The sequence below is a fragment of the Neovison vison genome, chromosome 1 (genome assembly GCF_020171115.1).
Source record: "Neovison vison isolate M4711 chromosome 1, ASM_NN_V1, whole genome shotgun sequence".
Lineage (NCBI taxonomy): Eukaryota > Metazoa > Chordata > Mammalia > Carnivora > Mustelidae > Neogale > Neogale vison.
This window is the reverse complement of record NC_058091.1, coordinates 252149237-252217250: the sequence shown is the minus strand read 5'-3', so window position 1 is coordinate 252217250 and position 68014 is coordinate 252149237. Positions and strand designations below refer to the sequence as shown.

The 68014-nt window shown below is 53.0% G+C and overlaps 3 protein-coding genes across 4 annotated transcripts in view; 1 reads left to right on the top strand and 2 right to left on the bottom strand.

The window, feature by feature from the left end:
- Positions 1-7504: 7504 nt before the first annotated feature.
- CDHR2 (cadherin related family member 2) lies at positions 7505-44443 on the top strand. 2 transcript variants are annotated; one of them, XM_044228996.1, is made up of 33 exons: positions 7505-7560; positions 18151-18217; positions 18488-18559; positions 22615-22754; positions 22871-22924; positions 24115-24204; positions 26390-26479; positions 27105-27230; positions 27308-27454; positions 27743-27818; positions 27907-28022; positions 28142-28375; positions 29601-29756; positions 29839-30000; positions 30282-30343; positions 30615-30858; positions 32792-33031; positions 35366-35435; positions 35584-36189; positions 36800-36871; positions 37289-37338; positions 38699-38850; positions 38965-39073; positions 39165-39253; positions 39717-39785; positions 39893-39970; positions 40063-40123; positions 40207-40331; positions 40842-40955; positions 41037-41117; positions 41814-41871; positions 41988-42056; positions 44188-44443. In XM_044228996.1, exons 2-33 carry the CDS (start codon positions 18163-18165, stop codon positions 44317-44319), a joined length of 3999 nt encoding a protein of 1332 aa, XP_044084931.1. In that variant the 5' UTR covers positions 7505-7560; positions 18151-18162; the 3' UTR covers positions 44320-44443. The 2 variants fall into 2 exon arrangements, with proteins under 2 accessions (XP_044084931.1, XP_044084923.1); XM_044228988.1 differs by having other exon boundaries at positions 44185-44443.
- A 37-nt stretch (positions 44444-44480) lies between these two features.
- Positions 44481-49011, bottom strand: GPRIN1 (G protein regulated inducer of neurite outgrowth 1). Its single transcript, XM_044228354.1, has 2 exons — positions 48937-49011; positions 44481-48433 (listed from the first exon to the last, which is right to left on the bottom strand). Exons 1-2 carry the CDS (start codon positions 49009-49011, stop codon positions 45422-45424), a joined length of 3087 nt encoding a protein of 1028 aa, XP_044084289.1. The 3' UTR covers positions 44481-45421.
- Positions 49012-65193: 16182 nt separating this feature from the next.
- SNCB (synuclein beta) overlaps positions 65194-68014 on the bottom strand; it is an 8580-nt gene continuing 5759 nt past the window's right edge. Inside the window, exons 5-6 of the mRNA XM_044228975.1 lie at positions 66209-66298; positions 65194-65839 (exon numbers count right to left, since the gene is read on the bottom strand). Coding sequence (XP_044084910.1) covers positions 65807-65839; positions 66209-66298 — 123 coding nt within the window. The 3' untranslated portion in view covers positions 65194-65806. The remainder of the gene's footprint in view (positions 65840-66208; positions 66299-68014) is intronic.

Below are 68014 nucleotides of genomic sequence, written 5' to 3'. Positions count from 1 at the left end.
GGAGGGTGGAGGAGGCGGGGCGCCTCTAGGCCACGCCCCTCAGAGTGCGGCGGCAAAGGGCGTGCAAGGGCGAAGCACCTAGGCCCTGGCATCCCAGCGGCTCTCTTACTACTCGCGTGATGTTGGGCGAGCGAGTGACTCTGTCTTGTCTGTGAAATGCAGAACATAACGCGACTCCATGCCCGTTCAAAGAACATTTGCTGCCCGGAGAGTTTGTCCCCCTCCCCGGCTTCGGATTGGGGGGTAGGGTCGGTAATACAGAGTAAAGACTGCCGTCCGTAGATGTTCCCAGCTTTGGTCCCTTCTCTAAGCCTGTTTTCTCGTCTTCGAACTGCGAGCGCTGATCCCCTTTTCGAGAGGGGAGACTCCAGTGACAATAGGAGACTCCAGTGACAATAGGAGGATATGCCCATCGCTAGAGACACCCCGGAGCAGAGCTGACCGCCCCCTTCTCTGGCCGGACATTCCCCACTCCCAGAGCGGATCCTTGATCCTGGTGGCCCCGCGTCCGTGGGCGGTTTAGCCGGGCGAGAACTACAACTACAACTCCCAGCCTGCCCCGCGCCCGCCAGGTCGAGCCCGTTGTAGTCCCTGCCGGCCTAGCCTGGCAGACGCTGCCCCACGATCCGGGGTTGGGCCCCTCTGCTGGATGCTTGGAGGCCGTCTTATTTTTTAAAGCTTCCATTTGTTGAGTTTTTATCACGTGTAAAGCAATGTTCTAAGTGCTTAACATGAAATAACTTCAGTGAGAGAAAATTATTATTATCCCTGTTCTATAGATATGAAAACCGAGGCATTAGTGAGGTGAAGAAATGTTGCTAGGAAGTGGCAGACTCCAAGATTTCTACTCACTCCTGACACCTGGAGCCTGCTTTCTGCCTTACTCCGGTTCATCCTTTAACAAACCTGTTTCTTCCTTCCCCTTTCCCTCATCAGAACTACATCTACAGTAAGGCGTAATTTAGAATATATTTTACAGATAAACACTAAAATGCACAAGCCCTTATGTGTATAGCTTAGTGAACTTTTCATAAATGTATGCCTCCGTATAACTAAAACTCCAGTCAAGATTGAGAACATTTTCATCATCCCTGAAAGGTCCCTCTTACCTACTTCAAGTCATTTCCTTCCAGACATAACTATTCCTCTGGTTCCTGTCACTATAGATTAGTTACATGGGTTTAGAACTTCAGATCAATGAAATGGCTGGCTCTGTAGCTACTGCCTCCTTTCAGTGGTCCTCATATTTTTGAGATCCTATCTATTGTGTGTATGAGTAGTCTGATACTTCCCATCACTCCTCCAGCTTTACTGAAATATATCTGACATAGGACATTGTGTAAGTTCAAGGTGTACAATCTGATGATTTGATACATGTATATACTGCAAAATGTTACCACAATAACATTGGTTGATGCATCCATTACCTCATATAATTACCATTTTGTTGTTGTTAAGATGAGAACATTAAAGCTCTACTCTCATAGCAGCTTTCAAAAATAAGATACAGTATTGTTGTATAATTGTAGTCACCATGTTGTACATTAAATCCCTGGAACTTACTCATCTTATAACTGAAAGTTTGTACACTTTGACCAACATCACCCAATTTCCCTGATGCCCTAGCCCCTGGCACCTGGCAACCACATTCTACAATCTGTTTCTACATATTCAGTTTTGTTTTGTTTTGTTTTAAGATTCCACGTATAGGGGCACCAGGGTGGCATAGTGGGTTAAGATCCGACTCTTGGTTTCGGCTTAGGTCATGAACTTAGGGTCCTGGGATCGAGTTCTGCATCAGGCTCTGCTACGTGCATAGTTGGCTTGAGAGTCTGTCTCTCTCTTTCCCTCTCCGTCTGCACCTCCTGCTTGTGCTCTCTCTCTCTAAAATAAATAAATAAAATCTTTAAAAAAATTAAAAGTTAGGGCGCCTGGGTGGCTCAGTGGGTTAAAGCCTCTGCCTTCGGCTCAGGTCATGATCCCAGGATCCTGGGATTGAGTCCCATGTCGGGCTCTCTGCTCAGTGGGGAGCCTGCTTCCTCCTCTCTCTCTGCCTGCCTCTCTGCTTACTTGTGATCTGTTTGTCAAATAAATAAATAAAATCTTTAAAAATAAATAAATAAATAAATAAAAAGTTAAAAAAAATGATTCCACATATTAATGACATGATGCAATATTTGTCTGTTTGGCTTGTTTGACTTAGCATGATGCCATCCAGGCCCGTCCATGATGTCACAAATGGCAGGATTTCCTTCCTTTTTTTTTTTTTTTTAAAGATTTTATTTATTTATTTGTTTGGCAGACAGATCACAAGTAGGCAGAGAGGTAGGCAGAGAGACAGGCAGAGAGAGAGGAGGAAGCAGGCTCCCCGCTGAGCAGAGAGGTTGATGCGGGGCTTGATCCCAGGACCTTGGGATCATGACCTGAGCCTAAGGCAGAGGTTTAACCCACTGAGCCACTCAGGCGCCCCTTAATGGCTGAATACTATTCCACTGTGTATATATCCCACATCTTCTCTATCCATTCATCTGTTGATGGACACTTAGGTTTTTCCCAGGTCTCGGCTACTGTGAATAATACTGCCGTGGACACAGAGATGTTTCTAAGTCACTGAATAGTATTCCTCTGTATAAATGTACAATCGTTTTTGAAACCCAGTCTTCTGAACAAATGGCCTCTGTGCTCCAGTCTTGGTCTTTCAGCTCCCCTCAAGGGTCAGGCTCTTTCTGGAATGGGATTTTTTTACACCCTATTCTGTGTGCCTGGGCTTCCCTTTTTTCCTCTTGGCCTGGCCTACTCTGCTCTCATTCAGATTATCCCTCTGTGGGGCAGGAATACCTGGTCCCCTTCAACCAAGCACAGTGTCTGGCATAAAGCAAGTGTTCAATCCCTGTCTGTTGAATGAACACCGAAGTGGCAAGGAGGCCTGGGAGGGCCATGAGGCATCAAGTCACATTCCTAGAGGGCTCAGAGGCATTATGTTCCATCTCAGAACTCCACTAACTGAGGTTAGTGAAACTTCTGAAAGGAAACAGCCACATGATTCATATCCCTTATTTTCCTGATGCAGAAGCTAAATAAAGCTCAGAGAAGGAGAGTGGCTTTCCTTAGGACACACAGCCAGAAAAGGGACAGAGCTGGAATGTGAACCTAGGTCTACATGGCTGCTACGCCTGCTTCTGTTGGTAGTGGGGAGAGGCTGGAGGGGCCTGGGAAAGCTCCAGAGGGAAAGCTCTGGAAGGGCTGCCTCATAGCAGAGATAGGAAGCAGGATCTGGTACTCTCAGAAGGTGGACCCGATGGAAGTGGTCAGGGAAGCTCTCAACTCAGTGAGACATGTATGGTTGGAGTCTTGGAGTGGAGGCCATGTAAGCAGGTGAGCTCCCCATCACTGGAGGTATGCAAGCATGACAGAGCAGCCACTTGGAAAGGGTACTTTAGAGGGAATGTGTGTCTGGGAAAGGGGCTCAGGGGTCTGGGGTTGGGAAGGAGCTGGTTTCTTGGGTCCTAAATTCTCTCTAGGGTTGGAGGCTGTGAGTTTCTGACACCGAGGGGCTGTTCTTGGGCTGTAGAATGGAGGAAGGAAGAAATCTTGTACTCTGCAAAGCTGTGTGCAGCGTAGAGGGATGATTGGGAAGTTGAGGAGGGTTTGGACACAGCCACAGCAAATGGACACTCCCAGTTCAGGCTCTCCAGCTCAACTCCTGAGGTTGTACCATGTGGCAGGGGTGGGGGGTGGGAAGGGGAGTTGTATGGTATCTCCATGATGCAGATGAACAAGGGGAAGGTCTGAGAGGAGTGACTTGCCCAATGTCATCCAGCTAGCTGGAGGCAAGTGAGGACTTGATTTCGACTCGATCAATTTCTAGGCACATAGTGGATGCACACAGTAGGTTGCCAACAAAGACAGGCAATGGGAAGCTTTTCTGAACAAAATTTTAAAAAAGAACCCACACACCTAGAACAGTGGCTAGGAGAGAGCCCTGGTGTGTGTCTGAATCACTATACCATGTGCACATCTCTATCTCTTGCTATTGTGTTAAGTGCTTCCCTGTATTCCCTGAGGGTTGTTTTTTTTTTTTTTTTTCCAAATAGGGGACGAGTAACACAAGCGGGAAAGTCTATGAAACCAAAAAGTACACTTGCCTGATATGAGAGTGGGTAAGCTCAAGAGAACTGCACCTACCTGATCAACCCTTATAATAAACCTTTGTGTTGGGTTCTGCCATTACACCCATTTTACAGATGAAGACATTGAGGTTCAGGGAGATAGTCAAGGCCCCCAGCTGGTAAGTGGGCAGCAGGGTTAGGACCCAAGTCATCTGAATCCACATCCTGGCCTCTTAGCCCCACTCTTTGACTGGCAGCCTGCCTTTCCCTAAAACTGACCCTGGACCTGGGACTCCTACTCAGATTTTCACAGACAGGATTTTCACAGACCGGAGCTCAGTGAGCTTCTCAGTCCACACTGTGGCAGGCAGACAGGTGCTGCTTGAGATGGGCAGGGCACGAATAGGCCTCACCTGGCCCATCTAGATGCTGTCCAAAGGTCTGGCAGCCTAGGACATGCCCTCTTGGGGCAGGAGCAATGACTCAGAGCTGTTGGCCCCTGGTGTCACAGCAGGAAGAGAGACCAGGGGCTTGGGTTTGGGGCCTTCCCTACCTGGAGCCTTGATTCCCTTGGTCTGGGGCAGGTCTGGAGCCTGGAGCCCTGCAGGGAGCTGCCCTGGCCTTCTTAATAGTTAGGTTACCAGAAAGCCCACCACATCACAACAGAAACATTGACATTTTACCCTGTGTTGGATACTGTGCTCAGGACTTTATTTTTTTAAAGATTTTATCTATCTATCTATCTATCTATCTATCTATTTAGAGCATGAGTGTGGGGAGGGGCAGAGGGAGAGGGAGAGAATCTCCAGCAGATTCTGCACTGAGCACAGAGACTGACATGAGGCTCAATCCCACGATCGTGCTTGGGACTTTAAATGTAGGACTTCATTTCACCCTCCCCACCCCCTTCTAAGATGGGTCTCCTACGTTATCCATGATTTACAGGCAGGGGAGCTGAGGCTTACGGAGGTGATGGAACTTGCTCCACCACAACTGAACCTGGCTCTCTGGCGCTGAGCCAGATCTCTAGACGACCACCTTGTTTTGTTTTGTTTTTTAAAGATTTTACTTACTTATTTGAAAGAGATAGAGAGAGTGAGCCCGAAGGTGTGGGGAGGGGTGGAGGGAGAGAATTTTCAGCAGACTAGGCACTGAGCTCAGAGCCCCATGCAGGCTTCCATCTCATGACCCCGAGATCACAATCTGATCCGAAATCAAGTTGGACGCCCAAGTGTCCGAGCCACCCAGGTGCCCCTTGTTAAGATTTTATTATTTTTAAGTAATCCACACACCCAACGGGAGGCTTGAACTCACAACCCCAAGATTAAGAGACACGTGCTCTACGCACTGGGCCAGCCATGTGCCCCCTCCATTGCCATCTTGTGATAGTCGTGTCAAATGCCATCCACCTTTGGCAGCATCCGTTCCTAGGAGTCGCACAGAAGGAAGCACCTCTCAGTTACCAGAACTCCGATTGCCTTGGCTCCCAGATCCTGACATTTGCAGGTTCTCTGCCATCCCCTGCCCCCGTCCCTGCACCCCTCCGTGTGTGTGTGTGTGTGTGTGTGTGTGTGTGTGTGTGTGTGTGATTTAGTGGATGGATGCCGGACTTAATGGATCAGTAGATCATATTCTTCTCTTCCCTTTGCCTGCCAAGAAGCTCGGAGTGCAACTCAGGACCCACCTCTGACAAGCAACCAGAACTCCAAGGCAAATATTTAAATATTTTATGGATTTCTTTCAGGCCTACATTCTGTTTGTTTTTCGTATACCTTTTCCCCTTCATCCTGGTTTCTTCACCTTTTTAAAGCTTGTGGAAGCATATATTTTCTTTCCACTTTTTCAGTTGGGCTAAAATACACATAACACAAAATTCCCTATTTTCAAGTGTAGAGTTCAGAGGTATTCAGCACATTTATAATGCCGTGCCCTCGTCACAGAACTCATCTCATCTCGCAAAACTGCAACTCTGTCCCCATTAAATAACTTCTTCCCTCTCCCCCAGCCCCTTGTGACCACCATTCTACCTTCTGTCCCTGTGAATCTGACTAGATGCCACATGTAAGTGCAATCATACAGCATTTGTCCTTCTGTGACTGGTTTATTCCACTCAGCATAATGTTCTCAAAGCTCATCCGCGTTCGAGCGTGTGTGATAATGTCCTTCCTTTTTAAGGCTGAGTAAACTCCGTAGTGTGTATACACCACATGTTGTTTATCCGTTCATCTGTCATTGGTCACTGGGTTGTTTCCACGTTTTAGCTGATGAGAATAAGGAGGCTGCGAACATGAGTATACACAAAGCATGTGTACTTTGATAATCTACTTTAAATTTGGGGGGTATGGGGGTGGGGATGGTGAGCAAACATCCCCCTGAAAGCCCCTGACCCATAGTAACATTGGGTCCGTTTCTATTGAGTCTGGAGTGGTTCCCACCCATAAGGAGAGGCCACCATAGAAGAGGCTGGTGATCTTGTACCGGGGGTCCCCTTTCTCCTGTGTCAATGCAGGGATGTTGGGGCTGTGTGGCTGGGGGGTGGGTGTGGGGGCTCAGACTCTGCTGAGCACCTGGATGGTATTTAAAGCCAGCCTGGGGGCGCCTGGGTGGTTCAGTCATTGGGCTTCTGCCTTCAGCTCAGGCCACAATCCCTGGGTCCTGGGACTGAGCCCCGCATTGGCCTCCCTGCTCAGTGGGAAGTCTGATTCTCCCTCCATCTGCTTGTGTTCCCTCTCTTGCTGTCTTACTCTCTCTCTCTGTCAAATATATAAATGAAATCTTTTTTAAAAATTAAAAAAAATAAAGCCAGCCTGGGTGTGGATGAACCCCTGGCGGAAGGGAGATACCTTCTGAGGGCCTCAGGGAGGGGGAATGTTAGCAATAGGCAGGAGAGTGCTTTATCCAAGTTCAGGGCTGCTATCACGCTTCTCTGAAAACCTCACAGATGCCCTCTGGAATCTCCATATTTGATTGCTTATTAGTTCCTTCTCCTGACTTAACCACTCTCTCCCCTTCTCCACAGGCTCCCTGTCACTGAGGCCCTTTATAGCCTGGTGGGGATGGAGGGGCTAGGTGTCACTTTCGGCCTGTCAGGACTTTCCTTTGTCCCCTTCCCCACCTCCTGCCTGCTCCAGGGCTGGGCCTGGGTCCCAGGTCCTCTGGGCTCAGGCTCTGCCAGGCGCTCTCTCCTGGCGCCTGAGCATCCTGTCCTGAGAGTACTGGGGCGGGCCGCCTCCATCCCGCCCTCCTGCCCCCTCACCAGCCATGGTCAGCACCTGCTGAGGAGTTGGCCCATACTTCCCCTCCTGGGGGGGGGGTGTGGTTTCTGGCAGCGTTAATGATTGTTCAAGGGAGGAGGAGATGGTGCCAAAGTCTGCCGGCTGTGCTGTGGCAGGCCCCAGACGGTGCCCGCCGGAGCCCATTTGCCGCATCCACGGCCCCTTCTGGGGCCCAGGTAGGGACTGCAGAGCCTGGCTGCTGCAGGGGCTGGGGAGTCTTCTGGTCAGGAGTAGGGGTCCAGGGGAACCCAGGGGGTCCCACCCAGGTGGGTGGGTGCGCTGGTGCTGAGTTGGGCGAATCTGGAGCTGAGTCCCAGGCTGTCTGTATCTTCAGGTGGGGCTGTTGATTAAAGACAGAGGGGCCGAGCTGGGGGGCCTCAGAGCTCAAGGAGAAAGAATGGGGCTCTGAGCCCAACTGCTTGGGTCCAGATCCCAGATCCATCCTGGCTTTGGGGGGCTCTGGAATTCTTCTGGACCTCTGTTGCCACATCTGTAGAAGCAGGCTGGTCCCAGCACAGGAAGGAAACTGGAGAACTGGGAGGCAGAGGTGGGCCAGTGGTCTACCGTGGATGGACGGCCACTTCAGCCAGCGCTAGGATGTGTCCGGTTGGCACTGAGTATAGGCTGGCCCTCAGCTCTGGCTCATTCCAGGCCTGGTGTGCCAGGTGGAGACTCAGCTGAGATCCAGGGGCAGGGTGGGCCTCTTCCCTGAGGCAGGCACAGCCAGGCTAGGGCACCAGACGCCCGGGCTCAGGGAACAGTGGGATCATGGATGGAAACCTGTGTGTGGACTATGTAGTTCTTAATGTCACCCCATTTCTCAGTAGGCCCAGAGGGAGTAAGGGCTTGCCTGGAGTTTGGTGGCAGGGGGCAGGGGAGGTACACAGTGAGTAAGAAAGATTCTGGAACCTGAACCAGGGCCGTTTGACCCCATTACCTGTCTGTCACTGAGGCAGCCAGGGTGATGGGCACTGGAGGGGTTCCATGGCAGGGAGCCCAGTGCCCTTGGGGTCCACATCTTTGCACCAGTGCTCCCTGGGTGGGCTGGCGTCTGCCTTGTGGGTTTACAGAGGGCTCCATGGAGTCCAGTGGAGCCCCGACCAAGGCTCGCCCAGGGACTCCTGGAATTGGAGCTAGTCCGGGTCTAACGCTCTGTCCCTTGTTCTTGGACATCCTTCTCTAAGCTTCTCTGAGCCTCAGTTTCTCACCTGGGCCCTGGGACGATAATGCCTTCAGCAGGGGCACAGCTGTGAGAAGGAAACAGAACGGAAGTGAAAGTATGTGGTGAGCTGGAGGCGGCAGCGGCCTTGGTGGCCAAGTTCACTCTTTGGTGGCCTGTGGATGATGAAGGCCGCCTCCCTCTCTGGTCCTCCTAGAGGCCCTGGGCACACCTGGGGTCCTCACTCCCAGTCTGGGAGAAAGTTTGGGAGCCCCGGGCTGTTGGGAGCTGCGGCTGGTGCCTCGGCCCACTGGGGTCAAGGAACCGGTGCTGCCAAACCCCAGGGTGAATGCGCCTGTGCCAAACCCGAGGGGCCTCCCCGGGGGTTCAGGAGCACCCGATTCACCTCTGTGTCCTTTCTTGATGCTTCTCCAAGCAGCCCTTTTTGAGAGTAAGGAGAGTAAGTGTGGGGGGAAAGAAGTTGGAATTTCTAGGATGTAGATAGTCCCAGTTTTTAGAAGGCAAACTGAGGGGTGGAGAGGAGGAACGAAGAGCCTCTGGGAGTGGCTGCATGGTATTGGGGCTGGGGTGAGTTTGCCTCCTTCCCACCCAGGCCCCCCACCTCCGGCATAGCAGAGGCCCTGGGCCCAGGGTGGGTTGGCACTGTGGAAGCCTGGGGGGTTGGGGCTGGCCAGGGCACCGTCCAGATCTCCCCCAGTCCCAGCCCATAGGCCAGCTTCATTCCTGTCTTATTCATCTGCAATTGCTCTGTCCCCTGCTCCTGCTGGGAGGCCGGGAACCTCGGGGCCAGAGGAGGGGCCGTCAATGCACCTGACCTGGCCTCAGAGGATGGAGAAAATTTGCACAGATGCAGAAGGCCAGGGAAGGCATTCTGGGCAGAGGGGACGGCATATGCAAATGCCTGGAGGGAGGAAAATAGAGGGTGGGGACTGAGAACGGAGCATTCAGCGCCTGGGACCATAGGAGAAGGTGGGGGAGGAGCTTGTGTGGGAAGAGGAGTCAGGACCTATGAGGACTTAGCCCGCCAGGCTGAGGGGCAGGAAGTGTGTCGCCCAGCCAGCCCGAGCCCTGGCAGAGGTCTGTGCTTTGCCCAGTGAGTGGGAAGGCTCACTGGTGGGGCAAGTTCATTCTTGTTCCTTCTCTAGCTCACACAGGCCCTGTGAATTTTTTTCAAATGACCAAATCCAAAGGTGACACTCTGGACCAAAGAACTTTGGCCTCATTATGATCAAATGAGTGCGTGTGTCTGTGTGTGTGTAAAAGTCTTGAACAAGGGGCCGTGACTGTGGGAAACCGAGCTCAGAGGCAGTGAAGTGGGGAGGAGAGGCAGGACCACAGCAAGAAAGAGCACTGGGCTGGGAGGGACGGGAGGCGGAGGGGTGGCATCCCAGCTTTGCCCCCAGCTGGCTTGGGGGCATGGGGCAGGAGCCTTATCCACCCCCAGCTCAGGCATAAAGGGGATTGACAGCCACCTCTGCCTTCTAGGAGGATGGTCTGGACTAGATGCAGAGGAAAGACTTCAGGTCTGCCTTACTCTAATGTAGAGGGTCATCACTCTTGCCCTGAGTAAGGATTATCAGGCTTCTAGAGGCCCGTGAGAATGGGAGGGAGAAGTTGGAAGAAGCTTCCATGAGCGATGAGTGTACCTGGCTCTAGGGAGGGGGCCTGGAGGTGGAGGCATCAGGGACCCTGGAGGGCGAAGCTGCTTGTTAAGGCTGTTGTCCCTCTACCTTCCCCTAGGGTGTTCTTCCGTGTCTAGGGGAAGTCTGGCTGATGAGGAAGAGCAAACTGGAAGCTGGGAAAGAGAGAGCACAGACTTCCCGCTCTGGGTTCTGATCCCATTAGTGACCGGATCATGTCCCTTCTGCTCCTGGACCATGGTGTGCAGAGTGCTGAATGGCTCAGGATGTGCCTGACTATTTTTTTCACTCGAGGACTGGATCCTGAGGGCAGGAGTTTCCTGTTTTCCCAATTGCACTTTGTCATAGTGAAGAGAACACTTTGCATGCCTGTGGCATCATGTTCAATGACTAATTGTCCTGTGGGACTGACTCACCTCTGAAGGAGGGGAAGGAGGGGAACAAAAGAGGTGAGAGGTGAGGTCCAAGATCACACAGAGAGGGGACGTCAGGGCTGGCTGCATCCAGCCAGGGTTAAGGTGCCCCGGAGTTTGCTCACACGATGGAGGCACCATCACCGGTGTCTAACATCTGTGGGCTTGCCGTGCGCTCACACCATCATCCCACCACCTTCCCACCGCAGCCTCCACCAGCTCCACCTGTCTTTCCACGCTCATCATCACAAATGTTACCAGAGTGTCCATCCCCATCCCTGCTTCCAGCCCCACTGTCACCTCTACCCCCAACAAAACTACTGTCCCCATCCCAACCCCCTGTCCACGCTCAGCTCCGTGACCGCCTCACACACTACACTTGACCTCAGTTCCTTCAAGCCGGCACCCTCCAGAGCATGGCTCACGTCAAATGGCTGGTGTCTCACAGAGGACTGGCAGTAGGAGTCAGAAGGTAAAGACGAGCCCACAACAGGCAGAAGGAAGGTATTTGCATTTGCTGAGCACCTTCTCTGCCCCGGGGCGCTGAGCTGGCACAATTTATTTTCATTCCCTCCCCCACCCCTTACGACTTCTTAGAGTTGTCAGTCCCATCTTACAAATGAGGAAATGGTAGGGGCTACCGGATGGCTCAGTCCGTGAAGTACCTGCCTTCCGCTCATGATCCTAGGGTCCTGGGATCGAATCCCATATTGGGCTCCCTTCTCAATGGGGAGTCTGCTTCTCCCTCTCCCTCTGCCCCTCCACCCCCAAACCCCCCAATTCCTGCTCACTCTCTCTCTCAAATCAACAAATAAAATCTTTTAGGAAAAAAAAATTGAGGAAATAGGCTCAGAGGAGGGCATCGACTTGCCCCTCTGGAGAGCCTTTGCTGCCTCTCAGGTCTGAAAGCAATTTGTCTCTCTGACCTTTAGTTTCCCCATCTGTAAAGTGGGCATAGTAGAGCCTATCTCCAGTGTTCTCTGGTTAAGTTGTGTCCAGCTCAGTGTCTGACGCAAAGTAGACATTCCTTCTATGACAGGTATTGCTGCTCCTTCGTGACACTTAACAGCTGCCACGTATCCGCTGACGCCTTGGTGACAGCTTTGTTGACCATTCCTTAGTGTTTCCACGCTTAGTTTAGTTCTGTTTTCCATGATAATAAATAACTGCTTGTGATGAACAGTTTGCCGCAGCAAGAGATTCCTTATTTTTGGTTAGCTGGATTACCAGGTCAGAGAGGACAAATCTTCTGAAGGTTTGGGGTTCACAGCTTATGTGGGGTTTTCCTCTCCTGCTGGAGCCCTGGGGGAAGGTGAGGGCTGCACCCTTCCCTCTGTGTATGGGAGAGTCCCTCTCCCTTCTAGCTGTGAGCTCCTCTGAGTTCTCTGTCTGCAAAATGGGTTCCTGGGGAGATTAAATTATGTGAATTTCAAATGTTCTGCCTCCAAATCTCTCCACATTTCTATTCCTGCCTCTTTTCTCCAGCCCTGCTGCCACCATTTCAATCTATCAGCATGTAGCAGCTAGAAAGATCTTTTAGAAAAGCAAATTAGTCTCTGTCATTCCCCTGCTTCAACCTTGAAATGACCCTCTGTTTTTCTTAGACTAAAGCAGACCGTCCTCACCGAGTCTTATGGGGCCAGGCACGATCCGCCTCTGCCTGCCTCCCCATCCCCGCCTCTCTCCCTGCCCCTCTCTCCCTTTGCTCCAGCCACAGGGCCCCTCTTTCCAATTTCTGGAACACACCTGGTTCTTAGTTGGCCAGGGGCCATCTCTCATATTGGCAGAGTTACCCGGAGCAACCTTGTAACAGTGCTCGCTTTAGCAGTGTAACATGGGAATGAATTTTTAAAAAAGATTTTACTTATTCATTTGAGACCGAGAGATACACACACACACAGACACACAGAGAGAAAGAGAGAGAGAGAGAGAGCCCATAAGCAGGGTGAGAGGCATAGGGAGAGGGAGAAGCAGACTTCCTGCACATTGGGGGCTTGATCCCAGGACACGGAGATCATGACCTGAGTCGAAAGCAAAAGGTCAACCATCTGAGTCACCCAGGTGTCCTGGGACTGAATTTTTTTTTTTTAAGATTTTATTTTTAAGTACTCTGTACACCCATCATGGGACTCGAACTCACAACCCCCACGTTAAGAGTCGCATGCTTTACCCACTGGGCACTGAATTTTAAAAAATTTAAATAGTACTACAAGATTTATAATAACAATCCACCTCTGAGTTGGCTTTTCCCACATTTTTGTTTGATTTGGTTTCGATTTTTCGGCATCTGTCCCTAGTGTTCAGGTTTCCGTGATGTGTTCTTTTTGCCTATTTCCATGGTGTAAATGCTTCCACCCGGGCTCACTTCAAGCCATGAACATAATGCCAACCAGCTTCTAAACTTCCTGAAGCTATGGCAGCTTTCGGTAGCAGCTCTAGCATGTGATGGCACCATCTTCCCTTCAGTGTCTGATGCTCCCTGTTCATGATAAAGAACAAGGCTCTGGGTCCAGTGATGTCCCTGGGTTGGGGGGGGGCTTGTCTTTTGGAAGCCACTTCATAAAGTGATCCAATAGAGGCCCCCATGTTTCAGAATCTGTGGGTTTTTTTCTCTTGAATGGTCCATTTTATCTTTTTTTTTTTTTTTTTTTTTTTAAATTTCTGGTGGTTTGGGGAGGTGTCCATTTTTGGTTTTTTTTTTTTAAGATTTTAAAAATTATTTATTTATTTGACAGGCAGATCACAAGTAGGCAGAGAGGCAGGCAGAGAGAGGGAGAGAGAGGAGGAGGTAGAATTCCCCGCTGAGCAGAGAGCCTGCTGCAGGGCTCCATCCCAGGACCCTGGGATCATGACCTGAGCCGAAGGCAGAGGCTTTACCCACTGAGCCACCCAGGTGCCCCTACCATTTTTGTTTTTTTTAAAGATGTTATTTATTTGACAGAAAGATAGAGAGAGAGAGAGAGAGAGAGAGAGCACGAGCTGGGAGCAGAGGGAAAAGCAGGATCCCCACTGAGCAAGGAGCCCCACACGGATCCCAGGATCCTGGAATCATGACCTGAGGGAAGGCAGATGCTTCACTGACTGAGGCTCCCAGAGTGACCCAACGGGGAAATGTCCTATCATCTGTCAGTGCTTTAAGGACTGAGACAGGGAGAGGGGCTGAGAGTGTCCCCATTTGTTGTGCAGTCTTTCACATAGTCCCCTGTTTTGCTGTGGGGCCCCACCTCCACCAGTCCTACTGCCCTGGAGTCCAGAGCTCTCTGATTCAGCCTCTCCAGGAAGGAGCCTCCGAGTACATTATCTGGTGTTGGGGGGTAGGGTGTCAGTCCCTGACTGCATGGAGTGGGGAGTGGTATCTGGGAGTCTAATGACTTCACATGGATACTTTTTTTTCTTAAGATTTTATTTATTTATTTGACAGACAGAGATCACAAGTAGGCAGAGAGGCAGGCAGAGAGACAGAGGGAAGCAGGCTCCCCGCCGAGCAGAGAGCCGATATGGGGCTCCATCCCAGGACCCTGGAATCATGACCTGAGTTGAAGGCAGAGGCTCAACCCACTGAGCCACCCAGGCACCCCACATGGATACTTTTAACCAATTTTCCCGCTTTTAGGCCACCCCACACCTTTGTTTTCAGAGGGTTCTAGAACCTTCAATACTTCAGCCTTGCTAGGGTTTTGAGCTGGCTTCCTGTGGGTGCCATCCCTACCCTTGTTTTATTTATTTATATTTGTTTGTTAGTTTATTTAATTGTTTTGAGGTGGGGGAGGAGTGGAGGGAGAGGGAGACAAGCAGATTCCGCACTGAGTGCAGAGCCCAGCACGGGGTTCAATCCCAGAACCCGGAGATCATGACCTTAGCTGAAAACAAGAGTCAGATACTTAACTGACTGAGCCACCCAGGCGCCCCCCCACTCTAGTTTTTTTTTTTTTTTTAAGATTTTTTTTATTTATTTGACAGAGAGAGATCACAAGTAGGAAGAGAGGAAGGCAGAGAGAGAGGAGGAAGCAGGCTCCCTGCTGAGCAGAGAGCCCGATGCGGGACTTGATCCCAGGACCCTGAGATCATGACCTGAGCCGAAGGCAGCGGCTTAACCCACTGAGCCACCCAGGCGCCCCCCCCCACACTCTACTTTTAACTGTCACTAGCTTTGGGGCACCTGGGTGGCTTGGTTGGTTGAAGGTCTGCCTTTGGCTTAGGTCATGGTCCCAGGGTCCTGGGATGGAACCCTGCCTCGGGCTCCTTGCTTGGCAGGAAGCCTACTTCTCCCTCTCCCTCTGCCCGCCGCTCTGCCTGCTTGTGCTCTCTCTCTCTGTCGAGTACATGAAAAGAAAAAAAATTTTAACTGTCACTAGCTTGAAAAGTTGTTCATCTCTTATCAACTCTGTTGAACTTCTAAAATCTTTACCACCATTTTCATGAGGTTTTGAGAGGGAGGAAGTGGAGATAAATGTTGAATCCTCCATGCTGAACTGGAAGCTCCCTCCTCCACTCCTCACAGGATGCCCTCTTCTTACCCTTCAGACATGTCCCTTCCTCAGAGACTCCACCCTGTATGCTCCCATTAGCCACTGCCGCATAACACACCACCCCAAGACTTACTGGTAAGCAGCAGCAGTCGTTTATTATGACTAGAAATCTGCCCTTTGGGCGGGGCTCAGCATGGGTGGCTCATTAGGAGGGAGAGCATCCATCTTGGGATGGTTTATGCCCACGGCTTACTCACACGGGTGGATGTTGGCTATTTGCTGGGAACTCAACTGGGCTGTTGGCCAGGGGCTTTGGTTCTTGTCCATGTAATTTTCTTCAAGAGACTGCTGGGGTTTTCTTTCTGGGGACCAAGGCCTGGAAAGGGCACAGCGTCTCTGGGGCCATATTGTATCCATCAGTCATGGCGGCTGCCCAGAGGTCTTAATTATAAAACCAGTGGGATTTTTAAAAATTTTTATTTATTTATTTGACAGAGAAAGACAGCGAGAGAGGGAACATAAGCAGGGGGAGTGGGAGAGGGAAAAGCAGGGCTCCATCCCAGGGATCTGGGATCATGACCTGAGCCGAAGGCAGATGCTTAATGACTGAGCCACCCAGGCACCCAACCAGTGGGATTTTTAATTTATGGAGATGGCTGTGTAACAACAAAGAAAGCCTAAGGCCATTGAGAGATTTTTGTCACGATTTTCTAGAGAAGGGGGCTTGCCATACCATGCACGGCCACATGGGGGGAGCGTTCGGTCAGGAGGCAGAAGGAGAAAGGAGAAAGCATGATCTAGAGCCTTAATGCATTTTCCATGGGGAGGAAGGTGGGAAGGAAGTTGCAGGTCAACCAGTAGAGCAAGCTGAGGACTGAAAGTTGTAATAATTGGGTCGTCCTTAGTTGCCCATTGCTTAGTCCTGGGGAGACTCAGGGCAGGGAACAATTCTGACTTGGTGTGTGAGTTAAACAAAGGAGGGAGTTGGAGTGTGGCCTCTGGATTGGTTGGTTTGTATAGGAGAGGAGTGTTTGTAGGCAAGACATTTTCCATCTCTAGGAACTAGCTCCCCTGGGGAAGGACGGTGAGGCCCCCGAGATATTAAAACCTCATAAACAGAGAAAGTAAAAACATCTCATCTCTTGCTGGGAGCGGAGTCAGAAGGTTTGTGGCCCTCTTTATCTGCCTAAAGTAGCAGCCTTCTTCAGGCTCTCACAGTAGCCTCGTTCTCTTTCTTCATAGCACGGAAGGCAGCAAGCAGTTAGACTTGTTTACCTGTTTACGGTCTGTCTTATTCACTAAGCTGTCAGCTCGATGAAGGCATCTCCTTGGCTCTTTTGCTCATAATTATTCTCCCGGTGCTGGGAAAAAGGTCTAGCACATAGGGGACCATGGACATCCCTAAATAATTATTAAAAGAATGAATGAATGAATGAATGAATGAATGAATGAATCAGGGTACCCAGAACATGGTAGGTGCTCAGGAAATGTCAGCAGATATTTAAGATTACCAACGCTCCTGATATGCCTGTGGTTTTCCCAGCAGTGAAGGAAAACGGGGTGTACCTGTGGCCTGGCGAGACATGAGGGGTGAAACGGGGCATGGTTAGAAATGGTTAGAAAAGACCCGGGGGAGGGAGGTGGCAGTCAGACATGCGGGGTCTATGGAAGCCCTTCTATGGCGTTTGGACTCAGGTGGTGGGAAGCCATTAAAGGGCTTGAAATGGGGGGTGCCTGGGTGGCTCAGTGGGTTAAGCATCTGCCTTTGACTCAGGTCATGATCTCAGGGTCCTGGGATCGAGTCCCACATTGGGATCCCTGCTCAGTGGGGAGTCTGCTTCTCCCTCTGCCTCTGCTGCTCCCCCTTCTTGTGCTCTGTCTCTCTCTCTCTCACTTGCTCTCATTCTACACAAATAAATAAATAAAATCTTTAAAAAAAAAAAGGCTTGGAATGGGGAGGGAGGTCATCAGAGGGGTTGAGGAAGGATTACTTGAGCTGAGCGGACTGGATTAGAGACTGAAGGGAGGGAGGCCTGGAGGAGGGCTGAGCAAGCCAAAGGGGAAGATGGCTGTGAGTGTGGCCACTGTGGGATGGAGACAAAGGCAGGGGTCATGAGAGATGGATGGGGCACTCCAGAAAAGGGGAGTCAAGGGTGACCTGGGCAAATGGGTGCATTCCTGAGGCGGGAACTTGGGAGGAGGGGAGCATGGCATGAGGGAGAAGACTTCTGGGTTTTGATGCAGTTTCTTTGTCAAGGTTCAGCTGTGGCAGCCCTTCTTGCTCTGCTGTTTCTTTCTCTTCCCCTTGGAGGACCCGCATCTTTTGGAATAAGCCATAGATTGGGGTCATTTTCTCTTGGTTCTCCCATGGCTTTGGAGTCCTTCCCAAACTGACTTGACTAGGGAACCCTCCCACTGTGCGGCATCTTACAGGGCCAAGGTTCCAGGGAGCACACTTTGGGAAAGGCTGCCAAGGCGGCTATTAAATGAATCAGCAAGTAGGAGAAGGGAACTTGCCCACCCATAGAACATCTGGATTGTCCTCAATAAGTCACAGTCCCTCTTTAGGTACCTGATTTTGAAGTATGCTATTAGCTTAGACACTTGAAATAGGCAGGGTAGTTTTAGTGGTTGAGGGAATGAATTCTGGAGTCCCAAACTCCTGTGTTCAGAGCAGAGTCTTGTCATTGATGCCCTGTGCGGCCTCAGGAAATCCCCTTCCTCTCTCAGCCACCTCATAGTTGCAAGGATAGCGAGATTACACATATAATGTGCTTACAGCTGTCCCTGTTACACAGGACGCTGAATTCTGGAGTCAAGCTCAGGGTCATTCTCAGGCTGGAATTCTGGACCAGGCTCAGCTACCCTGCCTACCCCTGTGGGTTCCCCCTAACTACCCTGGAACATCTGGAAAAGGGCAGTGAGTGACAGGAGCCCTGGAGGGTGGGGAACTGCTGAGTTGGAGTGGGGGGTGGGCTCAGCTCAGACCCAGACAGAGAGAGGGTCCACCAAAGGGAGGGAGGCCTGGAGACAGTTGCCCCTTCCTTGTTCCCTCTTCCCTCAGGTCCTTCCAGACATGATGGCATGGCCGTGGCTGTCCTGCCTCCTGCTTCTTACCCTCGTGGTGTCTGGTGGGTACCTCCCTCCCCCACTAGAGTAACACTAGTCTGCGGATCCTTGGCAGGACCCTCTAGAAGAGAGTGACACTGCCTCATCAGCAAACTCCCAGCTCCTATGACCCAGACCCCGCTTGGCGGCCCTAGGGAGGCCTAGGGAGGAGTCCCAGCCCAGGCGTGTGAGCTGGGCTGAAGCTGGGACGGGTATGGGCTCCCACAGAGGGCCGTAGGGGGTCAGGCTTCTCAGGGGCATCCAAGTGTTCTAAGTGCTCTCTGTTCCTACAGTGACAGCCAACACGGCCCCAGTGTTCTTAGGAAACATGTCAAGAGTTAATTTGCCTGAGGACCTACCAGTGGGTGAGTGACCATCCCTGTGCACAGACTGTGCCAAGCCCTTACCCACAGAGGGTCCCAGGGTCTCCCTTATGGGCTTGCTTCCCATCCTGCAGCCCCGTGGCTCGTCACGGGGTGAGGGTGGCCTGGAGGGAGTTTGTTCTAGAATTTGTTTTCTTCTCTTCAGCTTTTGTGTCAGGGCTCTCACATGGCGTCAAGTAACCAAGACACCCCACGAGAACATTATTCCTGTTTCCCATCTCTGGCTGGTGTTTCCGATGCCCCAAAGAGAGAGGATCCATCTGGGACCGTTCTTTCTCTCCCACCTCTCACACTTGCTAACCTCCCTGCACTCCCTGCTTTTCTCCCCCCTAAACAGGAAGCAGGTCTCAGGCTCAAAGCCTTTCATAGACTTCTCACCGGAAGTGAATACTGTGTTTTACTTCCATTGCCTTTGTTCACAGAGCTGCTTTCTATCTATGGCAAGTGAAATGGATTTCTATTTACAGCCACAATCCAAAGCTTGCTTTTATTTTCTTTTTTGAAAAGATTTTTAAAAATTTATTTGAGAGACAGAGAGAACACGCATGGGGACAGGGGCAGAGGGAGAGGGAGAGAGAATCTCAAGCAGACTCTGTACTGAGTGTGGAGCCCAAAGTGGGGCTTGGCCCCGCAACCCTGAGATCATGATCTGAGCTGAAACCAAGAGTCAGACACTTAACTGACCGAACCACCCGGGCATCCCTAAAGCTTATTTAAAATAAATGTATTTACATGAAATACTAAGTCGATTAAAAAAAGGATCATAAAGAATGAGACACTGGATATGATAAAGATCACGGCAGCGTACAAGAGGGAATGACATCTGGGAAGCATCGTTTTGGAAGAAGCTGCAGGGACTGAAGACCTAATTCCCAGCAGGCAGGATATGGGCTGGGGAAACGGAAATGAAAGATGTCTCCTCGACTCCCCAGCCCTGGGGCTCCTGCACACTCTGCCCTCCGCAACACTCCCACCCCCCAAACAAAAAAACGAATAACTTTATTGTTCAGAGCAGTGCACCTCCCTCCCCGAGCCAGATCAAATGAGGATCTTTGATAACCACATGGCTCTGCTCTGGGTTTTCTTAAACCAAAGGGTGATTTCCTTCTTCCCGAGATAAATTCTATGGCTCTCTTACCATAGGAAAGCACTTTCTGTGAGATCTTTTTTTTTCAAGTATGTCATTTAGACTTTCTATTTTGAAGTATAATATATGTGCAGGAAAGTGCATTGAATCACATGGAATTACCACTGGATCCGGAACTAGAATGTTGCCAACAGCTCCAGGTCCCCCTCTCTCGTCCCTTCAGTCACTTCCTGTCCTTTCTTCCCTACACAAGATTACTTTTCCTGACACTAACACTGTACCACAGATCTGTTTCATCAGGCAGACTTTTAAAAAATATATATAGGGGCGCCTGGACGGCTCAGTAGATTGGGGCCTCTGCCTTTGGCTCAGGTCATGATCCCAGGGTCCTGGGATCGGATCGAACCCTGCGTCGGGCTCTCTGCTCAGCAGGAAGCCTGCTTTCCCCCTCTCTCTGCCTGCCTCTCTGCCTATTTGTGATCTCTGTCAAATTAAATAATAATAATAATAAATTAAAAAATATATAATTATGATGTTTTAAATACCAAGTTTAGTTTAGTGACAAACATACATAATTCTTATTTTTTTAAAAAGATTTTATTTATTTATTTGATAGAGAGAGAGCACAAATAGGCAGAGCAGCAGGCAGAGGGAGAGGGAGAAGCAGGCTCTCCAGTGGGTCAGGAGCCTGATGCAGACTCAATCCCAGGACCCTGGGATCAGGACCTGAGCCGAAGACAGCCGCTTAAGTGACTGAGCAACCTGGATGCCCCAAACATATATAATTCTTAAGATGCAGAGACCTAATATAGGTCTTTTATTTTTGTAGATTTTATTGATATGTTACATTTAATTTTTTAAAAAGATTTTGTTTATTTATTTGACAGAGAGAGACAGTTAGACAGGAAACACAATCAGGAGAGGAAGGAGAGGGAGAAGCAGACTCCCCACCGAGCAGGGAGCCTGATGTGGGGCTCAATCCCAGGACCCTGAGATCTTGACCTGAGCTGAAGGCAGATGTTTAGTAACTGAGCCACCCAGGCACCCCTACATTTAATTTTTTTAGGCCACTTTAAAAAAAAGGATTTTATTTATTTATTTATTTAGAGAGTGTGTGAGCAGCGGGGAGGGGCAGAGGGAGAGAGAGACTCTCAGGCAGATTCCACACTCAGCACAGAGCCCAGCCCCAGGGCTTGATCCCACAACCTAGATCCCGCAACCCCAAGACAACAACCTGAGCTGAAATCAAGAATTGGAGGCTCAATCGACTGACTCATCCAACTCCCCTTTAGGTCAACTTTTAAAGAGCATTTCTGGGACACTTGGATGGCTCAGTCAGTTAAGCGTCTGCCTTTGGCTCAGGTCATGATCCCGGGGTCCTGGGATTGAGCCCCGAATCAGGCTCCCTGCTCAGTGGGAAGCCTGCTTCTCCCTCTCCCACTCTCCCTGCTTGTGTTCCCTCTCTTGCGCTCTCCCTTTCTGTCAAATACATAAATAAAATCTTAAAAAAAGAAAAAAGAGCACTTCCTCCCTGATGCATGTTTCTATGCCCCCCGTCAAATATATACACGTAAGGGTTTAATGCCCGTCCACACACCTCCTGGATTTCCTTCGGTATAAAGGCCACATCTTTTTGCACTTTAACTGAATCAGGATTATCTTACCATTGAGGTAGTCATTTAACACAGAGTGACTTTTCTCCCCCCAGAAGCATTCATTACATTGATAGTGTGTCTCATAATCGAGGAAACATAAAATAGACACCGACATCATCTTTGTAGAATGTTGGTCTGGTGGTCTTCCTAGAGGAGGGGGTCTTGGTGGGGAAGACTGTAACCAAGCTTTCTGAGGAGTTGTGGGAGGGACTGTTGGGCCAGAGAAGAGCAGCCTCGGGGGCACAGGGCGGAACCTGTCCCTGAAGAGCTGTTATGGGCAGGAGGGGTGGGCTGGTCCACTGAGGCCCTCAGGCTGAGCATGGAGCCGCAGGGCCCCATGGAATTTGTTGTGGCACGTTTGAACTTTGTGGGTCCCTCACTCTATATTAAAATTATAGTTTATGATAGAAATGAAACATTCTTGTAGGTCTCCTAAAAGTCTCATAGGCCCTGGGTTCCATACCTCATGGACAGAACAGATGAGGCCTTTGGGTTCCCACAGCCGGGAACTTACAGGGAAACACACTTTGGGGAAATGGAGAAAGCCCTTGCTAAGGGACAGTTGTCTGACAATGGAAGGAGGTGGCTGAGAAGAGCGTAACGCTTCTCGGTGGCAGAGCAGAGGCTGGTGGGATAATGGAGGTAAGGTCTTGGAGCGGGGCTGGATGAATCTGTAAAAAGTTTCTTTGAGATTGGAGAGTCGATGGCCTTGGGATCTTCGAGTCCCCCGATATCTCCAAGCCCCTGCCCTGCCCAGGGACATGCCCTCCGGGGCACAGTGAAAGAGTGGGGGCCCCTGGTTAGCAGTGGATGCTCACCGGACCAGGTGGTGTTTCTGGCAGGCTCTGAGCAAGCTCTCTGGGTGAAGGGAGGGCTTTGAGGTGGCCCAGGCACCCCCAGAGGAACTTCAGGAGTCCCCTGTCCAAGGATGTCCCCAGCAGCTGCAGCCAGACCCTTCCCCTTCAGGCGTGTTTGGTCTCATCTCAAGGAATGCCAGGCAGGGAATTCCAGGGCCAGGAGAAAGGCTGATGCCTGGATCGCAGCCCACCCTGCCATGTCCAGGGCAGAAGGGGTCATCCCCTGGAGGAAATCAGCGTGTTGTTATCAAAGCCATTGTGTAGGTGTCAAGCAACAAAATCAAACCTGACGTTTATGGCCACCACGGCCAGAGCCCTGGCGGCTGGGAGGTCCCAGATTTCTGCACACAGACAAGACAAGCCCCCTAGCCCAGCTCAGCCAGGCCAGCGCTGAAAGAGGTGACCATGGAATGTGGGCATTCCCTGTCCCACCTCCAGGTGCCGAGGCCTTCTGGTTGGTCGCTCAGGACCAGGACAATGATAAACTGACCTATGGGATTAGTGGCCCAGATGCCTCCGTCTTCTCTGTCACCCCGACCACCGGGGAAGTGAAGCTGGCTAGCCCTCTGGACTATGAGGTAAACAGCAGCGGCCTTGGAAGACCCCAGGAGGGGTGTGGAGAGGTGGGGGCCCTCCCTGTGCCCTCACCCCGAGCAGAGGCTCACCTGGGACCTCTTCTCCCTACCCGCTGCAGACCGCCTACTTGCTCCACATCATCATCTCTGTGACCGACCATCACAACAAGCCAGTGAGTTGGAAGTGGGGAGGGGAGGGGAGGTGGCCCTGGAATCGGAGAGCAGGGCACTAGGGGCCCCTCCTGCCTGCGTCCCCTACCTCAAGCAAGCAGAGAGAGCCCTAGTTAACAAAAACTGAATTCAATGTTTATTTTTATCTAAATTATACCCATCCATTTTGGGCCACACAATATTACCAAGATTTTAACATTGTTATTAATTTACTTTAGTTACATAAAGATCTCACCTACATCATAAGTTTAATTGTATTAATTTATGTTAATACAAATATTAATAAAAAACAAGTGCTAAATACCTCCCTCTCTTAGCTCTTCCAAGGCAGTACTTTCAACTCTCTGGGCTAAACGTGTAGGTGTCTGCACTCAGATTTCTAAATGACACACTGACACCACTGTGCCTTATGTCTGTGAAAGTTGAGGATTTTGTCTTTAAAATACACTCCCCAAGCCCTGTCCATTAAGAAAAATCATTTTAATGACTTGGATATTCATGAATATATTCTCTTTGTAAACATCTCAAAAGCTGCAGCTCAAGCTTGAGTCCCCTGGGTAGACCCTTCCCAGCCCACTCCCAGCCAAAGCGTCCAGTTCTGCCACACCCCTCGCTATGCATTTACATATATATGCATCCCTGGAAGAAAGATTGTAGTTTTGGTGCATTTCTTGAAACCCAGATGGGATCCTACTGAACATATCTTGAATTGCCCTGTCCAATTCAACAATCAGCTTTGGAGCTCTGCTGTGTCTCCTCATGAGCTGCCCATTTCTTGTACTATTTTCCATCTGGGGACATACCATGATGCTTTAGCTGGTCTCCTTGGACAGACACTTAGGTTGCCCGCAGCTTAAAACTAGGGCAAACACATCTGAAATGAACATTCCTGTAGAAGAACAGACACATTGCAGATTTTTTCAAAATGACCTTATTATGTCTGCAACTTCCTCTGAAATGGTTCTGTAAACATGTGGAGAGAGAAATCAAACAATGGCTAAGTCTGGGTGAAGAGTGTTGGGAGTTTTGTGTACTATATTCTGGTGTTTGAAATTGTATCAAAAACGAGAGTACCCCAAATATTGCCAAAGTGCTTGAGAAACGAAGCCAACTTGCAGTCTCAGCCAGACACTCCTTTTGTCTTCTCAAGCTCTTGCATTTTCCAGGCTCACTTGAAGTTTCTCACCTGCAGGTGCAGAGGCCAATGCAGGTGATTGTGGAGGATAGAAACGACAATGCTCCTGTTTTCCAGAATACTGGCTTCTCCACCAGCATCAGTGAGGTAACATCTGCCCTAGAGGTGTGTGTGGTGTGTGTGTGTGTGTGTGTGTGTGTGTGTGTGATGCAGGCTTCCCAGAAGCTCTTCTCAGGGTGCAAAGGACCAGATACAGCCAGCGGGGGGGTCCAGGATCGGGGAAAAGCACCCCTTAAAAGGGGTAGCTGCAGGAACCAAATTCAGGGGAATGTAACCCCAGGGAATACTTACAGCAACATGTTACAAACAACAAGACTGGATGAGAATGATTCCAGTTATGAAAGCAAATTTTTTTTGAAAAACAAAGAGAATTTATCTTTTCATGTATCTGAAAAATTTAGAGGTATACTAACTTCAAGCACGATGAATCCAGGTACTCAAGCCATGCCAGCGAGAAGAGATTTCTCGGGCCTGGGTGGCTCAGTGGGTTAAGCCTCTGCCTTCAGCTCAGGTCATGATCCCAGGGTCCTGGGATCGAGTCCCACATCAGGTTCTCTGCTAAGCAGGGATCCTGCTTCCCCTCTCTCTTTGCCTGCCTCTCTGCCTACTTGTGATCTCTGTCTGTCAAATAAATAAATTAAATCTTTAAAAACAAGAAAAAAAGGGGGGAAAAAGAAGAGATTTCTCTCTACTTCTCAGCTCTGCTTATCTTGTTGCCTCCATCCTTGGGTAAGAGGGCCATTCTCTCTTGTGGTGATAAGAGAGCAGTTCCACTCTTTCCAAGTTGGACACAGACTGTCTCTTTCTCCATTGTCCTGGCCAAAACTCCAGGATTGACTATCATTGGCCCATTTGGGGTCATGTGCCTATCAACCTAGGGGTGCAGAATACTCTGTTTGGCTAGGTCTACATCATGAGGCCCCCCCTCTAGCAGGGGAGGGCAGGCCCACTAGAACCACCTGCATGGGGAGGAGGTTCCCCAGTGGTCCCTGAGCAGCAATCACAACACCACTCCTGGATCTTTATAACCATGTGGCTTGAAGATGTATGAGGTGTGGGGCTCCACATTAGGTCAGGCATAAGACCAGTGAGGTCCAGGCAGCCATTTGACAGACTTTGATGGAGCACCCACTGGATACCAGGCACTGTCCTTGGTGATGAGACTACCTGGTAAATAAGGCAAACCTAGTCTTACCACCCTCAGTAGCTCACATTCTAATGAAGAATATCGATAATAATCAATGAAACATTAAATAAGCAGGATTAGGGCGCCTGGGTGACTCAGTGTGTTAAGCCGATGCCTTCAGCTCAGGTCATGATCTCAGGGTCCTAGGATCAAGTCCCGCATCGGGCTCTCTGCTCAGCAGGGAGCCTGCTTCCCTCTCTCTCTCTGCCTTCCTCTCTGTCTACTTGTGATCTCTCTCTGTCAAATAAATAAATAAATAAAATCTTTAAAATAAATAACTAAATAAATAAATAAGCAGGATTATTTCAGGTGGCATTAAGCTCCACGAGGAGCATAAAACAGGGTAAAATGAAAGAAAGTGACATGGAAGGGGGCTGGCTCAGGTTGAGCGACCAGGAAAGGTTTTTCTGAGTAGGTGACATCTGAACAGAGACCTACATGGCAAGAAGGCGCCAGCTGTGGGATGCTCCAGGGGAAGAATGTTCCAGGCAGGGTAACAACAGCTTCAATGGCTCCGAGCTGGGAATGAATTTGGAGTGTTCTAGGCATAGCCAGGAAGCTGGTGTGAATGGAGGGTAGAAGGTGAGGAGAAGGTGAGCTCAGAGAATTAGCCAGTGGCCTGACCTCAAAGGGCTATAGAAGCAGGGTGGATTGCATTCTGGGGAACCATTGCGGGGGGTTAGCACAAGAGTAATGTGGTCTGATTCATGATTTTCAAGATCACGTTGGCCACTGTGTGGAAATACTGAAAGTGTGAACAGGTCACAGGGGGCAAAGGCCTCCCCAGAGAACCTTCCAGCTCTGCAGAGTGCTGTCTGGAATGTACTGCTGTAGGCTGTAGAAAGCCCACAGGAAGAGCAGGGGAGTGGCAGGCACATCCTTGGTTCTGGAATGACTGTACTCTGTTCCCTGATCTCTCTCCCCCAAACTGTCTTCAGAGGCCCAGCCCAGGTGGGAAAGAAAGGGGAACACTGGGTTTCAGGCTCTAGAAAGTGTTATGTCTATGGTACAACTTTGGACACAAGCTCGGGGGGTGGACATGAGTGCTCGGTCATGGAGGGGATGGATTGGAATTCCTCATTACAGACCCTGCCAGTCGGCTCCCTGGTATTCTCTGTGCTGGCCAAGGACCCAGACACGGGGTCTGCAGGAGCGGTGGTGTACTCCATAGAGAAGGTGAGCATGGGCCAGTCCTGTGGGAATATGGGCCCCACTGCCTCTCATGGCCACCAGGGGGCAGCATGTCACACACAGCCTACAGGAACCTTGAGTGTTAGAGTGAGGACAGGGTCTTAGTCGTGGCCCAGCCCCGGCTTCCAAACATTTTGCTGGCCCCCTCTGAACTTCACTTGGCCAAGCTACCTGAGGGTCCCTTCTGTGGACAGGACCCTTCTTCCCTTCTTCCCCACCCTCTTGCCTGGGGCACTGTCTGAATCCCTGTTGGGTTCGTGTGACATCACCAGGTGTCTGATACACAGAAGAGGAAATTGAGAAGTACAGTGTCTTGTCCAAGGTCACACAGACAGCGGGGGCTGTGACCCCAGTTCTCCTGAAGACAAGTTTGCTAGCTATAGCTCCTGTCTCCCAAGTGCCTATGATGAGCCTAGAACATTCATTACCCCATTTGACTTCCCTCTCAACCCGCTGCTGACATATCTGAGCTCATTTCCCAGAGGTGGAAACTGAGGCTCAGAGAGGTTATGTGACCTGGTGAGGGTGGCAGGGCTGATCAATAGCAGAGCTAGGGTTCAAGTCCCAGTCTGTCTGAGAGAGGTTCTGGCTTGACTGTGCTCTGCCCTAGGTCATCCCTAGCACTGAGGAGAACCAGCACCTCTTCAAGATCTTACCCAATGGCTCCATCATCCTCAACGGCAGCCTCAGCTACAACAACAAGAGTGCCTTCTATCAGCTGGAGCTGAAGGCCTCTGTAAGTGAGGGTGGAGGAGCAGATGGAGGGGCCCCATAACCTGAGACCTGGCCTTACGGAGACCTGTTTCCCCACAGGACTCAGGTGGCATATACAACAACACCTTCATCATCCGCAACTCTTCACATGTCTTCCTGTTCATCTCTGTGATCGATGAGCCAGACCTGGACCCCCAGTTTGTCAGGGAGATTTACTCAGCCTCTGTGGCTGAGGATGCACCCCAGGTGTGCCAGAGGACCTGGGGGGGGTCTGGGTGGACACAAGAGGCAGGGAAAGGGGGCGCCTGGGTGGCTCAGTGGGTTAAGCCTCTGCCTTCGGCTCAGGTCATGATCTCAGGGTCCTGGAATCGAGCCCCACATTAGGCCCTCTGCTCAGCAGGGAGCCTGCTTCCTCCTCTCTCTCTCTGCCTACTTGTGATCTCCATCTGTCAAATAAATAAATAAAATCTTAAAAAAAAAAAAAAGTGGCAGAAAAAGGGCCTGGGATGCTGATTCAGCTGGTTCTCTGCACAGGGAGAATCGGTGCTGAAGGTAGAGGCTGTGGATAGTGACAAAGGCATTAATGACCCGGTGACCTACAGCATTTCCAGTGAGAATGGGGGTGTCCCCAGGTGGAGGAAGGGATGGGGGCTCTGCCAGAGCTACTGGAAGCAGCAGCTCCCACTGCCTCTCTCCAGACTCCACAATGCCCGGCTGGTTTGACATCGGGCCGGATGGTGTGATCAGGGTCACCGGTTCCCTGGACCGTGAGCAGCTGCTGGAGGAGGATGAGGAGGTGAAGGTGCAGGTCACGGTGAGTGAGGGGTCCACTGCTTCTTTTGTACCCGAACTTCAACTTCTGACCTTTGATCTCTGTTCTCTCTGAGCCTTGGTTCTCTGACCTCTGCTTTCTGGCTTCTGCTCGGGTCCCAGGCCACCGAGATGCACCCCAACATCTATGGACAAAATGCCAAGGTGAGCACATGGGTCACGCTGACAGTGACAGATGTCAATGACCACAAACCTGAGTTCTACAACTGCAGCCTCCCTGCCTGCACCTTCTCCCCCCAAGAGGCCCAAGTCAACTTCACCGGCTATGTGGATGAGCATGCCTCCACCCGCATCCCCATCGACAGCCTCACCATGGTGGTCTACGACCCAGACAAGGTAGGGGCGCCCCGGCAAGGGGTGGCTGGGTGAGGGTGATGGTGGGAGATGGTTAGGAGAGATGGTGGGGAGTGACCCATAGAACAAGGTACCCAGATGTGAAGTGGGAGGGGAGCGGAGGGTGGGGGATGGTGGTCATGGTCATGAGCGGCGGTGGAAAATCGGAGTTGTTCGGTGACATTTGGAAATGTTGGGTGATGTTACACCGATGTGTAGTTTTGTGCTCAGGGCAGTGCTAGGTGCTGGTAAGCAGAAAGACAACACTGAGTGGGGGTTGATACTTTGCTAGGTAATGTTGAATGGCGTTGAGGAGAGGGTGGTGATGGGTGCTTGGTGAAATTGAGGGATGTTGAGGGATGTGGCAGTGTTGAGCATAAAGTAGCCTAAGTGGGTGTGAAGTTGGAGGTGTATTCTTTTTATTTTTATTTTTTTAAAGATTTTATTTATTTATTTGACAGACAGAGATCACAAGTAGGCAGAGAGGCAGGCAGAGAGAGAGAGAGAGAGGAGGAAGCAGGCTCCCTGCTGAGCAGAGAGCCCGATGTGGGGCTCCATCCCAGGACCCTGGGAACATGACCTGAACTGAAGGCAGAGGCTTTAACCCACTGAGCCACCCAGGCGCCCCTGGAGGTGTATTCTTAAGAGGACATTGATACTGAGTGGTGGGCAGTCTGTGTGGTATTGAACAATGACTACCTATAGACAATGTTTGGTAGTATTTAGTGATATTGAGTTGGTACAATATGTGGGTGGAGGAGGTGTTGGGTGGTGGTAGATGGGCAGGTGTGTTGAGTTGGTAGTTGGCGTTGAGTGGAGTGGAAAGGGTGTGGAATGGAGGGTAATGTGGGTAATGGGGTGACTTTGGATGTTGCTGGTGGTTGGTGTTGGTATGGTGGCCGACTGTGTTGAGTGGGGGTTGGTAAAGAAGACCCAGGAATGTCTTCTGGGAGTGAGGGGAATGTGTCCAGGCTCTGTCTTTCCAGCCCAAACCAGGAGCCCAGTCACCTGCAGACGTCTTCTAACGAGCCCACCTTTGCAGGGAACAGTGAGCAGCTGGGCTTCCCCAGGTTTCCTCTTGCCGCAGTCTCTTGAGAGCCTCCCCTCATGGGACTTCAGAGGCAGGGCCTCCTGACATAGGCACCTACAGCCAGGATTAGGGGCAAGGGGCAGGGTGGTGCATTGCAGGGGTTGGGGTCTCTACTATACCTTAAGCCCATCTCCACAGGGCAGCAATGGCACCTTCCTGCTATCTGTGGGGGGACCTGATGCTGAAGCCTTCAGCGTCTCCCCGGATCGGGCAGCAGGCTCCATGGACGTGCAGGTGTTGGTGAGAGCCCCCGAGCTGGTGGACTATGAGGATAAGACAGTGATGCTGGTGCAGGTGAGGAGTGTTCTGGGCCAGCAGGGAGCCCGGCCCACGGGCCCGCTGGTCCCCACACTGCTGATTCTTCCTCTATCCTCAGGTCGTGGCTACTGACTCAGTCAGTGGGAACGCCTCCATCGCCCTGGTGACCATCCACCTTAGAGACATTAATGACCACCGGCCCACATTCCCCTACAGCTTTTACAGCCTCAGTATCTGGGAGCACAGTGCAGACGGCACTGTGGTCACCGACAACATTCATGTGAGTGAGGGTGACCCTGTGGGGCTGGGCTCAGTGAGACACAGAGAAACACATACCTGGGGACCGTGACCCTGCCTGTGTCTCTCTATCATCTGATGTCCTCAGGCTCGAGCCAGCATGCACGCGTGTGCGTGGGGGTGTCTATTTGTGAATCGGAGTGTGTCGGGCATTCTCCCTTTGTGACAGGAAGCGGTACAGCTCTGTCCCCTTCGATCGCTTGGCTGGCAGCGAGTACCATCATTTCCAAACCATGTCCCATTGTCTAACTCTCTGCCCCACAGGCCTTTGACCCTGACACAGGAGAGGGGGGGCGCATCACCTACAGCCTGCTTCCAGGGAACGGGTAAGGTCTCAGGGTGGGCGGAGGGGGGGGGCAGGCAGATGAGCAGGGCCCGGGCCTGCCTCGCTGCCTTGCTGTGGGGCTAGGGTGCAGGCAAACTCTAGGACACCCAGTTCCATTTCAATTTCAGATAAACAACAGATAATCTGTTTAGTATAAGTGGATGGCAAATATCGCAGGGGACATACTTGAATATTTTTGACTGTTTATCTGAGATTCTAACTCAAGTGGGCATCCTGTATTTTTGTTGGCTCCCTCTGGCCACGCTGCACAGGGCAGACATCTTTGAGGTGGACCAGGGCTCAGGCACAGTGACAGTGAGGAACGGTGAGGCGTTGGACCGAGAGAAGCAGGCCGAGTACTACCTGACGTTGCAGGCCACGGACGGCGGGAACTTGTCAGCCTCCACTACGCTGCACATTGTCCTGCTGGACATCAACGACAACAGGCCTGTGGTCAGCGGCTCCTACAACATCTTTGTCCCGGAGGAGGAGGGCGATGTCTTTGTGACCATCCAGGTGTGGATAGGACAGGGACGGGCTCTGTGATCATGGCGGCCCTGGGTTGGAATCTGGGCTCTTCTCTGTGGTTCCTGAGAAAGTTAATCCATCTCTCGGGCCTCTGTCTCCTCTTTGGAAAATGAGGACAATCATGGTCCTTGTTCCCAGGGTCACTGGGGATCCATGAGATAATACATGTAAAGTGTTCAGCACAAAGCCCAGCACAGAGCACGCCCTCAAAAACATATTGGCCCTTTTAATTCCAGCCCCTCTCTCATTCCAGAAAGGATTTGAGGTGACTTTGATTAAAAATTCAGGTAAAAAAAATTGGAGAAATAAGGAAAAAGAGAAAATGAGAGTGGTGTTGCTAATGGGCACAAAAGTAAAGTTAGAACAGAGAACCATGCTACTGCCAGGAGGGCAGCTGAACATTCAGTTCTGAGCTTTCTGATGGCCAGTGCAAAAAGGGAAATAACAGCGGCCAGGTTCACAGAGTCTATGAGATAAAAACCCACGGTTGGCTCCAAAGACATATCAGAGACATGTGTCTCCCAGAGTCATCTGAAAAGGGGGCCTTGGAAGAAGTGGGAAAGAAACCAGGTGCTCAGAATGACAATCACGTGGCCACAGAGCACTCTCCCACTCCTGGAGCTGTGAGGTTTCCAGAGCCCATTCCCATCTCTGGTGTCTTGATTGATGTGGGAAGTAGATGCTCTGATGGTCCCCAGGTCACAGAAGGGGAACCCTGAGGCTCAGAGAAGTTCAGCGACTTTTTTGGGTGGCATAGCCGATAGGTGGCAGCCCTGAAACCAGAGCACAGAACTTTCTGCTAGGGAAACCTGGGCCTTTGCTTCTTGCTCCTCTGGTCTGTGGGTTCCTTGGGGCAGGAGATCTGCCGCTGTAACTAACAGGAGCCCTGAGACGCGCTTGGTGAATTAACTGGCCTGAATTCGAAGTGCTAAGAGGGGAAAAGACAGGATCGGGCTACTGGAAAAATCATCTCTGCTGGCTGTAAGGGAGGCATTTAATAAACAACATCCCAAAGGATCTGAGATGAAAGAATGGGGGAGGGTGGGGGGGGAGGGAAAAGGCTAGGTTCCAAGTCAGAGTAGCCCAGCTCCAGATTCAAAGCCACGTTTGCTGAAGACCTGCTATGCACTAGGCTCTCTGCTGGGTCCCTGTCCTCTGAGGCGAGTTCACCATAATGCCCGCCACACAGGACTCTCAGTTAGGGGAAGAGCGCTGGAGAGTCACCCAAGGGTGTCACTTGTGTTGTGCTGAAGATAGCTCAGGGGACGTGGAGGCCCAGGGGAATCACCAGCCTGGCCCGGAGTCAGGCAGAGGGGCCTAGAGGGGAAGGCCTATTCATAGGCCCGGGAGCATGATGGAACCTGCTGTAGTCTTCATGCTGGGTCACCCCAAAGGCAAACCAAGCACACGTTCAGGACGCTGTCAGGACAAGAACACACACACACACACACACACAGGAGTTGGGTGAAGAATCAGCTGTTTTACAGCACTAAAGTAGTCGTTGTGGGAAAGTCAGAATCTTGTTGGACTTCACCCCAGTTTACACTTGTTTGCTTTTGACTTTTGAGTATCTATGATATGCTGCCCCACACCTCCTGTCCACTAGGACCTCAACTCCCTCAGGGCACTGTCTTGATCACGGCTCTAGTGTCTGGAACGGGGCCGGACACCTGGGAGTGTGCAGTAAATGTCTGTGGGATCGAGGAACGAGCTCAGGGCTGAAGACCGCAGAATCCTGCAAGCTGTTGATGTGACCCTCCTTGACGGGACACTGAGGCCGAGAGATGAGCCCATGTCCCACCGGCTTTAGGCCTGGTTACTGCCCTTGTGGGCCGGTGCTGGAGGGGAAGGCCAGGCTGCAGGGGAGGCTGGGGAGCTGGGAAGCCCCGATAACTGATGCTGGATGCTGGTTTTCGCATAGGCTCGGGACGATGACCAGCCCGACAGCAACAACAGCCGTCTGCATTTCAGCCTGCTGCCCGGCGCCTACAGCCATAACTTCTCGGTAGACCCTGATAAAGGGATCCTCAGGAACCTGGGGCCCCTGGACCGAGAGGCCATCGAACCTGCCCTGGGAGGCCGAATCGTGCTGACCCTGCTTGTGTCTGACTGCGGCAAGCCGGTCCTCAGCACTGAAGTCAACGTCACCATTAACGTGGAGGTGAGGCCTGGCTCAGCTGCGGGCAGGATGCCAGGATGGGCCCCGTGTTAGGGAGCTCCCAACAGGTGCCCGGCACCCCCACACCTCCAGCTGGAGTCACATTTCTGCCCTTTGTGGTAGGGTGGGCAAGAGAGTTCTGGAAGCAGGCCTCTTGGGTTAGGATTCTGGCTCTGTTGTGGGGCTTTAGGCAACCATTCAGCCTCCCTGTGCCCTCAAGTTCCTCATCTGTAAAATGGTGACAAAAATGCCAGAAAGTGAGTTAACGAGTGGAAGGTGCTTTGCAGAGTGCCGGACCCGGGGGAGGTCCTCAGTGTTTCCATTTGCCCCCTAATTCCATGGTTTTACTCTCCCCAGTTTGGGTCACTTGCGGTCAACAGAGTTCTGGGAACAGATGATCCCCCTTATGATGTATCAGGTTATCACAAGGTCGGGAGCCTAGTGATGTCACAACACCCACGTGGTCCACCTCTTTTCATGTATGGGGGCATGTCATCCTCTCACATCAGCATGACAAGTAGGATGAGTGCAGGACAATCACGTATTTTGAAAGAGGAGAGAGAGAGCCCACGTTCACACTGACTGCTATCACAGTATGTTACCATTGTTCTATTTAGTATTAGTTATTGTTGATCTCTTCCTATGCCTAATTTGTAAATTAAACTTTATCACGGGTATATTTGCTCAGGAAAAAAAATAGTGCGTACAGGGCTCAGTACCAGGTTCCTGGCATCTTCTGGGAGTCTTGGAAAGTTTCTCCCACAGATAAGGCAGGAACTATGTACTCTTGGTTCTAGCTATAATTCACGAAGTTCTGCTGAAACTCTCCTATCGCCTCACCACCATTCACAGGCAAAGAGAAGGGTGAAAATCAGCATTTACAGGGTTTACTGCACACCTGGCCCTGCAAGATAGAGATGGTGATTACCATTTTATTGATCAAGAAACTGAGGCACGGAGGGTGAGAGTCTTGCCTAGAGCCACAGAATGGGGTTTTGAACCCGATCTGTCTGGTTCTTAGGCTGCCACCAGCCCCCAGGGCACCTTCCTCTACAGAAGTGTTGTAACAAATGTGTGCCTCTCCAATGTCTATGATGTGGATGGCGCCCCCTAGGCCTGTGCAGTGCACAGCCTGCACCACCCCACAGGGCAGTCCTGTGTGCCACTGGGTTGGGATGTGCTGGTTCCCTGCAAGGATCAGAGGGAGACCTCAGGGAAAATGGAGAAACAGAGCCGAATTAGGACTTGTCAGCTTGTTCCGCTGTCCTCGGGGCGAAGTAGACCATGAAGAAGGAAGAAAGCAGGTAGTCAGTGAGTAGGTCCTTTCACACCCACAGACTTATCTTCATAACCGCCCCTAGAGTGGGGATCATGACCTCATCTTGCAGATGAAGATACTGAGACTCAGAGGAGTCAAGTCACATGTGAGGCAGAAGTGGGACTGGATTTGCCACAGCTTGGCCACCCCTGTGACTTAGGAAGCTGCTGGCTGCATGCACTGAGCCAGACATACCATTCTGGGAAATTGCCAGCAGAAAACACACCTAGTTAAGGAGGAGATGGCTTTGTTTTCATAGATGTCTGTTGAACGCTTACTTAGAAAAAGCTGAAGGCAAAAGCAGATACCTGTGGGCTGCCCCGGGGAAGGGCAGGAAAAGCCAAGGGCACCTGCAACATATGTTAGTATTTGGGGAGGAAGCAGCAGGTGGAGGTGGCTCTGTGCCGGGACAACAGTGTCAGTCTTTGTAGGTGTAGGTGGCCAGGGCCGGAGAGGGTAGGCAAGAATGGAAAACAGTGGGTGTCTAAGGCCAGGACCAGGCCTGAGCCTTGGCAGGCTCCTGGAGTTCAGCTCTGCCTGAGCACAGAGCAAGGGTCCTGGGGTCAGCTGAGCTCAGGAAGGACAGGCAAAAAGAGGGGACAAGGGAAAGCCCGGGCCATGGGCCTTTGTGGAAACAGTGAGATCAACAGAATAAATCCAAGACACAGTGAGTCAAGATGGGCCAGACGGGGACGCCGATAGGAGCTCAACTCCCCTTCTGGAAAGCAGAGTCTGAGATGGCTCTGAGTCGTGGTCAGAGAAGCAGGGAGGAGTGGGGCCTCCCTGAAAACGTCTAACCAATTCCAGAGATCCTGCCACAGGCCTGTGAGCCCCAGGTGTGCGCACTGGCCTGATTCTGTCCTCTCAGAGGCACTTTTCTCGCTGGTGAAGTGCGGAGATGCTGACAGAGAGTCTGTGCCTTGGGTCAGAGGAAACACGAGCTTCTCAGACTGGCTCTGGGGAGACCGAACCGTGAGGGCTCCTGAGGTTCGTGTGCTCAGAATTTCCTTTGCCTGCAGGACATTAATGACAACCTGCCCATCTTCAACCAGTCCGTCTACTCCTTCTCAGTGAAGGAGAGGGACCAAGGTAAGTCCTCTCTGGGTCAGACCGGGCACTGGGGCAGGGGCCAGGCGAGGGGTTGAATCCCTCCCGGGGGCACTTGAGGGAGGCGAGGGCAGGGGAAGCCTCCGGTGGCTGCGCCCGGGGTCGCTGTGCAGTCTGCCCTCCTCCACAGGCGAGCTGGTGGGTGTGGTGACTGCCTGGGACGCGGATCAGACGGAAGCTAACAACCGCATCAGCTTCCTCCTGTCGGGGAGCGGTGCCAACAACTTCGTGCTGCGTGGCTTGGTGCTGGGGTCCGGGTGCGCTGAGGGCCGCCTCTGGCTGCCCTCGGATGTGAGCCTGGACTATGAGACACAGGTCTCCTACAATCTGACTGTGAGTGCCGAGAACCCAGACCCCCAGGGGAGAGAGGCCACAGCAGGAGTCTCTGTGGCCGTGGAGGACGTGAACGATGAGCCCCCGACTCTGGACCCAGCCTCACTCCAGGGCATCCGGGTCTCTGAGAATGGCTCACAGCATGGCCTGGTGGCCCAGGTGGTGGCCTGGGACGTGGATACCTTGTCCCAGCTGGAGATACAACTTGTGAATGTCGTCTGTACCAAGGCCGGGGTCAACGTGGGCAGCCTGTGCCGTGGCTGGTTTTCCGTGCTGGCCAATGGCTCAGTGTTCATCAGTCAGAGTGAGGCCATCGACTATGAGTCCTGTGACCTGGTCACGCTGGTTGTGCGGGCCTGGGACATCACTACGGACTCCCGCTTCCTGGCCCACAGTGACAACGGTGAGGTGGCCCAGCCTGCTGGGCCCAAGAGGCTGCTGCACAGGGGCCAGGACACATGTAAAGCATTTAGCATGGTGCCTGGCCCAGAGCCACTTGTGAGGCAGGGTGAAGGGGAGGGCAGCTGTCACCATGCTCGTAGCCCACCTCTGACTGTGGTCGTTAGAAGAACCGCACTAACAGCTAGCCTACTCCGAGACCGTCCTGCCCCTGAGAGCTGTGCCAGGCACCATAAAAGTCCTCCTGGGTGTCCTTCCCACACTACTGGTAGGCTAGGTGATCCCTGTTCAATTTTACAGATGAGGAAACTGAGGCACACAGTGCCAGTAACCTAGCTTACACAGCTAACGAGTAAGAGGTAGGACATTCCCCGGCCGGGCTCAGTCCTTGCCGGATGACCTTGGACAAGTGCTCCCCTCTCTGAGGTATGGGAAGGATACTTCCTGCTACAAAGGCCAGAGGAAACTGAGTGGGCACCCCTGGGCAGGAGCAGGGGAGGGGGAGTGCATGGGAGATGCGTGGGAGGGAGGCAGCAGAAAGCATGGCTGAGGCCCAGGCCTTCTGGGTCAGGCCTTGACCCAGAGGCCAGAACCAGCCAAACTTATTCCTGTAGGAAGCCTTGCCATCACCATCGAGGACATGAATGACAACGCCCCCTATTTTCTGCCTGAAAATAAGACTTTCGGTAAGCGGCCAGCCTTTCCCTCCATACTCTGCCAGGATTTCCTTCGGGCAGCTCCCATAGGCCCTTTTCCAACCCCAAGTTGGCCCGTGGAGAGAAAGGAAGGCCTCCAATCCCACCTCTCCCCCAAAGTTTCAACAAGTGGGGAGATCTGAGTTTTCAGCCCAGCTCTACCCCAACTCATAATATCAGACCCCGGGCCAGGCCCTCCCCTCTGGGCCTCAGTTTCCTCATCTGCACAATGAGAGGTGGATGAGTTGCTAATTTGATGGCACAGAGGCTGTTGTAATGGGGGTTTTGATGGTAGAGAGGTTGAGGAAAGATTTGGGGGGATTGTGTCCTGAGCTGGACTTAGGATCAGCCCTCAGCCGGTGGGCACTGGCCCTGACCCCACTGACTCTTTCTCATTCACTCTTGTAGTTATCATCCCAGAACTTGTGGTCCCCAACCAGCAGGTGGCTTCTGTCCAGGTAAGCCCTCGACTCCTGCCTCTGTCCATCACGTTAGCCCCAGGAGACACAGGACTAAGGTCTTCAGGCCTTTTGGCTGCCCCCAGACTGTTTTAACACAAGAAAGGACATTTATTGGCTCCAACATATCAAAAGAAAACCCCAGAATGAGATGAACACTTGCCTAATTGGTAGGATTTAAACTCCATTAATTATCATTTTGTTGTCATAAAAATTTCATGATCATAAAAACTATTTGCAGACTAGATTTTGTTTCACTATGCCACAATTCTTGAGTCATACAGACAAATCATAACAGCTGTAAATTAAATGAGTTCCTTGCAGATAAATAATTTCCAGAGTGAAATTATAAAAATACTTCTGTGTATTTTTATACACGGGATGTGGGATGTGAGTATGTTTGTTAGAGGGTGCTGGGTGTGTTACATGGGCGAGCGAGGCCTCCCACACAGGCCAGGAACTGGGGCTCTGATGGGCCCTTTAACTGACTTGGGGAGCTGCCTGCCTTTCTGGGGCTCAGTTTCCCTCCTGGAAGAAGCTGGCAGTTCCTGGCAGTGATGTGTGGGGATGAAGAGTTTGGGTGATATGTGTGTACCCCGCTTTGCTGTGCAAAGAGGCCAGCGTTCCCCACTTCAAGCTGAGTCCTCACCGCAGTTTCCTCTATAAAACAGGGATAGTAATTCTCTCTCCAGTTTCTTTCCAGCCTTAAAGAGTCTTCCAATCTTTCATTACATTCCAATGTCATGAGTGGCCGTAGCCTGGAGCCCTTTTCTTTAAATTGACTTTTTTTTTTAACTTAAACACCAGCTTTGGTCTCATTCTGAACAGTAGACTCACAGGTCTGTGTGTTGGCTCTACGTATCTCTAAAAGGCACTAGAATGAATAAGAATGTTTGTGCCCCCCCCCGTTCCAATTATTTCATGGTCTGCTAAGGGAATTTGTATTCATGTCAGTAAACACTGAAATGAGGGATTTAAGGGAAGGTGCACACAGTAGGTGTTCAGGAAATGTGTGTGTGTGTGTGTGTGTGTGTGTGGCTTTGGGTTGGGGCAAAGCAGGACAGGATTTCCACATGGGACAGACTTTGGACAACAACCTGTTGAGTTAGAGGGCCAGAAGCAGGGACTTGTCCAAACCTGGATTTGCAGAGCAAGCCCACTGTTTAAAGTGTTTGCTTAGTTGGGGTGGCCTGGAGGAGGCTGATAGAAATACTGGGACCAGCCCAGGCCATCTCACCTGCTGGTTCTCCATGCTGGCCAATGGCTCGGTGTTCATCAGTCAGAGTGAGGCCCTTCACCCCTGCTGGGGGTGAAGTGTTGCCTGGCCTGGCCCCTAGGTGTTGTCCTTTCTTTCTCCCAGGCCAGAGACAATGACTCAGGGAATAACGGGGCCATCCTCTTCTCTATCCTCCAAGTGGATTTCATCGCCAAGGATGGGGCCACGACCCCTTTCCAGGGCTACTTCCGGGTCACTACCTCCTTAGAGGCGGACATGTTCATTGGCAACATTGAGTAACTGTGGGCAGCCCCTGGATGGGCGGGAGTCAACGGGGCCTCAAGACAGTGAGTTCCAGAGGACTCCAGTTTGGGTTCCAAAACTAAGCCATGCTCATCTACCTTCAATAGGCTGGTGACCAACCTTGATTCCACTCTCCAAGGCACCTACCAAGTGACAGTCCAGGCCCAGGACAAACCTTCAGTGGGTCCTGCTCAGGAAGCTAAAATCACCCTGAATGTGAGTATTGGGTCCTGCCTCTAGCCCCCGGTACCCTCTGCCAGTTCCTGGGTCCCTTGTGCTTCATCTTCCCCATTCCTTCCTCCTGCAGCTCTTCACTGTGGACCAAAGTTATCGTGTCAGGCTGCAGTTCTCCATGAACAAGGAGGAGGTGGGCGCCAACATGGAGAAGATTATCGCGTAGGTTTGGGACACCTAGAGGGGACTGTGGGGAAGAACAGGGCCTGAGAGTCTGATCCCTGACAAGACCTGGACAGAATGTAGGTCAAACCTGTCCCTGACCTACACTTGATTTTGTCCCTGTCTTTGATCTGTACCTGTACCTGCACTTCCTCTCTCAATGCTCCTAGAAGCATAGGGTTGGCTGGGGAGAGAGAGGCCTAAATAGGACCGTCATGTATGGTTGTGAAGGCTGTGCGCTGCACAGGGGCATTCTGCTCACTAAGTCATAAGCCCAACCCCAGAGGAAGGGGCTGCCCTGTCTAATCTGCACAGAGGTGCTACCTGAGTAGCCAATGAAGCTGTCCAGAGGAGGTGTCCCTTTCTAATTCACACAATTCCTAATTCCCCTGGCAGAGTCCTGGCCACAGACCCGGTCTAAGGCTCCTACCCTATGCCTCAGTGACATCTGCCCCCTTTGCAGGGTTCTCACTCAGGCCACCAGGACTACTGTCTATGTTGTGAGCATTCAGGACATAGAATCCACAGCTCGGTGAGTGCCCACAGGCTCAGTGGTTGGAGTGAAGATGAGAAGCAGCAGCATGAGGGGCCTGCTGGGTGGTTCTGGACGGTTTACTCTTTACCCCCGCCCCATTCCAGGGCCCGGGGCCGTTCCTACCTTGATGCCTATTTTGTCTTCTCAAACGGGACAGCCCTGACTCTTGATGAGCTGAGTGTGTGAGTGGGGCTCCCCTTGGGTGGGCAGGAGGGTGAGCAAAACCCTGAGGGATGCTGACATCCCTCGGGTCTGAGTGGGACTCTGTGGCCAGGATGATCCGGAACGACCAGGACTCACTGATGCAGCTGCTGCAGCTGGGGCTGGTGGTACTGGTGAGTGTCAGCGCAGGGGAGCTGATGAGGGGAGCAGGGAGGGGGAAGGTCCACCCACAACCTCCCTCACACCTCTTCTCCAGGGCTCCCAGGAGAGCCAGGAGTCAGACCTGCCAAAGTTGTTCGTCAGTGTCATCATAGGATTGGGAGTGGCTTTGCTGCTGGTCATCGTGATCATGACCACGGCCCTCGTGTGTATCCGGAAGAGGTATTGCTCCCATCAGCCCCCGTGTCTCCAGCCCTACGTTTCCCACCCTTTGAGACATCTGGTGGGTAGAGAAAGCTTGGCTTTAGACATCCAGTATATCTGTATTTAGTCCCCTGAAACCTGTTGTGATCACTCAGGTCAACTCCCCTTCCCAAGCCTTGGTTTCCTTTGTAGAATGAGCACAACACTAGATTCCTCAAGGTGCACAAGGACTCAACATGCATCCTGCAAGCAGGAAAATGCTAGTCTTTTCATAAATGTTGCCTCTTTTTCCTTTTGCAATATGTTTGGGACCAGCAGCCACATCTGGATTTGACTCCAGGCCTTGCCACTGGCCAGCCCTTGATGAGTCCTTTCCTTTCCCCGGTTCTCACTTGTGCCCTCGGTATTATGGTGCTAACCCTCTGACCTGCCAGGGTTGTTGTGAAGCCACACTCTCAGTACCTGCACTGGGCACACAGTGGGAATGCAGGCAAAGTAGTGACTCTCCAAGCCCCTGGCTCTCCACAGCTACCACCGGAAGCTTCGGGCTGTGAAGGCTGCTAAGGAGGCCCGAAAGACAGCGGCAGGGGTGATGCCCTTGGCCTCTGCCATCCCTGGGACGAACATGTACACCACTGAGCGGTGAGCGGGGGTCAGAGAGTGGGTAAGAAGCTCCATGGGGAGTCTGAGGTTCACAACTGCTTGAATAAGCCTTCTCTCCAGGGCCAACCCTATGCTGGACCTCCCTACCAAGGACCTGAACTTCAGTTCCCAGTCCTCCTCCAGTGACCTAGACCACATGAGGTGAGCAGAGACCCTCACAGCCATGCTGGTCAGTGATGGCGATGGTGGTGGTGGTGGTGGCAGTGGTGATGGTGGTGGTGTTGGTGATGGTGATGGTGGTGATGGTGATGGTGTTGGTGTTGGTGGTGTTGGTGATGGTGGTGGTGATGGTGGTGGTGGTGGTGGTGTTGGTGATGGTGGTGGTGGTGGTGGTGATGGTGGTGGTGGTGGTGATGGTGGTGATGGTGATGGTGGTGGTGTTGGTGGTGTTGGTGATGGTGGTGGTGATGGTGATGATGGTGGTGGTGGTGTTGGTGATGGTGTTCGTGATGGTGGTGGTGGTGGTGGTGTTGGTGATGGTGGTGGTGGTGGTGGTGATGGTGGTGGTGATGGTGATGGTGGTGATGGTGATGGTGGTGGTGTTGGTGGTGTTGGTGATGGTGGTGGTGATGGTGATGGTGATGGTGGTGGTGGTGGTGGTGATGGAGGTGACGGAGGTGGTGGTGGCGATGGTGGCGGTGTTGGTGGTGGAGGTGCTGGTGGTGCTGGTGGTATGGTATTGTTGGTAGTAGAGGTGGTGGTAATGGTGGAGGTGGAGGTGATGGTGGTGGAGATGGAGACGGTCACGTCGTGATGATTGGTGGAGGCAATGGTGGTTCTTGGCCATGGACAGGGAAGACTGGGGCTACTGACTGAGCTCCATCATCTCTCCCACAGTCTCAATTCCCTGGATGACAACTCTGTTGACCTGGAAAAGGACAAGGAGATAATCAAGGCAAGCTGGGGGTTCAGCCGGTGCTGGGGCTTCTTGACATGGGTTCCTTCTCTGAAGGGGTGGGGTGCGGGACAGAGCTGCAGGACCTGCTGCTGACATGAATGTCTCCACACCAGGCCCTGGGAAGCCCAGAGCCTTCGATGGGACCTAACCATTGCTTTTCCACTGGTTCACTGAGACTTGAGGTGGGTGACTTCCCTCTGGTTCTCAGTTTTCTCTTCTGTAAATGGAGATTGGAACACTAAACATGCAGGGCTTTTTGAGAATGAAGTTAGAGCAGGTATGAAAACCACCTGGTATGAAGCAAGAGCTAAAAAATCTGGTTCCTTCTGTTTATACCTTTGTATGAAAGCTGGCGGGGAGCAGGGAAGAAATTCAGAGGTGGACATAGACTAGTAAAGGAGAGAAGGGAGGCTCAAATAAATAGCAGTTCTGTTATTTGTTCAGTAGGGGAGATGGTTCAATTAGATCAACAGTTTGCACAGCCTGGGCTGCTAACTAGAATCGCATGGGGAACTCTTTAGAAATGCCAACGTGGTGTCACAGCCTGGAGATTCTGTTCTAATGGGTGGGGATCCAACATGCTTGAGTGTGTCGTTAAAGCTCTTGAAGTTCTAATGTGCAGGATAGAGAACCAGGGAGGAGGTCAGCAGGTGGGGTGGGGGGGTTGTTGCACAGGGATCTGGCTGTAGCATGGAGGCCACCAAATGGGCCCCCAAAGATGGAGGTCACAGATGGCAATCCGGGTGGCCAGGCAGTGCTGAAGGTATTGGGGTGGGCGGTTCATCTCTGGTTGAAGATGGTTTGGGGCCAAAACTTCAGTGAATATGTCTGGGGGGAACAGAGGAAGAAGAGAACAGTCTTGTGGGTGAGAACTCGTGGCCAGGTTTGTGGCCCCTGGTGGAGGCCAAGGCAGACCCCTACAGGGGAGTGGCATTGGAGGTTCCCGGTGGGGCTGAGCTTGTGGGCTGGGAGGGGCAGGGAGCCTGAGAGATGAGTCTAGAGAAGGGGAGAGGTTGGGCCACTGAGAGCCTTCAAAAGCCAGAAAAGAGCCAAGACCGTCCTAGGATGACAGAGGTTGTTATAACTCAGAGAAGCTGCCCAGACTCTACGTCTCTCCTTCAACAGTGGGTGGGCGCTGCGGTCTCTGGGTGAGGAACACAGGTGGGACCTTTTTCTGAGGATCTCTTGGCGCCCTAACTCACACAAAACCTCTGTAAATGTTTGTGTGGAAGGTCTGAGAGACCTGAGAGGTGATCTAATGCAACCTTCACAAGCAACCAAGGCCAGAAGGCTCTGGGGGCTGACCTGCCTGAGGTCAGAAAGCTTGCAAGGCAAGGGCAGATCAGAACTCAGGTCTCCTGTCTCCAAGGACAGTTTGAATTGTCCTAGGCTGCACTGCACTAATGGCTCCCACCGGGGGTCTACAGTGAGGACTCAGGGGATCCCTGTTTAGTCCTTCCTGGGGCCCCTCGGACGTTCCACTGTTTATCAGGGACTGGAAAAGCCCTAGTCCAGAAAAAGCCCATGGAATGCCCTGGGGAGAATGGTGGCAGGGGCTCTGCCCCCAGAGGTGTCTCTGTGTTGGCGGAGCTGAGCCTGGGGGAGGCTCCATAGGAGGGCGCCCTTGTGAAGAGGTTTGAGTTTGTGGCAAGTTGCAAGGGAAGGGGGAAGAGGAAAGGCAGGGAGATGAGCGTGTGCCGTGATGACCTGCAGATGGGACCCTGGGTGTGACGTGGCCCTTTGAGGGTGGCACAGGGAGATGCCAGATTCAACAAGGGGCAGCAATGGACAGTCTTTAGGGCCAAGAAGACCCAGTGATCCAAACCCTGCTCTGCCTCTTCCTGGCCATGAGAGCCCTCTGAGCCTCGGTTTCCACATCTGTAAAGTGGGGTACAGGATCCCTGCCTCAGGGGTCTCCTGTGGGTACTTCAGGTCATGGACTGCGCCCAGCACAGTGCTGGCCTTGGGGTACAGGTGGCAGAAACTGGATTGGACTGACTCCTTGGCACAGGACACTGAGCCTGCTATTATTCAGGACTGAGAACAACACCGAAGTCCTGCTGTGTCCGTGGGTCAGGCAAAGGCCAGAGGAGACTTCCCCCTCAGGCCCACCCCTTCACCTGTTCACCTGAGCCCATCTGCACCACTAGTGGCCATGGTCACCTCTGGGACACAGCCAAGAAACAGGCCCCAGGAAAAGCATGTGGGTGTGCAGTTAAGCAGCCATCTGTCATGGGTTGAAGAGTCCCTTACAGACTGGGAAAATCACCCCATCTCTACCCTTCATACGTTCCCTCCTTCTCCCCACAGCAGGAACCCCTACACAGTCCGAAGGAGCTAGATACAGAGCCTCTGGGCATGGTGCTGTCAGGAAGGAAGACAGACAGAGGTGGACAGCAGGAGCTGTCCTTCACCAATGCTGGCCTGGACACCACAGACCTGTGATGTCCCTGCCACAGGACCCTTGCTGCAGAGCCCCACATGGTGATCTATCTCGGAAGAAGTCTTGTCACCTCAAACCACACCTACCCCTCTCTCTCTGAATGCATTAATATATCATGCTACTCTATCCCCTTCTGCTTGTAGGCAATCACACCTGCCAAGAATTGGGGGACAATTTTATTACCAATGTATATTGTGACAGTTTGTAGCCAAAAACTGTGGCTGGAGGGGTGGGGACAGGGGTATTGAGTGGTCACAAGGGACTCGTGGGGCTCACAACACACAGGGACGAGGGAGAGAGGGCAGCCTTTAAAGGAGTACTGTGGTTATAAAGTGAGCTCTCTGTCCTGCCCCCAATACCCAAGACCAGCTGCCAGGCTGCCTGGGACCCAAGACCTTCCATGAGCTTCTGACTGTGATTCCCAGACCTGTCTGAGACTCTCCTTTCAACTGTGCCTCCCAGGCATTCCTGCAGCTGCCTTCCCGCTGTCAGGAATTGTGAACAGTGTCCAGGGAGGGTGGATAGGGACTGGGTCAGATGAGGGGGAGACAGGATTTGGGGATGACTACCAGCATGCAAGACATGCCCGGGCCATGGGGGCCAGCCCACTGCATGGACACACACACTCTTCCAGGGGCCCCATATTTGGAGCCTTGCACACTCAGGGGTCTGACACACCAATCCTTGCATACTTGGAGCTTTTGTACATAGTCTCTCCAGTTCTGGGGACCTGGTGGCCACTGAAGACTTCAGCCTACCAGTCTGGACATCTCAGGAGCCTGCCTCAGCTCTCAGGGCTGGGCATGCTGAGCAGATCCCCGAGTTGTGACAGGGAGGGAGGGAGTGATGAGGGCTGGAAGGGGACAAGGTGGGTGTCAGGGCTTGGGTTCCTGGTCCCATGACCATGAGGGGGCCGGGTAGAGAGGGTTCACTGGTGAGTTTGGCAGGGGAAGAGGCTGGGAAGAAGAGGATGAGAAGGCCCTTAGAGGCTGCCCACCTCTCAGGGGGGCCTCCCGCCCGTCGAGGGGGATCCCTTCTAGGATCTTGGGGTCAAGAAGGGAGCCTGAAAAGGTTGGAAACCCGGGCGTACAAAAGGGGAGCAGATCACTCGGCCGTGGGTCCGGCTCGGGAGCAGCACCTGGGCCGGCGCACACTCTGCAGCAGCGCTCGGAAGAGGCCAGGCGGGCGCTTGGCGGGACCCTCGGGGGGCGCAGCGCGCACGGAGCCTGCACGGCCAGGGCCTGGGCGGGCGGCGGGCGGCGGCGCGGGCGCCCCTTGGCGCCCGTGCTCCTCGATCTGTCGCTCCAGATGCTTCTGGATGGCCATGCCCAGGACCTCCACCTCCATGGCGGCGCCGTACACCTCCCACGTCATGCCCTTTTCGTCCCAGCTCACGTCGCGCACCGGCTCGGCCGCCTCCTGGGGCGCCACGGCAGCCGCCAGCGCGGAGCCGGGCCGCACCCGCACTTCGGGGAAGGCGGGCGGCGCTGCCGGCGGTGCGGCAGCCTGCGGCGTCATGGGCCCCGTGGCCACGGAGCGCGTCTCGGCGGCGCCCAGCGACACCTGCAGGCCCGCGTCCCGGCGCGAGGGTGGCTTGGGCGCGGGGCTGGGCGCGCGAGGCGCCGCCTGGAAGCTGAAGGCCGGGCCGCCCGCGCCGTCCTGCGGAGACATGGGGCTCACGGCCACCGACACGCAGGCCTGGGCGCCCGCCTGCGTCCCCGCGTCCTCGCGCGGTGGGGCGCTCGCCTCCCACGACGGCGCCTTAGTGAAGTTGTCGCGAGTCCGCGGCCCGGGTGGGGGCCCAGTGGCCTCCGGGCCGGGGCTTCTCTCGGCCCCAGCGGCCGCCAGGTCTTTCTGGCCTAGGCCGGAAGAAGCCTCTGCGCTGGGCTCTGGCACTGGCTCCAAGAGGCCTCCGCCATTCCCGGTCCCCGCTGGAGAAGGGCCTGGGCCGCAGGGTTTGCCATCTGACTGCTTGGAGGAGAAGGAGGCCTCTGCCTTCTCCACAGGCAGGGGACCCAACTTCCCGGAAGAGGGGGACTCTGCCTTTCTTGAAGGCACAGCCTCAGCCTTCCCTGGAATCAAAGGCCCCACCTTCCCAGAGGCGATAGGGTCTACGTTTCCTGAGGCTTCCGGCTCCCCTTTCTGCAAGGCCAGCGGCTTCTCCTTCCGAAGAGGTGCAGTCTCTGCCCTTCCCGATAAAGCAGGGCCCTCCTGCCCAAAGGGCTTTGTTTCTGCTTTGCCCTCAGACTTGAGTTCTGCCTTCCCTGAGGCCCTGGGATCCACCTTTGCGGAGTTCATAGGATTCCCCTTCTCTGGGGGCAAAGGATCCATCTTTCCCTCCGGGACACCTCCTTTTCCCATGGGTGCCGGGGCTGTTTTTTCTAGAGACACAGGGGCCACATTTCCAGAAGACACAGAGTCTACTTCGCCAGGGGGAACACTTTCTGCCCTCCCTCTGCTCACAGTGTCTGCCTTGCCCAAGGCCATGGTGTCAGCCTTCCCTGAGGCTGTGGGACCCACCATTCCAGAGCCCATAGGACCTGCCTTCTCTGAGGACCGCAGCTCTGTTTTCCTCTCAGTCACTGTGTCAGCTTTGACAGATGATGAGGGTCCCACTGTCCCCAAGAATTTGGGATTCCCTGGACCTGAGGGTACAGAGTCTAACCTTCCTTTCAATTCAGGATTCGCTTTTCCAGAAGATGATGTTTTTGTATTCCCCACAGAAATGGGATCTATCTTGGTGGAGGGCACTGGGTCCTCCTTTCGTGATGAGACAGTTTCTGTCACCTGCCCAGGAGACAAGGGCTCTGGCTTTCCGGAGGACATGAGATCCACCTTTCCCAAAGACACCAGACCCACCTTGCCTGAAGACACAGGATCCACATTTTTCAAAGATGTGGGTTCCATCTTTCCTGAAAATACAGCGTCCACCTGCCCAGCAGACATGGTTTTTGTCACACTCATCGACATGGGATCTTCCTTTCCCGAGGAGGCAGGCTCCATCTTCCCCGGGAACTGAGGGTCCTCTTTTGTCAAGGACCCAGTTTCTGCACTTCCAACAGATAGAGAATCTGTCATCCCCAAGTGAGTAGGCGCCATCCTTCCTGAAGACCCCAGAGCCACTATTCCCGGAGACACAGGCCCAGTTTTGCCTGGTGGCCCTGGAGTCGGTGTTGCCAAGGAGGAAGGATCTAGCTTTCCTGCAGTTGCAGAATCTGTGTTTTCCAAGGACCCAGGATCCATCTTTTCTGAGGGCCCAGGAACTCTCTTTCCCAAGGACACAATATCTCCCTTTCCCACAGATGCCTCTTCTGAGGCCACAGGAAGTTCTTTTCCTGAGCACCAGGGCTCCTCCTTTCTTGGGAACTCAGGATCCGATGTGGCAGAGGATACAGGGGCCTCCTTCCCTGGGGACACTGGTTCCACCTTGTCAGAGTACACAGGATCTACCTTCCCTAAGGATCCAGGATCCTCCTTTCTTGGGGCCACAGGATCCATCCTTCCAGAAGCCACAGGATCCCCTTTCCCCAAGACTGCAGGCTCTGTCTTTACTATAAACACAGGATCTGCCGTTCTCAAGGACCCAGCAGCTTCCTTTCCTGTGGAAGTGGAATCTGCCTGCTTTGAAGACTTGGACTCCATCTTCTCCAAAAACAAAGGATTTCTGTTCTCCAAGGATGAGGGATCAGTTTTCACTGAGGACACAGGCTCTGGCTTCTCAGAGAAGTTGGCTTCTGGTGTCCCTGAGATCAAGGCTGCATGTGCCCCCAGTGTCTCTTTGCTGGCTGCCTCTTGGGAAGGGATGCAGGCCAAGCTCCCACCAGGGCCCTCAGAACAAGAGGCCCCTTCCCCAGCCCCACTGGAGCTGCTGTGTCTAGAGTCCATGCCTGGGCTTGGGGCAGGGTTGTGCCTAGGGGGTGCAGGGCTGGCCTTCTGCTGGGAGGGGCAGCAGTCCCTCATGGCTGGGCTCCCAGCCCCCAGGCTCCCATCCTGTGGGCAGCAGAGGGCTGTGGGCTGAGGTGCTGGGGGGCTGGAGTTCTTCCAAAGAAGCTGGAGCCAGGTTGGGTCTTCAGCACTGCCCAACTGCCCTCCGAACCGTACTTGTGCCCCAGGCTTCTATCTGGTTCTGAAACACAAAGAAAACAGACTCAGACTCAGGGAAGACCCCGTGAGGAGGAGCCTCTATCTTCTCCCTCTCACCCTTCTCCTAGCAGCTGGGCCTCCTCCCTGGGTTCTCTGCCCCCATCTGGTCCTCTTCTGTCCCACCCCATCACTCCCCTGCTTCTCTGCTCCCAGTGGCCCTCTAGATAAAGGTCAAACTTCCTAAAATGGCATTCAAGGCCCTTCACAACTTGGTCACAGTGTAACTTCTTTCCTTTTTTAAAAAAAATTTGCTTATTTAAGAGAGAGAGGGAGACAGAACATGGAGGGGGGCAGAGGGAGAGAGAGAGAGAGAGAGAGCCTCACACAGACTCTGCACTGAGCTAGGAGCCTGATGGGGGGCTCGATCCCATGACCCTGAGATCACGACCTGAGCTGACACCAAGTGTCAGACACTTAACAGACTGTTCCACCCAGGGGCCCTCATGGTCTGACTTTTCAACTTGATCAATCTTTACCCCATGCAGCAGATACCCTTTGTCTTCCTTGTCAGCCCACCGCATTCGGACGCAGGTCACAAACTCTGATGCCATAGGGGCCAGGAGGGTAATTTAAGTGAGGGAACCAGGCCGGGTGGAGAATAGTAGGGAGTGGCAGGGAAAGTTTGCAAAGCAGAGAGGGTATGCCCTAAGGTGGGAGCCACTCCTCCGCTAGCCAAGCACTGTTCTGGACAGATTCATCCCGGTAGTATCAGCGAGTAGCAGGAGATCCAGAACTTCAACGTAAAATATCCTAATTCAAGATCAAAAAAGAAAAACACCACGGGGGTCAAATAAAATATATCTGTGGACTGCAGTTTTGGTCTGTGCAGGCCCTGGGAAGATGTGGATGATTTATAGTTGGGAAGGGACATAGTCTGAAATGTGAGATTTCAAAGACCGCTCTGGGATGGTGTGGAGGCGGGACCAGAGGGGCTAGTCAACCATTCTTTATTCTCTCCTTCTTCCAATTCTTCCTTTATTCACTCAGTCCTTCTCTGCAATAATCTAGATGAGAGTTGGCAGAACTGAGAGATCCTGGGGAAAACCGACAGGAGCCAGCCGGCTGCAGAGGGTGGCAGTAGGGGTGGCCTGTGGGATTCTGGCCAGGGTTGGGGTGGGGGTGAGGCAGGAAATCTGGGGAAGAGGGGAGCTGTGTTTTAGACAAGCTGAGTGTGCAGTGTCTGGGGAACATCGGGGAGAGGGGCTGGCAGGCAGCTGGATCTGCGAGCAACTTCGTCCCACTACACACCGGCAGCCAGAGTGAGCAGCACGCTGGATTCCCCCCAAACCTGCTCCACCTACCCTCCTTCCCAAAGCCATCTCACTAGTGCTCAGGCCAAAAGCCCTAGAATCACCCTTGACTTTTCTTGCACAACCCACGTCCCATCCATTAACAAAACATGACAGATCTCCCTTCAAAATACAGCCGGAACCTGGCCACTCTCCTGAACTGAACTTGGACTGTCTCCCTCCTGGCTTATCCTGGCTTCTTCCTTCAACCCGTATGGTTCAACCTCAACACAGCAGCTGGAAGGGTTTTAGTAAGACCCAAGGTAGCCCATCTCTCCTCTGCTCAGAGCCATGCAGTAGCTCCCCATGCCATGCCAAGTAAAAGTAAACTCCTTACATGTCCCTGCACCTTCTGGCCCCATCACTGATCTTGACCTTGTCTCCCACCACTTTCTCTCCATCATGCTGCTTCAGTCATACTGGCTGCCTTGCTGATCCTTGGATGCACGCTGCCCTGGGGCTTTTGCACTGGCTCTTTCCTCTGCCTGGAATGCTTACCCTCCTAAAATCTGCATGGTCTGCTCCCTGTGGCTTTTCCTGACCCCTCCTCCCCAGCCCTGGTTGGCACTCTCCATTCCCCCTGCCTTGCTCGGCTTTTTTTCATAGAACCCGTCACCAGTGATATATTACATACCGTTGTTTATTATACATGGTTTGTCTCTCCCATTAGATTGTCAGCTCCAGGGGAGCCTGGGTGGCACAGTGGGTTGGGCCTCTGCCTTCCGCTCAGGTCATGATCCCGGGGTCCTGGGATCAAGCCCCACATCGGGCTCTCTGCTCAGCAGGGAGCCTGCTTCCCCCTCTCTTTCTGCCTGCCTCTCTGCCTCTCTCTCTCTGTCAAATAAATAAATAAAATCTTTAAAAAAATTTTTTTTAATTAAAAAAAAAAAAAAGACTGTCAGCTCCAGCAGGATGGGAACTTTGTAGTATTTACTTATATACCCTCAGGGTTGAGAACAATGACTGGCATATAGTAAGCAAGTAGTCCCCTAGACATATTTGTTAAATGAATGACTGAATGATCTTTTTAAGATGTTGGTCTACCATGCCCCTCTTTGTCTCCAACTCCTCCTTGCTCTTGCTAGGGAAGTAAATTAGCTGTAATCTTTTTGGAAAGACATTGGTCAGTTCCTATAGAAGTTTACAATGCACTTGGCATTTAGATCAGCAATCCCACCTCCAGGAACGGTCTTGAAGATGGATGGATGGTGCACCAAGGGTGCACGAGAACATGGCTAGTGATGAGGAAAAAAAACAGGAAGCCAGTTCATTAAATATGGGACTGCCTCACGGAATCCCCTCCCCCACAGCTGTCAGAAAGTGTGGAGTGATAAGGAATGATGTCTAAGATAAATTAAGTGAAAAAAGCCAGGGCTAGTGGGATTCCATGCATGCAGATAAGAAAAAAGGACAGATACACATATACGGGTTTATTTATAAAGAGAAAATTTCTGGAAGGAAACCCATAAAACTTAGTAGCAATTGCCTCTGGGAAGTGAGACCAGGGATCTGGAGGTGGAAGAGAATTTTTTTTTTGGTATGCCCCTTTGCAATGCATGAAATTGTGGTTATGTGTGCATATATTACTTCTGTTTTTTTTAAATGGGGGGTGGGGGAGAAACCTTAAAGACTCACTATTGCCTTTAGGGTCAAGTCCAATCCTATCATGTGCTCCCAAGTCCCTGTGTACTCACTTACCCGCTAAGCTTTATCTTTCAGGACACATTCCTCAAAGTAGGTACAAACACGCACACACGTGTGGGCACACACAGGTGTCACATGTGTGAAAACCTCTCTGGGCTCATCTGTGGCTTCACAGCTTCTCTCACCCCAGCCTCTAAACAGTTGCTTGACTCCCATTAAACCTTCAGGTCCCAGTTCAAATGTCTCCTGTTCCAGTGAGCTTTCTTTGCCCACCAGCTTCCTAGGAGTTCCTATGGCCTCTTGTTCTTCCTCTAACCAGACACATGTCACTCTGTCCTTTAGACCTCCAGGTCCCTGCCTAGACCTTGAGTCACCGGATGGGGATTGAGCTGATACTATTCACTACTGTGTCCCCCAGGCTTTGGGCTTATGGGACTGGGGCGGAGGGGGGTCATCACCAATATGGGGACACTAGAGTTGGAGCAGTCTACCCCTTGCAGAGGACAATGGGGCACCTGGCTTTGGAAATTAAGCTGAGGGACTTGTGGGACTATGGGGGTGGGGAGCAGCTGACTTACACACCTGGCTGAGGAAGGCCCCTCTGAGGAGCCAGCATCTGAGGCAGCCGTGAAAAGGCCAGAGTGGCTGGAGTGAGGTTGAGAAGGGGAGAGAGATGAGGCATTTCCCTACTTAGCAGTTCTATGAGCTGAGACAAGTCTCTTCTCCTCACTGGGGACCCTGAGAAAGCCGCCCCTGCTCCCACGAGGCTGCTGTGAGGATTAGAGAAGATGAGGGGTGTGTGGGGCTCTGCTCGCTTTAGGGCTGGGCTGTGTACATGGAAGACCTGTTTTTATCTACTCAAGCCTGTCAGAGCCCAGCTGTGCTCCCCAGAGGGGGCAGGGGATGGACAGCCTGCAGCAGAGGCGCAAACTGGCAGAATCTAGCACTCAGACCTGCTTGTTTGACCCAGAGTGCTAAAAGGAAATTTTTAAAGGCGTTAACCGATCAACATTTAAAAATTCAAAGATTTCATGTGAAAATCAGATTTCCAGATTCTCTTGGAAAACTAAAATTTGGCAATCTGAGCATGCTTCCTGCGTGGCAACAGTCAGCAGGAGCCAAGCAGTGGCTGCCTTCTTGGATGGGGGTGTACTCCCCAATTAGCCCCAATCTCCACCCCTCCCTATGTGTCCTGGACGCCGGGGCAGATTTCACATTGCTCTCGATCACTGACTCGTTTTTCTTATAGCCAGCCCCTCCTGTAGGCATCCGCCTGGCCTATAGCCCCCTGAGTTTTGACCCTTGACTTAGATGCTGAGAAGGGTGGGCGGTGACCTCACACATCAAGCCTTTAGTACGTTTACTCTATGCAGACCTCATCCACCTGCCAGGCAGGTGCTGTGTTATTTTCCCGAAGAGGAAACTGAGAGGCAGGCATGGCCCGGCTGGTAACACGTCTCCTTTGAAAACCACCCTAGAAAATGTTGGCTTCTTGGTTCCCAGTGTGCAGTTCTCGGACACAGAAGGAGGTCTGGGGTAGGGATGAAGAGCCTGGCCAGGGCATAAGGAAGAGGTGGGGTCAGGCACCAGTTTGGTCATTGACTTGCTCCTTGAATTTGAGTGAGTATTTCCACGGTCTGGGCCTCAGTCTCTGAAATGGGGGAAGGGATGTAGTTATATCTAGAATTGTTGGCCCAGCCCTGGGTTTAAGATCTGCCAAGAAACCATTCTCAGACTCTGCTGCTCACAGTTCTACTGGGTGTTTCCTGGCTCTCAAGGGATCCTCAGTATCCTCAGGCCACTTCTCCAAGAGGCAGCCCAGGCCTGGGGTGCCCCCTCTTTGTGCCCAGCCCTCCCACTGGAACCCAGTTCCATCACTCTTCCACTCTGGGCTCATCCCTTGGCCCAGCACTCTCAGGCTCATTTGGTCATCTGGACTCCACCATGATTTTATGGAGGGGGCATTATCATCCCATTTCACAGATGTGCACACTGAGGTCAGAGGGAGAAAAGGCTTGACAAGGGTACGCAGCTGGTGCAGGAGGCTGTAGTTCAAAGCCTGCTGTGTCTGAACCTGAAGTCTGGGTTCTTCCTGCTTGTATCCACTAAGATTTTGGACACTGATGCTTGGCTCTTAAAGCTCCTTTCTGTTCTTTGGGGCCAGACCAAGGGTCTTCCCAATCCCCTGGACCCGAGGAAGCATGAGTGTCCCCATTTGCACACACCCACCAAGATGAACAGATGAGCCTGCACGCTTATGTGACCTGATTGAGGTAAAAGATTGAAATAATCCCCAAGGTGTGTGGGCCAGCTCACCTGGCATGCAGAGGAGTGTGAAGACTGCTTGTCGATATCCGTGCCAGCTTAGGCTAGCCTGGAAAGCCAGGCCCTGGCTCCTGCATTCTGCTGAAGAAGACCTTGGTGTATATACATGCGACTCATATATGCAGAATGTCTTGTGCATTTACATCTTGTGGGGACCACTTAGACCCTGTGGGTGTGTGCATGAGAGACCTTAGGGTCTCTCACAGAGAGCTGACCTGGATGTACACAGAGGGCCTTGTGCCCCACTCCTAGGCAGAAGAGCCTCTGTGGATGTTTATTCTGGCCCCGGGACCTCGCCAGCCTTTTCCTTCTTCTCTAGGATTTCTTCCCGATAATAAGCCCAGGCTACCAGGCACCTGCAAACACCCCCTCCCATGTGACAAGACCAACAAAGGCTGGCAGTGCTTCAGCAGGTGTGAGTGTGTGCCTGTGTGTGTCTTCGACAATCCTGGTCTGCTGCCCCTCACTCCCTCGGCCCCTTGGCTCCCAGTAGCCTTGGTGCAGCAAAGCCTCCTGCCTGGGACTGGAGGAGAGAAAGAGTGTAACAAAGGGTGATAGCCATACCTTTTTCCAGAAGTGGCCCCCAGACCATCCATCCATTCATCCACAGGAGGGCAAGAGTAGACTTGCAGGGGTGTGCACACTTGAGCTAAGGGAGTGTAGGGCAGCAAGCTAAGAGATGGGGAGTATGGGAGAGGAAGTGTGTGCACAGCCTACTCCAGGGTCTAGGGCTGCAAGAGGGACACCATGAGCAAGTGTGAATAGGGAAAAGCAAGCCAGAGCAGGGTGGCTGGGAGTGTGATGTGATAAGGGAATATTGCTGAGTGTGCTGTGATAGGCAATGTCTGGTATGAATGCGTAGCTATCTATGCCTGGGTGTATACGCAAGGCTCCTACTTGGTGTACTGGGTGGGTGTACAGGTGGCCGTGTGTATGAGTGTGATGGAATGACCAAGGGCCAGTGTGTGTGTGTGTGTGTGTGTGTGTGAAGATCGTGGCCTCATCCAGGAGAGAGATGCCGGTGTGCGAACGCGGCAAGTGTGTGATGGGGTGTGTGATGGTGCCCCAGAGTGTGTGGCACACTGAGTGTGCGACAGCGAGTGTGCTCAGTGGTGCCGGTGGTTCCAGGGGAGCCACTCGAGCACAGAGCTCTCTCCGGGGCGGGGGGAATGAATCAACGCGGGCGGACCCCCTTCCCCGCGGTGGCGGGAAGCGCCCCCTCCCGCACAGCCCTGTCGAACAATGCGGCCGCACGCGGCGAGGCGGGGCGCGGGGTCCCGGTCCTACACACAGGGCGGGCCGGCCCTCAGGGCCCCTCCAGTGCCAGGCCCGCTGCTGCGGGACCCGCCCCCGCCCCGCCCCGGCTAGGAGCCTGGAAATGGACACCCGCCGCCCCCGGCCGCGCGCGCACACATACACCCCGGGCGCAAGCTGGGCACACGCCACGCATGGTGCGCGAGCCCCGCCACCCAGGTGGCTCGAGGACCCTGGACAGCGGCTCCCGGGCCGCCTGGTGCCGAGGAATGGGGTCGATGTCGCCCGCCCGTAGCGGGCAGCAGGTGCGGGCTAGGCGCTTACCCGACAGTGCTGCCGCTCCGTTTCCTTAGCGCGCTGCGCTCCGGCTCCCGCCGCTGCCGCCGCCGCCGCCGCCCGAGCGGCCTCGGCTGCCTCCGGCGGGGCTGGCGGGCGGACCCGCGGACTCCGCGCCGCCGTCCCCCGCGCCCGCTCAGCGCTCCGAGCTCCCGCCTCGCGCCCCGCCCCGGGCATGCGCGCTGGCCGACTGGAGGCCTCCGAAGCCGGGAGGGGGCGGTGCCGGTGAGGAAGAGGAGGCCGGAGGGGTGGATGGAGGGAGGGGCGCCCCTCCCCTTGCGCTCCTCACCGAGGTCCGGGGACTCCTGGGTTCCCCGCCCTCCTCGACCCGGTTCCCATTTCACAGACAGGGAGACTGAGGGGCGGAGCGCCTGGCCATTTGCTGCGCGCCTGTTGCGGGCGGGGCGCGCAGCCTGTCAGATCTCACTCAATCCAGCCCCGCGAACTCCCTCTACTAGTTTCACCGAGGAGGAAATTGGGACTCAGACAAGGAAAGCCACTTGTCCAAGGGCACGCTGCGCCTGTATAGGGAGGCAGGTCGGGGCGATCTCCGAGCTCCCCCTGCACGGAAATTTCCCGCCTCCGCCTTGGCCGCACTTCCGGCCTTCTCTCCTAGCACCCCGCCCCGCCCCCACCTCTTTGTCTCGCCACCGCCCACGCTCCCGCGAGTTGAAGGGACACGAGTAGGGTGGGAGCGAGGCTCCTTCCATTCCCGCGCTACGGGCCTCCCCAGCCAGGATGCCCGCCCACTCTCTGGCTATGAAAGCTCGGCTCTCTTCCCTCTGGGTATCCTTGAGCAAGATATTTCCCCATTTTTGAGCCTCGGTTTCCCAATCTGTAAAATGGGACTATCATTAATTACCTCGCAGTGGTCTTGGAAAGATGAAGGAGCCCAAAGTAGGTGTTCAGGGGTTTCCAGTTGAGTCTGAACTGCCAAGAACATGAGGCCTTTTTACCTACCATCCTCTGGACCTTTCTTCTCAGAGAAATAGTCCCATCCTCTTTGACCTCCCAGATTTGAACAAATAATTCTGTAATTGCCAAGAGCTGATATGACCTTCTCACCTGTACAGTGAAGCCACCTATTAAAAATGGTAACAACTAATATAACATTTATTTAGGGTCAGACACCGTGCTAAGTTTTTGTTACAGTGTCACAAAATTTCATTTCCAGTTACTTAGGAGCGAATTAATATTTATTATTGCCCCATTTTTCAGGTGCGAAAACTGAGATACTGATGCGTTACTTCGTTTTCACACAGCTAGTTAACAGTGGAGCTAACTCCTGAAACCTCACGCTAAACCGTTAGCTTCTATTCCTCCCACTTACCTGGTGAACCATACATCACCGTGATCTTTTCAAAATCCAGGCAGCAAATGAAAATCTATCGGACCAACGTCTTCAGCCAGCATCCCAGGGAACCAGTATCCCAGGGATTCCCAGCATCCAGCATCCTCAGGATGCAGGACCAGTTTTCAGCACCATGGACAACACCCACATTCAGGCCCTGAAAATTGCTCAATTGCTGCCCACAAGAGCTCTTTGCTTCACACCTATTCTACATTCATTGTTTCATTCCATTCCGCCTACAATCCTTCCAGGTAAACATTACTGGCCCCATGACACAGATGAAGACATCGAGTCTTGGGGAGGCTCACAAGACATCAAAATTGGCAAGAACCAACCTGAGATCTAAAAAGCTCCCCCTGGGTCAGAATGAGGGTGGATAAGAGTGGAACCAGGGCATGAGTTAGGGTGCTGCGAAGTTGTCCAGGTGAGAGATGGTGATGTCCAACATGGCAGTGTTTGTTGGGATAGAGGAAGGGCTGGGTTTGATACCTATTTAAGGGTAAAGTCAACAGGTCTTGGTCATGGGTGGTTGTGGCTGTGAAGGGAGAGAGGATTCTGTTGCCTCTCTGAAGCTCTGACTTGGAGAGCTGAGCATATGGAGGACAGATACCTGATGAGCCCTGGAGAAAGAAGGAGCTTGTGGGATCTCCATGCTGAGATGTCTGAGTCTAAAACTGAGCTCCTGAGTGACTAGGCTGGAGACAGACAAGGGTGATGGAAGCCATGAGAGGGGTATCAGTACATGAAAGGTGAGTATAGACCAAAGAAGGTGAGACAAGAACCTTACATCCTGAGGAATGCCAACATTAAGGTACCAGGTGAGAAAAGAAGACTGCAAGGAAGAATGAGGAGAAACTCGGGAGAATGATGCCTTAGAAGCCAAGGGGAGATAATGTTCCAGAAGGAAGACAGGGTCAACTGCATCAGGATGACAAGATATGGCCTGAGAGATGATCTCTGGACTTTGCAGAGAAGGTAATGGAAATTTGATGAAAACACAGTAAGCTGAGTGATGGGGGTGGAAAGCGACTTGAGGCGGGGGAATTGATGAGTAAATTGGAGTAAAGAGAGCAAGCAGATGACTCTCAGCAGATTTGGGCTTGGAGGGAGACGGCAATATCATAAGCTCTACAGTGGGATGGAAGGTTAAATTGAGGAGATTTTGAGGCATTTAAATTCTGATGAGAGGGGCCAGTAGGGAGGGAAAGAGAAGATGCCAGGAAGGAAGAGCACAATGGTTGGGCCCAGATGCTCAGGGTGGAAGAAGAGGATGGGATCCAGAGCCCTGGGGCAGCCCAGAGATCCTGAGATGAAGATTGAGGGAAAGTGGTTTACTTGGGAGGTGCAGAGACACCTCCCTAAGTGGTGTCAGCAGCAGACTGGGAAGGTGACCCAGGAGGGGAAGGCATCCAGTAAGAGGTGGTTGTTAAGCCAGCTATCCCAGTGGGTGGGTGAAGTGTAATCCTGCAGGAAGTTTAGAAAATGGGGTAAATGTACACCTCAGAATTCCCCTGGCTGAGGGTACGGGAGCTGGTATATTTATATTCCAGCACCTCGTGGACACTGATGAAGGGTCAGCCCGTGGAGCTATGTGTTAGTTCCCAGGCACATATGGCACACAGTTTATGTGGGTAAAGTGGGTTCCAAAGCCCAAGGGGAGATTTTTTTTTAAGATTTTATTTATTTATTTGACAGAGAGAGATCACAAGTAGGCAGAGAGGCAGGCAGAGAGAGAGAGGAGGAAGCAGTCTCCTTGCCGAGCAGAGGGCCTGATGCGGGACTCGATCACAGGACCCTGAGATCATGACCCGAGCCGAAGGCAGCGGCTTAACCCACTGAGTCACCCTGGTGCCCCCGAGGGGAGATTTTTGACAAAGGTGTGGGGACCACATGTTGGGGAGTCTTGCTGGTGGGTGCAGAAATTATAAGGGCATCTGAAGGAATGTGGTCAGGGCTCTAGCTGTGTCTGCCTCACGGGCACAGTCAGGGCCTCTTTCCATCTGTGCCCTTTGTCACACTCTCCAACCATGTTTGTTTCATGGGGACTTATTGATATAAACATGTTTAAAAATGAAAATTTCCAGACAACAAAACACTTGCTAAAGCACAGTGGGAGCTCAAAAAGGGCATGGAACTAGGCAGTGTGGGTTCAGATCCTGATTTTGCCAGCACTAGCTGTGTGACCTTGATTGAGGTCTGTCTGAGCCTCAACTTCATCCTATGTAACTCAGCTCTCAGAGCTCTGAAGAGGATATAGGAAGAGATAAAGCCACCAAGCACCAAGCATAGCATAGCACTCTTAATAGACGTTAAGGTTATGGCAAGGCCAACACTGTGCACTCTTTTTTGAGCACAGCACCTCCATTTTCCTTGGGGGCTACCTTCCCACCCCAGTCTATGTGGTGGCGTTGGATGGGCCTCACTGTCAGCTTTAGGGGTGGGCAGTGACCTAGGACTGGCCAACCACCATGCAGTGATTAGTTCTGAGGGTGGGGCTAGAGCCCAAGACCACAATCAGGGCAACTGGTTCTCACACTTTCCTGGCCCTTTAGGGGTTGCTAAATTGGTGGTGTATCTATGTGGAGCTTCTGGGGGTTCATCTCTGTCCCCATGTGGAGCAAATATGCCCAGGCCCGGGTTGTGGCTCACCCTGGGGCTCAGGCTCATCTTGTGATAACTAACATGGTCATCACACCCGTGTGAGTGTGTGTGCGCACGTATCTCAGGTTGGTCTGCTGCTGGGAAGCCATACACACTCTTACGCACCAGAAGATAAACAAGTGCCTGCAGCTCCTTGGCTGGCACCCAGGCTGGGGGTGGAATAAACAATCCCAGTGACTTTCTGAAAAGCAAGCGTGTGTGGCAACAGGCGCCATGGAGACAAGCAGACTGTACCAGAGCAGAGATGCAGCCACCCCCCAATTCCACCCCTGTGTGCACGCGTGTGTGCATGCACACACACACAGAGCTCATGCTCTCTCATGTTCATATCCACTCCAACACACACATTCCCCCTTTCACACTCATTCCAGCTTTGCTCATTCCAGCTAAAGGCTTTTGAGAAAGTCTGAGATTGCCAATATAGCAGCGTCCACAGTTTCTCAACTCCTTTGCCTGAGCACTGGTCCTGGTCTAGGCTGAATTTCAGCAAATCATGGCCTCTCAGGGAGGTGTGAAGTGTGTGTGTGCGTGAGTGTATGTATGTGTGTGAAAGGGTAGGGAGAGGGAGAGAAGGGGTGGGACCATATGGCAGACAGTGCCACATAAACCCACTTTCTGAAGAATTCTTATCTGTGCTTCAGAAACATACACACAGAATACATTCACCCAGTTCAAGAAACACTCATCCAGACCCTCTCCCCACTGAGGCTTGTACCCACGCCCCTGAATACAAGCACTCAGATATGTATCCATTCTCACACAAGCAATATATAATCCACTCTACCCTAGATGATGGCGGTGGTGGTAGTGGTGTTCTGTTCACTGACTGCCCAGGTCATCTTATTACATTTAATACTTAAGGAAAACCGTCTGAGATTGATAATATGTTTCCCATTTCCTAAGTGAGGAAACAGATGTTCAGAGAAAGGTTAAGTAACTTGCCAGGGTCACAGAGCTAGAAAGTGACAACACATATACATGTGACACCCCGTGCCTGTGCAGACACACACACACACACACACACACACACACACACACACAAACCCTGCCTCCTCAGTCAGCCCAGATAACTGATGTCTATGGGGTGACCTTCCCCACCCTGACCTCCTCGTATGCATCACTCCCAGGCCCTCCCAGCTCTGCCCTGATATTCCTGAGAGCCCATGGACTAGGCACCTCTGAGCACAATCTGCTGCCCACATAGGCCCCCTCCCTCCCTTGCCACACCCCCCCTCCCTCTGGCAGCTGCAGGCCCCGGCCCAGCTGGGGGCGGCCCTAGGAGTTGGATGGGTGACTCAGGCTGAATCATGGCCCAGCTGCTCCTTGGCAGCCCTCTCCCCCATTCTCCCCAGAGAGGCTATTTTGAAGGCAGAGGTGGGCCTTGGGGTGGGGGACAAGAAGAGGGGGTAGTAGGGGATGGGGACAATAGGGGTGCTTGAGAAAGAGGAATCAGGCGCAAGAGCACGCTCTGCTCTTCAGTGGCCTGCAGGTGCTCTCAGGCAGTCCCTACCCTTGGCCTTTATTCTGCCAGGGAAGGAGCTCTTTCTTCCCCCAACACAGGGCATGGGCTCCTTCTCTGACCCGAGGGCCCACTTTGGTTGCCCTGCCCCATCTCTTGGCCCTGATGATGACAACAATAACAACATTTACTATTATAATTGATCACTCACATGGTACAGCCCTCTATAGTTTGCAAAACACCTTTTCATCAGTATCTTATTTAATTCTCTTATCAGTGCTATGGGGTGAAAATTCATATCCTTACTTTTGAGCTGAGCAAACTGAAGCTCGGAGAGGTTACATGAACTATTCGAGGTCACCCAGTTGGTGAAATGACAGAGCCAGGAACCAAGCTCAGGATTCCCTGTCCAGCCTGTGGAAGATAAGCATCAGGGCTAGAGAAGAGCTACAACTGGACATGGTGGGGTATAGGGGCAACATGGTAGGGGGACTGCAGTGTGGCATGGTGAAGGCATGGTTGGGGCATCAAAAGGGGCATGGTAAGGGTGCCAGGGTGGGTCAGTCAGCTAAGCCTCCGACTCTTGATTTTGGCTGAAGCCATGATCTCAGCCTTGTGAGATCTAGCCCCACATCAGGAACCCATGCTGGGTGTGGAGCTCGCTTAAGAGTCTCTCTCTGCCCCTCCCCCCTCTAAAGAAAAGGGGGTGCTGGTGGACCCGCATGAAGGGGCACCGTGGAGGGCATGGCAGAGGCATTCTCGGTTCCTTAGTGTGCAGAAGGATCGCGACAAAATGTTTCTCTTTACCCTCTGCAACTCACGGGTTATGGAATTTTTTATACTGTTAAATCTTCCTTTTCAGTGTCTCAGGTCAATATCCCAAAACTAACAATTCAGAGCTGTGGCGTTGCTACTGAGAAGACCTCAGCTGTGGGGCCTTTGCTTCCTGAAGCCTCAGTTTTCTCATCTGAGAAAATGGGTCCAGGCCTCTAGGGGGTAGGCCACTGAGAAGCCCAAGTGAAATCACAGGCAGCCTGCCCTTTAGAGGCTGTGAAGGGCTTTACCATAGCTGCTGTTTTTCACATTTTGTTTTATCTTTTAAAAAACACCCATAGGTGCTGGGCAGAGGGCGGGGTGGGCTTCTGGGAGCCTGGGGGTGGTGCTGAGGGGGGAGTGTGGGTGACAGCTCTTCCTTCCCCCCTGCCTGGGCTCGGCCTGGCCTTCCCCCACCCTCAGCCCAGAGCCAGTTTCTAGGCAACGGGATGGATGCAGGGATGGTTCGGAGGGGAGAGAGCTATAAATAGGGAAGGGAGAAAACAAAAATAAAGTTCCAGAGAAAGCTGTGGAGCCAGATTACTAGGGGTGGGGGTGGGGAGACTGGGAGGGAGACAGGCAAATGGGAGGAACACCAGGACAGCCCTCAGCCCTTCGTCAGGGGAAGAGGACAATTTTCAGATGAGCCAGCCAGCAAAGGCCTGCCAGGGCTGACATAGGGGCGGTGCAGGGGTGGGGGGTGGGGCCTTGAGTGCCCAGCTGAGCAGAATGGGGTGATAAGAAATCACTTGTGGTTGGAGAATGAGGGAAAGTTCAGTGGAGGAAAGGATTTCAACAGGCACAGTTGAGGGCAGCTACCCAGGTGGAAGAAAGAGCACAGGCAGAAGAAGGGAAGGTGAGGTGGGGCTGGACCCACAGACTGGGGAGGCTGGGCCGGGCTCAGCCTCACTGACTGTCCACCCACCATGGACACAGACACAGAGAGGTGGGCCCTTCCTCTGCTGCAGTGCTCTTCTCCCCAGATCTTCCCATGCGATCCCCCTTTTTGTTCAGGTTTCTGCTCCAACCTCACCTCCTCAGATACCTGAACTGACCACCCCAATTTAATACTGGTCACCACCCTCTCCTTGTCATCGTCTCTCACATCACTGTTTTCTGTTGGTCATGGAACTCCAGATTATCTTGTTCCAAGTATTTGCTGACCCGTGGGATGTGAGGCCTGTCACAGCTGTTGCCTGCAGCCCCTCGTGTCTCAGACATGGCAGGCATCATCAAAGGACTAAATAATCACACACAACACACTCGTGCAACATCCACAGACACGCGTGGACACAGATACACCTGCATCACCCCCAGCTCAGCCCTCCCCTCCTCGCTTGCAACGCCCATGAAATTGCATGTCTGTGATTTCTGTGCTGCAACCGCTTCCAAGTTTCCCTGTGGTAGGTGTTCTTTGTCTCTCTCAGAGCAAGTCCCTTTTGGAAAATTCCGAAGGAGGTGAGCTTCAGACTCAGAGATGCGGCTGAAATGTGGTCTTTGCCACTTCCCCAGCAATGTGACCCAGAGCAGGCAGCTTCGCTCCTCTGGCCTCCATTCTCTCCTCCATAAATTGGGGAGTTAGAATAACAAGGAATCTTTGAGGATGGTTTCAAATAAAATTAATGGAGTCAAGTGTTGGATGCTGGGGACCTACTGGGCACTTGAGAAATGGCTTCATCCTTTCATAAGAGAGAAACCCATGAGCTGTGTCTTCTCACACGTGTACCCAGAGTCAGGAGTGCCCTGTGACACAGGGCTGGCTGACATCTTCTGAGGATGCATCTGGGCCTGTGCCTGGAATGCATTTAAAGTGACCCTGGCAGATGAGAACATTGGTCTTTGAGCAGGAAACCAGGTGCATGGCTTGGCACCCAGGAAGGAAGAATAAACCTCCCCACAAGCCAGATGGTGAACCTGGTTTCAGCATCCAAAAATGGAAATCAGGTGCTGGTAGCGGGAGGGGAGGTGGCAAACTCAAATTCTTTACCAGCCAGGTAGTTCATAAAAATGAGGAAAGTGGATGAGATGAAGACGAGAGGGAGGGAAAGGGGCTGTCGCTAACTGGAATCAAATGAGAAATTTAAACTTTGGGCTAGCACAAACATCCCTACAGGCCAAATTTAACACGAGGGCCACGACTTTGCAATCCCCGCGATGAATGGGTTTGTAAATAGGGTCTTAATTCAGTCAAAAGGGATCTGAGATCCAGGCACCTGCACGCTGAATCAGAGGATCTGAGCCCACCGGTTTGCTCTCTACACGCACGTCTGCCAGCTGCCTCCTACTTCCGGAAATAATGGCTTGCACACTGCAGGCCAAGGTGACCCGAGTGGACCGGCCTCCTGCAGGGTTCAAGGCCTATCCAGGCCTGGCACCATCTCTCGCCCCCAACGACTCAGGGAAGGACGAAGCGCTAACACCCGGGGGTTGATTAAATGGAGCAAGCTCCTTCCGGCCCTGGGGCTGAAGGGCGAAACAGGGCTAAAGTCGGAAAGGAGGTCGCACCCGGGAGAAAAAGGGTGACGTCTTGCACAGACTTGGTGGGGGCCCTTGCGGCAAAGCAGAGCCGGGCTTCCGCATGAGCGGGGGTGGGGCCTCGTACAAGCCTGGTTAGAGAGCCGCTGCGGCAAACGAGGCCAGAGCGCCGCACCGATGGGGGCGGGGCTTGTCACTAGCGGGGGCGGAGCTTCGGCGTGGGGCGCCTTAAAGCTGAGCAGAGTAGAGCCTTTGCCTCGCCGCGGCGTCTCCGCCCCCTTCTTCCCCACACCTAGGCGGTGTTGGGGGCCCTCTAGTGCTGATCCTTATCTGCTCAGGGCTTCGGACCGGCTTCCCAGCTTTCTGAGGATCCTTGCCCACCTTTGCGGAGGCCGCAAGCCTCCGAGCGCTTTTCCGAGAGGGATGGGGCGCCGGTTGCCCGCGCTCTGCCTCCTTCTGGGGCAACTGTCCATTCCCCTTGCCCTTGGACGGGGCTTTCTGCGTTGGTCAGTTGTGCGCAGGGTTGAGCGCCTGTAAACGTTCTGCCTGAGCGTAAAAGGCTCTTTCAGTGCCCGTGCTCCTGGTTTCCGAGGGCTCCTGGGCGGCGCGCGTAACTGAGTGCGCGCGCGAGTCCGCACGTGCTGGTCAGCAAGCGTGCATGCGTGTCTGTACGTGTGCCCCTGCCAGGGTGCGTACACTCGGGCGGGCGCGCCAGGACCAGTGTACGCACACACATGGCTGCGTGTGCGTTGTCATCCGCGACCCTGCTTTGCGTGTACAGAGACGTGAGCCAGTCCACCCTGCGCTGCGGTGGCGAGGGGCTTCCTTTGGCCTTGCACCCCCAGCGGGCGCTTTACAGTCCAGTAGGTGGCGCCCGAGGCCACCTTCACGCCTCCCTGCCAACCGCGATTCCCAGTCTGGGTAGACCCTCTCCCCTGAGTCATCCCGGGCGGGGTGGGGGTGGGGGAGGATAGGAGATGGAGAAACTGAGGCCGGAAGTGGTCAGTCTTGTACCTGGGCTGAAGGTGCCAGGCACCAAAGAGCGGCGTGGAGTAGTCTGGGGCGTGGAAGCCTGCCGGCCGCCCCCACCCACCGCCCAACCCTGCCTTGCCCGAGCGGCGGCGGCTACAGACAGATTGGCTTTATTCGTGGACACGCGGAGCGGGGAGGCACCCGGGCCCGCCCACCCAGGACACGCTCACACGGGGGTTGGGGAACTCTCCATGCCACAATCACGACACACGACGCCCGCGTTCTGACTGGGCTGGCTGAGGGAGGGGGCGTGGCACAGCCTGGCTCCTGGTTTGGCTAAAAAAAAGGTTCTTGGGGTCGTTGTGGGAGTGGGGTGGGAGACTCTGGGGCTGCCCAGAGGACCCTCAGAGAGCCTCTGTTGGGAGTGTGTGGGGGAGCCGTTGCTTTCTGATCTTCTTTTAAAAATACATAGAACATGCTACATCCGCGCAGACATTGGACGGGGTAGGGTGGGGAGGAGGCAACATAGGTGGGGCGAAGCTACCAGCCACGGCTGCAGCCCCGGCCCTGTCCAGGCCCCAGGGATCCACGCGGGCGGGTAGGACAGACAGATGGACAGACACCAACACAGGCTCCAAGGGGGCCCCTTGGAGCAAAGGAAGATCTTGTGTTTGGGGGTCAGGGGTAGAAGGACAGCCCTGGTTCTGGGGGATGGGGCAGGGGATAGGGAAGGGATTGTGCTGCTGGTGGGGGGCCGTCCTGGGCCCTTACGCCTCTGGCTCATACTCCTGATACTCCTCCTGCATCAGAGGGATGGGGGTGGAGTGGGGAAGAGCAAAAGAGGAAGGGGTTGGAGACCAAGTGGCCATGTTCTGGCCCCGAGGCTCCTCCCCCTCAAGGAGGAACAGTGCATGCCCCTCTCCCTGGGCAGGGGAAGAACCTGGAAGTTGGGACAGCTGGGACTTCCCTGGGCAGGGGTGCCTGGGCCCCAGTGCTTGGCCCCATCTGTCCTCCCTCTCTGCTGCCACCTCCTAGGGCCTGGGTTCTAGAAAAGGGGGTGTGAAGTTTCCTGGCCCAACCCTATCCTCTCAGGGACTTCCCACCCCAGCTGGGAATGGTGGCAATCTTCTGGGATGCCCACAGCCCCACCCAGCCCTGCCACCACTCACCTGGGGCGGTTCCTCATAACTCTCGCCTTCTGGCTCCATCAGGGGCTCGATCAGTGGCTCCTCAGCAGCTTCCTGGGCCACTTCCTCTGGCTGCCAGCAGAGAAGGGACAGGACCATGAGGGCAGCTGGGAGATGCTCCCCCAAATTCCTACCCTGGGAACCTTATTTGGCTGATTGGGGGAAGGCTAGGCTTTGCTGGCTGTATAACCAGAATTTTTAATTCCATTGTTTATTTGGCGTGCCTTGGAAGTGGACTAAGGCATGAGGGGTGAAATCCCCCTAGATCACCATGAAGCTGGGAGTGGTGAGAAGAGGGGCTTTCCATATGCCTCTCCCCAGAGCCTGGTAGCCTACTGCTCTTCCATCATTTGGACTGGATGGGATGGGGAGATAGACAGTATACTCCATCACCGACTTATCCCTACCTGCCTTGTGTTAGGCTCTGCTGAGCATCGGGACCCCAGAGAGAACCCTGGAGGCTCCTCTGGGCTGGAGGGAGATGGAAGCTCTGAGACAGGGCCAGGCAGGAGCTTGGAGCCATTCCCCTGCCACCTTCCATCTATCCCTCCCCCAGGGTCCTGTGTGGCCTGGTTTCTTCAGCTGTTGCTATTTTAAGATAAGCTGGAAGCAACAGCTCATGGTGTTGCTTGGATGTGTGAGCTAAGACTCTCCCCTCCCCCCTGCATCTGCTGCCCAGACGGGTGCAGACCAGCAGGCACACAAGCAGGGGGGCTGCCAGACACATGGCCAGCCACCTGTGTGTGAGCACACGTGTGTGCACACACATGAGACAGAGCTGGCTACACACACCCACCCACAATCACCTGGGGTCCATGCACGGCTGCACACGGCCACATGTGGGTGGCACATTCCTGGACCCCTGGAGGTAGGAGGTTATACCACCTCCCCGTTCTCCACATATAACCACTGTCCCTCCCTATTGGTCAGAGATAAGAATCCCGGGAGTCTGGAGGGCTGGCCTAGAGAAGGCTTGCCTGACCCCCATCCAGGCAGCTTCAGTTCTTTCACGTGGCCAGTGGAGGTGGGCCCCGTGGGCACCCGAGTTTACAGCTACTGCCCTGGCTCATTTTCCCCAGTGTACAGATGGGTATATCAAGACCTAGGAGGTGGGTGAATTGGAAGTTTGCCCCAAGTCACCCAGTATTAAAAACTCCAGCTGGAACTCATTGCTTGGCAACAACCCACACGTCCAGCAGTAGCAGAACAAAGGTGGGCAGTATGGCCCATCAGGGATGGATGGCGCACAGTGAGAGGGGAGAAGGGCCACATCTGCCACGCCCAGCTGAACTGCTGCACAGTTGAGCTCGAGCAGCCAGGAAAAGAGCGTGTGCTTTGTGGTAACATGGAAATGGGGTTAAACATACCCAACTCATCTGTGCTGATGGAGTCACTCTTGGTGAGGGAGGCAGGGCCAGGACCAAGGGAAGGTGAATAAGGCATTTAGGGTACACATTTAAGAAGGACCCCACTCTTAGGGCCAAGCACATGAGACCCCAGAGTGGGTGTCCCCCTTAAATTTTGGGCCCCAGTATCCTCCCTCATCTTACCCTTGTCTTGGTCCTGGGGGTCACAGACTGGAAGAAGGCCTAAGGCAGGCTTCTGAGGGGCTGATGTCCTGTGTCTTAATGTGAGTGCTCATTACATGGGGGATTCGCTCTGTGAAAATTTATTGGGGCTGTGTGCTTTTTGTATGTATGTTGTACTTCAATAAAAAGTTTACTTTAAAAACATCCTAGCCCGGCCACTCACTAGCTTCGGTCAGTCACTTCACCTCTGGACTCAGCT

What these genes read in the sequence shown, in the direction of transcription:
- CDHR2 (XM_044228988.1), top strand. Translation starts at nt 18,163, where the DNA reads ATGATGGCATGGCCGTGGCTGTCCTGCCTCCTGCTTCTTACCCTCGTG. An exon ending in AGTGAAGGAGAGGGACCAAG is followed by an intron (nt 35,436 to 35,583) that starts GTAAGTCCTCTC and finishes CCTCCTCCACAG; the next exon opens with GCGAGCTGGTGGGTGTGGTG. An exon ending in ACTCTTGATGAGCTGAGTGT is followed by an intron (nt 39,971 to 40,062) that starts GTGAGTGGGGCT and finishes CTCTGTGGCCAG; the next exon opens with GATGATCCGGAACGACCAGG.
- GPRIN1 (XM_044228354.1), bottom strand. Translation starts at nt 49,011, where the DNA reads ATGGCATCAGAGTTTGTGACCTGCGTCCGAATGCGGTGGGCTGACAAG. An exon ending in AAGGGTATCTGCTGCATGGG is followed by an intron (nt 48,434 to 48,936) that starts GTAAAGATTGAT and finishes AGAACCAGATAG; the next exon opens with AAGCCTGGGGCACAAGTACG.